Raw genomic sequence first — 72,089 nt, 5'->3', positions numbered from 1 at the left:
CATATGATTACCAGCTGGAAGGTCAGTCAGTAGGACTCCCGCACCCAGGTGAATGAGAAGTGAATTTTCCTGTGCTTCCCTTTCCCTGTGCTGTAGTTCTCATGGCCTTCTCCATCTTGACCCCAGCCTGAGATACAGACACACGGTTAACGAATAATTCCTATTTTCCAAAACAACTTGCAAAGTTTCAACAGTTAGAGTTCCCACGTTGCATGTGTTTATTTTCCAAATATTCTTAAAGCAAGAGTCCTGCTTCATATCAATGTTCATTTTCAAGCAAACAAGTGTATCATACTTTGGAACAGCCCATAATTTTACACTGAACGCTGCCATGTGAGAGAATCTCAGCATTCTTTCACCGTTATTTATTAGTTCCTACATTTATTGCTTTTTCAAAGCTTAGAAATACAGGTGAAATTTAAAACAGCTTCATTAAACTTCAGATGTATGGTTCTGATAAGCCTGGCATGGAGCCATGACATTCCAAGATTCTCAAATAGCATAATCTAATTAATTTTTTTTCTAGAACACAGAGGTCATAAACACACAGTAATCTGAAACACTTAGTGTCCTGCCAGCTGGCATCTTCTCGTTTCCAGTTTCCCTGCACTGTAATTTTGCTCCCATTTGTGAGAAACTGTGGATTTCTCCACTTGGGTAGAATGTATTAAGTTACACACTATTCAGTGGAGGTATTTTTTAATGAACTAATTGCATGTTAGTTAATAATAGAACATGGCGTCAACAGTCAACTGTTGAATATAACTTTTAGAGAAATTACTTCAGTCTTGAAGTAGGAATGTCTGGGAACAGGATTGACCTGGGAAAACAATGTGATCACCCAGCAGTGAGTTTCCGAGTTATAAATAAATGAGTGTGTATTGGATATCAGTGTTATTAGCAATAATGACATCAGTGACCAAAACCACACCTATAAAACACACATTTTAACTTTTCCTACCAAAATCATGTTTTCCATTACTGTTGTGCATGCTTAATTTTATCAGTGAATGATAATTAAAAGACATCAAGTCCTACTGGGTAGGCTCATGGCTGAAATCCAATCCAAAATTCTGGCTATGAAGAAGGTCGAGGTGGTTGCCCTCTCTGATGTTCAGTTCAACTCAGTTCATAATTCTTCCACCTCTGGTGTTGAATCTGATGGATATTCATCTCTTCACTGTGCATAGATCTGTGATGATTTTGCAGACAGTGATCATCTTCCTTTGAACACAGCATTTGTCTTTTCATATGTGCTCATTCTGGATCTCTTTGTTTTTAGATCTATTCTTCATGCTTCTCTGCTCTGCTTTGCTTGCCAGGGGATTGAACAGGCTCCTAAGTCAACCAATTTCCCCTTGGACTCAGGCTTTGAGAAAGAAACACTGATGAGAGATTAGAGGCTCCAAGGAAGGGTGGGGAGGCCAGGGTACCTCTTCCTCTGCCTCCTGTAGCATCTCTGGCAGCAGCTGCATCTCCTCTGCCCACCTAATTGGCTCCACATACCCCCTGCATCCAGCTCATAGGGGGTAGCATCTTTTTGCCTTTACCAATCAGAATGATCTCCTGTCTCCAGACTTCTTAGCTCTTCTGTCTCCAGTATAACCAGTTCCCTATGTGAAGGTCCTACTGTTGTAAATATTCAGTGGTTTTTATTTCCTGAATGACCATGACTGAGATCCCAGGCTAAAAATCACCATCTCCCGAGGCTATCTCCGTTTTTCATTCATTTCAGATGCATTTTTTTCCTCAATATTTTTTATTACATCTTTTTTGATGCAGGATTGCATAAAATGTTTTCTCTTCCTCTTTTAAAGAACGTTTTGGATTTGAGAGAAAAGAGAACCAGACTGGGGGAAGGGCAGCTCTTTGTAAGTCTCCATAATAACTTCTACCTAACTGTCTGTATCCCGAAGTTTCACTTTTCCTACACAGCAGGGCACACATTTTTGGTGAGGTCACACACACCCAGGGATATGATGTCATCTTGCACATTGTGTTACAAACAGGTTTAATAATACATTGTGGTATCTTAAAGCCCGAGATGGAATGCTCTGGCCCAGAAGCCAAACCCAGGATCCATCTGGCAGACATGTTAGTCAATGACCCCGAGAGCTCAGCACATTTCTCCCTATTGAGATAGAACAGAAATGATTCTTACAGATTTAAGGTTCAGTTTTATAGCACAGCAGTGATGTCATCACCGTGTGTTTTTTTCTTCATGTCTCTTTTTCTCAGCCTCTATTTCTCCTTTGCCTCTCTTCCCAGGTTTTCCTGTGCTTCTCAAGACTTAGCTAAGATCAAGAGGCCCGTACATATACTGGAAAATCGTTGGCATTTTTCACAGGCCAAGCAATCTGGAATCTTTCCTACCACTGTCCACTCAAGAGCTTAACAGCTGCACCTAAGGGCCTAACAGCTACTTGAGGGAACCCAGTGCATGGTGGGATATATATGGCCGACAGTGTGTGGCCCAGAAATGGCTCTCTAAGGCTCCCTGAATTGCTGGCTACCCGCTTTTTCCAGTCTAGAAGCTGCAGAATCACCTTAGACTTCTCTACTGCCCCCTCATCTCTATCCAATCACAGAGCACCTTTACTCTTCATTTCCAGTTTTCCTGATTCCTGCCTCCTCCTCCTCCTCCTCCTCCCAAACTACCTGGTATCCTAGGCTCACTCATTATCTTCTGAATTCTCCAGGGACATTTTCACATCTCTTTTGTTGTTTGTGTCATTTTTCCTTCCTATTTCCACTGCTTGGAAAAATCTGACTTATTGTCAGAAAGTATCTTCAACAGTATTGTTTTTGTTTTTGTTCTGAAAATATCCCAGATCACTCACAAGAGGGAAAAAATAATTTTGGAAGCTAGAAATCAGATGGGTGAACATCTGATTTCTAGCTAAGTAAATGACTTAGACACCCAGCAGTAGGGGAAACTGAAAACAAACCCAGATTTACACTATGTAACCCCTAAAGGCTCAAAATGTGACCTTATCAAGTACCTTGAGAAGTAGGAGTGAGGGGAGTAGACTAAACAAAAACGGAAGTATTTTTTAAGAAATGGGCCGGTCACCAGTTCCCTAGGTCACTATGTTAGACTGTCACTCCCCAGTTTATGTCTAGAAAACACAAAACTTAGGACCTTAAGTAGCAGCAGGCAGAATGGATGATGCAGATTTCTTACTGAAAGAAGTAATCCCAAGCACATTGAAAGTGAATACCCGCTACTCTCTGTATCCACTTGTCTCTCGGAATACTGACTCCCAGGCTGGACATTGAAAAAAAATCTTCCATGGGAAATACTTCTTTGCCAGAAAGAGGGATATAAAGGTACTGACAGCAGAGATTCTCCACCAAAAAGCACCCAGCCAAAGCACTCTACAGTGAAGTCGACAGTTTAACAGTCCCCATACACTCAGAACAGCAAATCAACTTATACTCCTAAGTATAAAAATTATGAGACCTTTGAGAAAAACCTCCGAATAGAAGAAACTCCTCCATCCCATCATACAAAGCAACTTGGTTGAGACAATGGTTTGCCAAGAAACCATCCATATCTCAAGTTTTTATTAAATATTATCAAGGAAATAAAATATAAATGCAACCATGTAATAAGAATCAGAGATTTAAAATATTAAAGGAAAGAAGTTGTAAATAAAAGATAAAAATGCAAATATAACAGGGCCAAGTGGTTCCAAATCCAAAAAGCAAGGGTTCCAGTAAGAATAAAGAAATAGAGAGGAGGGAAATATCAATAAATTTACTCAAGAAACATTCCCCAAATGAAAGGAAAAGATTGTAAAAGCCTACCAACTGCCCAATGAGATAAACAAAAATAGACCCTTTGAAAAGGAAGAAGATTGTGAAATTTCAGCAAAGAGAAAAATCTTAAAAGTTTTCAATGACAAAAAAAAGAAAAAAAATCTGGGCAAAGAATCAGGAATCAGAATAACTTTTGACTTCTCAGGAACCCTGAAAGGTAAAGCAATAAAGTAATGCCTTCAAAATTCTGAAAGAAAATGATTTCCAGTCTACATGTCAAGACCCTGACAAACTATCAATCAAACATGAGGATAAAATAGAAATTAAAAATATTGTCAAATCTTCTCAGTCTCTCACACATAGAAAATGACTAGAGCATGGGCTCATCCAGAAAAGATTAACTAAGAGAAGACAGGTGATCCTGGCATTGAGGAGACCCAACAGAGGAGAAAGCCAAAGAGAACCTACTGGGTGGTCGTGCAGGGAGATTCCCAGGATGGAGATGCAGGAACAGGGCAACCAGGCCAGTGTGGGTACCCGAGAAGGCTTTGGGAGAAATCCTGGAAGACGAACACAAATGGCAATCAAATGGCCCTGAATGTCTTAAGAAAAGCTTTAGACACATGATGAAGTGTTTGGGGTTGAATTAGTGATAACTACATATAAAATGAAGTAAATTTAACAATGAGAAAAAAATAGGAATTCTAGGGAAAATAAAAAGTGACATCGGAAAGGAAGAGTGACCATATTTTCTACAGACATAGTCATGAATAGTTTCGTAGGCTTGATAACAGAATATTGACTTTAACCCCAAACACAACATGCTGATATTAAGAGAACGGAGGAGGCTGTAAGGGTGCCCATGTGTGGTGGAGGGAGAGAGCTAAACCCTCATTTTCCATAAGGGAAAGTCAACAGATAAAGCCTGCAACTGAAAACTCAAGAAGTCATGATACAACCATGCTTCTTAGAGACATGGAGATAGATAATACAACACTCAAGTTGCAAGCAGTGACAGTGGTTGCCTCTGGGGAAAAGAAAACTACTGGATAAGAGGTACAAAATGCTGGACTTTCAGAAAAAAAATTTTTTTTTACAAATCTTAAAAAACTATGTCTGTGTTTAAATTATGTGATGTATAATATTGGTCAAAAAAAATCACCATTGGGCAAAGTTATTTGATAGGGTCCCAGGTATAGTGCTGGGGTGTAGCTGTCTGTGCTTCTGTCTTCCAATGGATTGTGGTCTCTTTAGGGGCAAGAGCTCCCCTTGTTTGTGTTTGCTCCCTTGCTTAGCATACTGACCCAGAATTGGCATCACAGGTAACACTATTGGTAAAGAATCCACCTGCCAATGCAAGAGACATAAGAGACATAAGACATAAGATCAAACCAGTGTTCGATCCCTGGTTTAGGAAGATCCCTTAGAAAAGGGCATGGCAACTCACTCCAATATTCTTGCCTGGAGAATCTCATGGATCCCTGACAGGCTACAGTCCACAGGGTCACAAAGTGTCTGACATGACTGAAGCAACTTAGCATGCACACGCATGCACACGTTGATGAAAAGAATTGTCATAGAACTATTGGCCCTAATTCTACCATCTGGTTTTATAGAAACCAAATCTCTTTCAAATGCAAGACCACCAAATAATTGAATACAGTTTGCCTTCAGTTCAGTTCAGTCGCTCAGTCATGTCCAGCTCTTTGCAACCCCATGGACTGAAGCACACCAGGCTTCCCTGTCCATCACCAACTCCTGGAGCTTGCTCAAACTCATGTTCACTGAGTAGGTGATGCCATCCAAACATCTCATCCTCTGTTGTCCCCTTCTCCCACCTTCAATCTTTCCCAGCATCAGGGTCTTTTCAAATGAGTCAGTTCTTTGCATCAGGTGGCCAGAGTATAGGAGCTTCAGCTTTAGCATCAGTCCTTCCAATGAATATTCAGGACTGATATCCTTTAGGATTGACTGGTTGGATCTCCTTGCAGTCCAAGGGACTCTCAAGAGTTTTCTCCAACACCACAGTTCAAAAGCATCAGTTCTTCGGTGCTCAGCTTTCTTTATGATCCAACTCTTACATCTATACAAGACTACTGGAAAAACCATAGCTTTGACTAGACTGACCTTTGTTGGCAAAGTAATGTCTCTGTTTTTTAATGTGCTGTCTAGGTTTGTCATAGCTTTTCTTCCAAGAAACAAGCATCTTTTAATTTCATGGCTGCAGTCACCATCTGCAGTGATTTTGGAGCCCAAGAAAATAAAGTTTGTCACTGTTTCCATTGTTTCTCCATCTATTTGCCATGAAGTGATGGGACCAGATGCCATGATCTTAGCCTTACCCTCTCTTAAATCTTCTCTTCACCAGACTAAAAATTCCCAATGCCCCTGTTATTTGTGGGTGGGTTATTTTTTATTAAAGTCTACACCCCATTTGGGTCATAGACCTTCAGTTAGCTCTAATTAGTCTTCATCTCTTACAAATATTGAATGCACTAAATGTTACAATGTGTGATATGACCTGTGCAGATCAAATAGGATTCCCCTTTCCCTTAATTTATATGCTATATATCTATTGATACAACCTGAAATTACATTATACTTTCCATGAACCACCTTTTCTTGTTCCCAGATATTTAGCTTATCGTCTTCTACAAACCCCTTAAGTCTTTTTCTACTTTATTCCTGGCAAAGCCCCTCTTGCTTTTTTCTATGTGGGTTGATTTTAAGGTTCAAACATGGCTATATTTTTTCCTTTCTATATATTTTTAGACCATTATTCAGTCTGTTGAGACTATTGTATTAAGATCCTGTGAACCAATACAACTCACTTTCCCAGCTTCCCATGATCTGCAAATTTGATTAACACACTTTTATACATTATTATCCAGAGAAGGCAATGGCACCCCCACTCCAGTGCTCTTGCCTGGAGAATCCCATGGAAGGAGGAGCCTGGTAGGCTGCAGTCCATGGGGTCACTAAGAGTCAGACATGACTGAGCAACTTCACTTTCACTTTTCACTTTCATGCATTGGAGAAGGAAATGGCAACCCACTCCAGTGTTCTTACCTGCAGAATCTCAGGGACGGCGGAGACTGGTGGGCTTCCATCTATGGGGTCGCACAGAGTTGGACACCACCAAAGCGACTTAGCAGCAGCATACATTATTATCAATTAACACTATTGGCTGTAAATTGGTTCAGCCAATATGGAAAACAGTATGGAGTTTCCTTAAAAAACTAAGAAGAGAGCTACCATATGACCCTGTAATCCTACTCCTGGACTTACATATCCAGGAGAAGAAAAAAAAAACATAATTTTAAAAGATACATCATGCACTTCAATGTTCTGTGCAGCACTCTTTATAACAGCCAAGATATGGAAACAACAGATGTGCATGGACAGAGGAATGGATAAAGAAGACGTGGCGCACTTATACAATGGAATATTACTCAGCCACTGAAAAGAATGAAATGATGTCATTTGCAGCAACATGGATGGTCCTAGAGATTGTCATCCTGAGTGAAGGAAGTCAAAATGACAAAGAGAAATACCATGTTGTCACTTATAAGCAAAATCTAAAAGAAATGTTACAAATGAACTTACTTATGAAACAGAAGCAGACTCATAGACTTAGAAAAAGAACTTATGATTACAAGGGGGAAAGGATAGTTAGGGAGTTTGGGATGGACACGTCCATACTGTTATATTTAAAACGGATAATTGACAGGGACCTACTGTATAATACATGGAACTCTGTTCAGTATTATGTAATAATTTAAATGGGAAAAGAACTTGAAAAAGAATAGATACATGTATATGTATAACTGAATCACTTTTATCACAAAATTGTTAATCAACTATACTCCAATATAAAATAAAAAGTTTTTAAAAAGTCATCAATTAATATGTTGACTAGGTTAAAGATGATGATTAAAGCTCTTGGCACAAGATTAAAGGTTCCCTTTTGAGTTCACAGCATCTGTTGTGAGTACTCTCTAAACCTAGCCATTCAACTCATTACAAAGCCCTTTCATTGTTTAGGTCATTCAAATGGTGTGTATTTACTTTGTCTACAAAAATATCATGGACGTCTTTGTCAAACTCCTTGTCCAAGTAACGCAACTATAACAAAAACAAAAATTTATTCTGTCTGTGCCAGGCACTCTGCTTAAGAACAAATAATGTCAAATTACATATTAAAGCTAGTGAAGTCTACAATAACTCCTTCAACTACCAGATTTTTCTAATCTGTCAGTCTAGTAATACTGTCTTTTTGCTACATATCTCTGTCCAATGGATTGCATTTTTATGCCTTCTCTTGGAGAAAAGTCTGTTAAACATGACCCCAAAATCCTGCAATTTTTTTGGATGTTAGTTTTGACACAAACTTCCCAAATAAATTAAATCATATAACTTCCTTCCTCCAGGGTCATACATTATTCAGAGGAACACAGTTGGAAATCATTTTACTGACCTTTAGTCCAGCTTTTTCAAACCTTTTCAATAACTTGCCATGTGCTTCACTTCTTTATGACTTTGACTATAATTTATTCCATTTAAATGCTTAAACTTGACCCCTCCTTCCTATTTTCAATGCCATATATTCCAAAAGGATTGTGATTATTCTCGAGAGAAATTTCTCTCCCATCTGAAAATTCTAGATTTTTGTAGATACTCTCCATGAGATTCTATCACACAGTCTCTTATTGTTACTGTCACAGAATTCCCTCAGCTAGATTCCAGCTTCTTCAAGGTCAGAAGACTCCTTCATGTTTTTATTCAGAATTTTATCTATTATAATAATGCATCTATAGCAGATGCTTAATCAAATCTGTAGATTGTCTCAAAACCTAAATCTGTTGACCTCTGCAATTGTCACTATGGATGCTCTATAGGAGATGTCCTTGGAGATAACGTGGATGTGGGGTACTTCCCAGTATATCCATGGGCATGCAAAATCCCAGATGGGAGAAATTACTTATCGGAGTCATCATCCATCCAGTAGAATATTAGCTTTCTCAGCTTCTGAATCTAGAAGTAGTCATAGAGATTTGAACTAGGAGACTGAGAGCTGACATATATATTCTTGTCCGACAAAAACAACTCACTTCAAATTAGCAGTGATGAGAATTTCATGTCTCCAAGATGAGCCCTTGAATCTGAGAATGAATGGGCCTGGAGGCTGAGGTGCTGAATCCTGAGTCCTGCCTCACCTTCATACATAGGCCAGGAGCTCTGGTCCCAGGCTTACTCAAGAACATTAGTACAATCACTTCCTGGGGATTATTTTGGTTGCAAGAGTCACAAACCCAGAGACTGAAGAGTAATCACATCCATGAGCTCTTTTAATAATAAATTGTTTGCTTGCAATTTCAGCTGAGAGTGGTTGGATTGGCCTCATTTTAGACTCAGCAAACATCTCAAGCTGGTTTTCCAATGCTTTTGATCTTCTATAACCCAAGTATGTTTAGCTAAGCACTATCCCCTTAATTTTTAAAACCCACACATACTTTATAGGAAATGTTGCTCACATTGTTTTGACTCATTTACATGATAAATCATCACAATATTATTTGGGAAGGGTGTTTTGATGTTCAAGAAGACTTTTCAAGCATTTTTGTAAGCTGTTTTTCTTAAAAACAGGAAGCTGCATTTTTGCCAAGAATAAACAAACTGAAAACTCAAGAGGCAAGAGGTTGCTTGCAAACTCCAAACCCACAAGGTTGAGTGGGTTCGAAACTTGGCACCACACCTTTCCTCATCCTTTTGTTTCATGTGGTTCCTTGTTTCCCTCCTAAAAATAAACCTCTAAAGCCAAACTAGGATGCAGAGGAAAAGAGTAAACAGGAAGCAAAAAGAAACAACAAACGGAGGTGAAATTGAAGCCACGCTTTATTTCCCAGGCATCTCCCAGAGACACAAGGACTTTATGCACTGGGAAACCGAGGCACCAGAAGACAAATTGCTCTCGGGGTCCCGGTGCCGATTCAGGGTCCCAGTGCCAATTCGATCCAAGCCAAACAACCAAGACAACACTCTTTTTGCCTGCTGTCTTCAGCCCTCACCCTTGGCTATCAGGCCTTCTGCTTACCGACGGGACACAATTTATGCCCTCCATCCAAAAGATGAGCCTGTTCCCAATCTTAGATCAGCTGTAAATCACCAAGCCTTGCTGCTTCCAAAAGCCAGAAAGCACCTCATCATGTGTTTTCAACTCTGCCAAAGAAAAGGGCCCTGCCGGGTTTTGATTCTGTTCGGGTCTCAGGAATAAGTTTGCAGTGCTGTGCGTGGGAGTTGGCGATGTGGGTGGGCAACTCTGAGCAACCCTCACCATTCCACAGGAAAAACATTGTTGGCTCCAGGCAGAGTCGTTCCCGAGTATTGGCAGATTCCTTTGCCTGGTGCTTTGGTTCCCAGAGGTAGGCATCTCTGAAATTTAGGTCCACTTCCAAATATTCTGAACAAAATGCAAAGCACTCCCTGGCTTGAATTTCCAAGGCAGCGGGTGCCAGGAACCTATCTGCATTTTTTCCCTTTTATATCCTAATTCGGAACTTAGTTTTCTTTTTACATTTGGCCCTAGAATCCCAGGGAAAGGGTGGGAGGCAGAAACCAACAAAAAAATCATTCAGCCCAAGTTAACCAACGTGAAAAAAGTGAAATAATCATTTTGGTAAAGCTTTTAGGTCCACATGGCGTGGTATTTCTAAATCATATGACCATGAAGCTGAAAAACAGTATTTTCCCCATCCTGTCCCTCATTCTAAATCAAATTAAAGACTAAATTTTATCTTTTTAAAAAAAATCATAAAATATATAATTTATCTCTTCTCTCAGGCTGTCTCAGAGGCATGCAAAAATCCCACCACATTTAAAGTGATCACATGTACATATGGAATTTCTATTAGAAATTTAAGGGGCATGGTTATACCCAGTTCAATTACTACAGCATGTTTCCACCTGTTGCCACTTATAACAAACTCAATGCACTCCCCACACTAAAGTTACTGAGTTACTTATACCCTGACCTCTTAGAGAAGCTAAAGAGGCAAGATAACAGGATGCAAATATATTTTGCTCTTTGTGGTTTTTTTCACAAACAAGAAATGTTTTCTTCCTTCTCAAAATGTTGTTGTTGTTCAGTCACTGAGTCATGTCTGACTGTGACCCCATGGTCTGTGGCATGCCAGGCTTCCCTGTCCTTCACTATCTCCAGGAGTTTGCTCAAAATCATGTATATTGGGTTGGTGATGCTATCCAACCATCTCATCCTCTGTTGCCCCCTTCTCTTCCTGCCCTCAATGTTTCCCAGCATGAGGGTCTTTTCCAGTGAGTCAGCTCTCCATATCAGGTGGCCGATTGGAGCTTCTGCTTCAGCATCAGTCCTTTCAATGAATATTTAGGGTTGATTTCCTTTAGGATTGATTGGTTTGATCCCCATGCAGTCCAAGGGACTCTCAAGCATCTTCTTCAGCACCACAATTCAAAAGCATCAGTTCTTCCATGCTCAGCCTTCTTTATGGTCCAACTCTCACATCTGTACTTGACTACTGGAAAAACCATAGCTTTGACTATACAGAACTGTCGGGAAAGTGATGTCTCTTGCTTTTGACTATACTGTCTAGGTTTGCTATAGCTTTTCTGAATGCTATGCATACATCAAGAAAAGGCTGTTAAAGAACTATTAAAATGCCTCTGAAAGGGGTAAAGATTTTTGTTCCCTTTATCTTACTTTTCCTCTGTCCCTTTGAAGGAGGCATCTCTGACACGGCTATTTCTCTGTTGGGACAGTAATAACTGAATAGTTCATCAGGCATGTGTAGAGGGGGAAATCACAGTTGGGGGGCTTGGGGCTAATAAAAATCCTGTAGTTTGGCAGAGTAGAACCAGACAGGGGCCATGAACAAGGAGAGGAAACCTCACAGAAGGATAAGCTATAGTCAGTCAAATGTGATATGCTTAGAAGGGAATTCTATCACTGAAACCCATCTAGACCCAAAACAAAAAAACATGAACTTACAAAACCAAAACACAAAGCCACTGGTATGGGCCAACACTTGATAATCATTAAGGTTCCCTCCAAACCCCACATGATCCTCAGGACCCCTTTCCAGGGATTTTTATCGTTTCATTAAATGTATGCGTGTAAAACCCAATGTATACTCACTGGTCAGATCTGACCACGGAGGTGACGATGGGTGGGAGGGATGACCAATATTGCAGTGGCATTTCTTAGACCTTAGGAATCATCATCTGGAATTAGTATACTTAGCTGAAATTTAGAAGGTGATGAAATGTGCTTTGAAAATAAATGTATTGTTTTAAAATAATATATTTAGGTAATAATACAAATCCTGATTTGAACTTACAAGCAAGCCAAACAATATATAAGTTGTTTTTCTCATTAATCTATAAGTCCTTCTTTCTTATCTGATTGAAAGCACTCAGAGACGGGATAGAAAGAGAACTCTGTGGTTCCATTCTGAATTATCATCTACGATGGACACCTGCTACCTCATAAAGAGTTCATTTTCTCCCTCTCCAAGCCATTTCCTTCCAACTTCCCTTTTTCTGTCCATGGCATCATGATTCTCAAGTCACTCAAACCGAGCATCTTAAAATAAACTCCCACACGCCTTGTCCCCCTTCTCTCCCCCATGTCCATTCATTCTACAGGTGCTGGCACTTTTTGCTCTTTGGTGACTCTAAGCTACTCTTCCCTTGTAAAATTACTTAATTAATTAATTTGGCTGCATGGGATCTTAGCTGTGTCATGCAGGGTCTTCATTGCAGTGCTTGGGGCTGTCTAGTTGTGGCTTGAGAGAGCCACATGCCACATACTCCTTGGCATGTGGGATCTTAGTTCTCTGACCAAGGGTTGAAACAGTCCCCTTCATTGAAAGGTGGATTCTTAACCACTGGACCACCAGGGAAGTCCCTACTCTTCCCTTTTTAGTGGTCACTGTCAGCATCCTAGCTCAGTCCTAATCATCTCTAACTTCACCTCTTATATGATTCCTGACAGGGATCCCTGTTTCCATTCCTTACTCCAACCAAGCAAACTGAATCATCATAGTCAAAATAAACTTCCATGATATCTCTTTGCATAATTAATGCAAAGTTTTTAGTATGGTGGTTACTTTATCCATATGTGTTCTTTGAGCAAATCTTTGATTCAAGAGCTTTTGGTAACTACGCTATTTCCCACTAAGGAAAGTTCCAAACCTTTCACCCAGAATTAGATGGTAACAATTACCTGGTCCCTGTTACTATTTCTAAACCTCATGTGCCACTGTTTCTTTCTTTGAAAACACTACCTGAGTCAAATTATCTATCCATTATTCCCCAAGAAATCATCCACAATTCTCTCCCCACATCTTGGTTTACTCAGTGGCCTATGTCCAAAAGTCCTCCATCATCTATTCAAGTACCTCAATCCTATCTGTTTTTATCTGAGCTTGACTGCCACCTTCTCTGGACTGTTGCATTAAACTGTCACTTCTCGTATGACCTTTCCCAGTGTTTATTTTTTGTTTCTCAAACTATCCTGAAATAATAGAGATGTTGAGAATTCATCTCTCCAATTACCTCTCTCCTAATTAAAAGTACTATCTGTATCTATATAACACTTTGGGCTTCCCTGCCAGCAAGAGACCTGCAGGAGACCCAAGTTGATCACTGGGTCAGGAAGATCCCCTGGAGAAGGAAATGGCTACCCACTCCAGTACTCTTGCCTGGAGAATTCCATGGACAGAGGAGGCTGGAAGGTTGTTGTCCATGGAGTTGCAAAGAGTCTGACATGACTGAGCAGCTAACACACACATACACGCGTGCACACACACACGTAATACTTCATTTAAGAAACTTAACCTTTGCCAGAAATAAGCTAGAGAATTAATAAGTTAGAGGACCTGCTAGGTGTTTTAGACTCAGTTCACATATCATTCTCATGCCAGTGCTAAGAAGATAAATATTCCATCTAGTTAATCATCCAGGAAAATGAGACTTAACTAACAGGAAGATTTCCAAAACTCACAGAGTAGTAAGTGCCACTAGCAAAATTCAATCAAGGATTTATAGAGATAATTAAATAAAATAATGCACAGGTCTGGAATAGAATACGCCCTTAATGCATGCTAAGTAATATTAATGGGTCTAGAGAACATTTTGAGTGATATTCTTCATTTCCTCCAGAGAAGAAAGTTGTGAGGCACTAGCCAAAGTACCTAAAAGTCTTTGTGGGTTTTCTCCCCAAAGGTTAAAGTGCTTAGGAGATCTTGGATGATTTATGGGGAGATAAGTGGAAATTTTGTGAGGAAAGGCAGAATGTATTGGAGCAAAACAGATTTTTCTCTTCCCCATCCTCCTCCAATAGAGGGAGCTACCTGAGCTAGAGGGGTAGGTGGTGAGAAGACATAAAAGGAAGATGTGAGAGACTTTGGCAGATTCTGGGTTGGTGAAAACCCAGGATCAATGTTCTGGCGGCACCAGGAAAGTCTATTAGACACCTAAAAATGAATAATATGTAAATTAGCCCCTGATTTTCCCACCAACTTGTTCTTCCAACAGTCTTTCTTTTGGGGGAAAGAACCTGGAGTCCCTTGAATGATTGTCTTTAGCTCCCATTGCACACCCAATCAATCAGATTAGCTTTCCAGCTCTCTCTTCAGCATCTGACCAGATTTTTGCCAACTCCAAATCATTGTTCAAGCTTGAATGATGACAGTAGCCTTTTGTCTCTTTCCTGAATTATTTCAATAGCCTCCTAACTTGTTTCCTTGCTTCTGCCCTTGCCTTCCTACAATTTATTCTCAGTCCATGAGCCAGAGGAAGCCTGTTAAAACATAAATTAGACTACATCAACCCCTTGTTAAAACCCTCCTGAGGCTGCCCCATCACTCTGAGTAGAAGTCTATAGAATAACTCATGAGTTCTTAGGTGATCCCAAATCACACTGCATCTGCCACCCCCTCTTTCACACCGAGTCCCTCACTGTCCTTCAGCTACTTTGGCCTCCTCACGTGTGCATGCATGTTATTTCACTCCACTCTTTGGGACTCCATGGACTGTAGCCCACCAGGCTCCCCTGTCCACGGGATTCTCTAGGCAAGCACATTGGCATGGATTGCCATGTCCTCCTCCAGGGAATCTTCCTGACCCAGGGATCGAGCCTATGTCTCTCATTTCTCCTGCATTGGCAGGCAAGTTCTTGACCACCAGTGCCACCTGGGAAGCGCTTTGGCCTCCTTGCTTTTTCTCAAATGTGTTTTTCTATTCGTATATCCATATAATCTTAACATAATACTAGCTTAAAATATGGAGGGAAATATAAAGGTAGCTCAACATGTCAAATTATTTAATAAAATTTTAAAGTTCTTTCTCTTTCTGCTTCTGATATTCTTTTAATGCATGTACTTAGGCTTCAGGATCTAGCCTCAAATTCTCTTAACTTTTCCTCAATAGTCCCTCAAAATTTTTCGGCAACTAATTTAAGTCTGTCTCATAGTAATCATCCTTGGGCTTCCCAGGTGGCTCAGTAGTAAAGAATCTGCCTGCCAAGCAGGAGATGCAGGTTCAATCCCTGGGTTGGGAAGATCCCCTGTAGAAGGAAATGGCAACCCACTCCAATAGTCTTGCCTGGGAAATCTCATGGACAGAGAAGTCTGGTGGGCTACAGTCCATGGGGTCATAAAGAGTCAGACATGACTTAGCGACTAAACAGCAGCAGTAATCATTTTCAGTGTCAAAGGCTATATTATGTGAGTTTGAAAAATCCTATTTCTTTTAGTTCCTGAAAATCTTGAATTTCCACCTCAAATGGTTCTTTTTTCATTTCTCACAGCAAGTCTATGTGAGCCATGTTCTTTGTGTTGATGTTTCTCCCTCTCTCTAATCTCTGGATTCCCTGAGAGATAGAATCTTTGTTGGCCTACGGGGGTTAGACCTGGAGGTGGGGTGATCATCTGCCCTATGGGGAGGTGTCAGTACAACAAGCTGGTCATCACCTCCTGTTGGTAAAATCCTGCTGCTTTCCATTCTTCTCAAATGAAGCACGCCTGCTCCCACACCTCACAGATCTCAAGGACTTCATCATCCTTTCAGGTCCTCCTTGGTTCTTCAGGGGAACAGAGAGGTATAAGCTTATACTCCTGTAAGCCATTGCTGTCTTTCCTCCAAAGAAATCTGTGTCTGAATGAATTCTCACCATGACTCATACCCATCACCTTTTGATGCTCACTGCAAGGTTCTTTGATGAAAGCAACCAGATCTTGTCCAGACTAAAGGAGATAAAGCATCAAATCACTTCTTCAAGATTCCTATGAATTTGGCTGACTCTGAAATTATTCTATCCCCCAGCATCTGCCGATCTGCTATGTGCAGAAGCTAATTAGGTATGAACATGAGGGGGGTGATAAAAGTAAAGGATATGTGAAACTCATTTGAGCCCTGGTCTTCCCTGAATTCTAACGAGGGAGTTGGGTTCAGAAACTTGTATTAAAATGAAGAATAAGGAAGATATGGCACATATATAAAATAGATGCTTATTCAGAATAGAGTATAAGAATGAAATAGTGACATTTGCAGCAACATAGGTAGACCTAGAGATTATCATACTGAGTGAAGTAAGTCAGAAAGAAAAAGACAAATACCATGTGATATCACCTATATTGTGGAATATAAAATATGACTCAAATAAACTTATCTATGAAACAGAAACAAATTCACAGACATAGAGAACAGACTTGTGGTTGCCAAGAGGGAGGTTGAGTAGGGGAGGCATGGATTGGGAGCTTGGGATTAGTAGATGCAAACTATTGTATAGAGAATGGATAAACAAAGTCCTACTGTATAGCACAGGGAACTATATTCCATGGAACTATATTCCATATCAGTCCATGATAAGCCATATTGGAAAAGAATATGATAAAGAATATACATATGTGTGTGTGTATAAAACAAACATTTTGCTGTACAGTAGAAATTAACACAATATTTTAAATCAACTATACTTCAACTTAAGAAATATAGCTACTAGAAAATAAAACAAAAAGCTCTTGTGCAAAACAGTAAAGTATTAGTGCAACAAGAGCAAGAACAAAAGTGCCTGATGAATATCTCAGTGGAGGTTTTAAGAAGGCAACTGGATATACTAGGTGACGTACAGAACCTTTGTGTGTGCCTCCTCCCCAAATTCTTATGTTGAAACCTAATCCCCACTGTGATGGTATTTGGAGCAGGGGCCTTTTGGAAGCAATTAGGTCATGAGTTTGGAGGCTTATGATAGTATTATTGATCTTTCAAGAAGATACAAGAGCACTCTCTCCCACCGTATGAGGATACAGTAGAAAGGCATCCATCTATAAGCCAGGAAGTAGACCGTCAGACATCAGATCTGTGGGCACCTTGACCTTGGACTTTCAAGCCTCCAAAACCATGAGGGATAAATGTCTGTTGTTTAAGCCACACAGTCTACAGGATTTGCTATATAACCTGACAGAGGTGTTAGGGCTTGGTTGGGGGAAAACTGTAAATTTGAGAGAATTCATGATAATCAGAGTCACCGACTCATCTTGGGGAGTACAGTAGAGTAAGAAGAAAAGAAGACTCAGAATTTGGCTCCAACATTTAAAGATCTGATCGAAGCTGGTCGGTTTAGGTAGGATGCCAAGAAAGAGCAGCCAGAGTAGGAGGGGATATGAGAGAGCAGTGAGTCACAGAAGCCAGGGAAGCGGAATATTTCAAGAAGGAAGGCATGTACAACCATGTCAACAATTGTGTCAAATACTGTTGAGAGATCAAGTAATGAGAGGAATTAAAAAAAAAAAAGTCCATCAGATTTAATAACACAGCAAATATTGTGACTGTACCAAGAGCCTGAAAACAGCACAAAGAGATAATACATGTGAGCAACTCCAAGTATTTCGTTTTACTAAAGTCCATGTCTGAGATAAGCTATGATTGAAGGCTACATAGGAATCAAAATCAGAAGAGACATAAATGGGATGTAAAAACTGGAGCCAAAAGCTTGACATACCATTTGTCTCTTTTCCTTTTTAATTGCTCATGTATTCAACTATCTCAAAGACTGGACCTATTGATGCACGCTCGTTTTGCCTAGTTTTCTAAGTTTGGAGGTTTAGATTAGAATGATTGGGGATATTTTCCTTTTAAAATATGAGTTGACTATTTTGCCATTTCTAGTTTGATAAAGTAAACGATTTTAAAGAGTTTGTTTTTTCCCTCATTTTTTCCCCTTAAGCTTTTTCATTTCCTTACTGTCTCGATGAACATCCTGGTGTTTATGATTAAGGCGATGATTCACTCCTCCAGTAGAGGAGGTGCGGAAAGATTTCACATTGTTTTTCTTTACACAACGTTAAAAGACTAACACATTTCTAACAGTTTGTTGGAACAATTGGCCGATGCAGAAAAAAAATAATAATCAAATCAGTAATATTCACAGGCAGGTAGTCATTTGAATAGAAAATTAATCCATCAGAATAGTTCAAAACAATACTGCTGGTTCCTGTATAAGGATAAATCTCTAGGACCCAAATAAAATCCGCACCTTAAGTTTTCATGTGCCTGCCTGCTAAGTCGCTTCAGTCATGTCCTGCTCTTTTCAACCTCATGGACTGTAGCCCGCCAATCTCCTCTGTCCATGGGATTCTCCAGGCAAAAACACTGGAGTGGGTTGCCATGTCCTTCTCCAGAGGAATCTTTCCACCTCAGGAATCAAACCCTCATCTCTTATGTCTCCTGCATTGGCATGCGGGTTCTTTACCACCAGCACCACCTGAGAAGCCACATGGTTAGTCTACCAGATTCTTTTTCCAATGAAATTAAAATACGCACTCTAGGTGGGTATCAAACTTGTTTTTTACTCAAGTTTTGACAAAAGATGCCTTTAGAATGATTATAATAACAGGTCAAATTCTTGACTTCATGTTCCTCAATGTAAGCATATTAATAATGTAGGAATCTATGAAAATGAAAAGAAAAGAAAAGTTATTCCTAGGTAGAGAAAACCACATTGCTACTACATGTTCATGAATAACGATAGACCAGCCTTATCACTTTTTCAAGGGGTGTCAAGGTAACAATAGAAACAGTGGGAGAAGAGAGGTGGTGGGGCTCACCTGAAGATGAGTCCACGAAGGGCAGAAACCAGCTTTCAAAGATGTTGCCTTGGTTCAGCACCAACTCAGAAGCTGAACAATGTAGGTAGTAAGTTGTGAGCTCTCTGACAGAAGCACAGGATTCTCTCTGAACCACTGAAGGAAAGCTGCTGATCTTTTACTGTGTCTGTTCCATCAAAAACAGGCGTTCCAAAAGCTAAAAATAGAGTGGCCTTCTGATCCACCAATCCAGTTACTGGGTATATATCTGGAGAAAACTGGACTTCAAAAAGATATACACACCCCTATGTTCACAGCAGTACTATTTACAATAGCCAACCCATGGAAACAAACTAAATGTCCATCAACAGAAAAATGGACACGAAAGATGCAGTATATATTTAATTGGATGGCATCACTGACTCAATGGACATGAGTCTGAACAAACTTCGGGAGATAGTGAAGGACAGGGAAGCCTGGCCTGCTGCAGTCTATGGGGCCAAAAAGAATCAGATCCAACTTAGCAACTGAACAACAACAACATATACACACACACACATACACAATGAAATACTACTCAGCCATAAAAAACAAGTGAAATAATACCATTTGCAGCAACATGGATGGACCTAGAGATTATCTAAAGTAAGTGAGAAAGACAAATTTCATATGATATCATTTATATGTGGAATCTAAAAAAAAAAGATACAAATTAACTTATTTACAAAACAGAAATAGATGCACAGACATAGAAAACAAACCTATGGTAACCAAAGGAGGGAAATGGAGGGATAAATTAGGAGTTTGGGATTAATATATACACATTACTCTATATAAAATAGATAACAAATAAGAACCTACTGTGTTGGACAGGGAACTATACTCAATATTTTGTAATAACCTGTAAGGGAAAATAATCTGAAAAAGAATATATATATATTTATATATTAGAATCATTCTGCTGTAGACTTGGAACTAATACAACATTGTGAATCAGCTATATTTCAATTTTTAAAAATGCATTCCAGAAGGTTAGACAGGAGTATATAAATTCAGAATGGAGTCAAATGACACAGGAGTTATTTTGTGTCAGAATGGTGAAGAGGAAGTCAATTTGGTTTTCAGCACCCGATCTATCATTCACTAAAGTCAAGATCAATGGAACAAAATAGAAAGCCCAGAGATAAATCCACGCACCTATGGACACCTTATCTTTGACAAAGGAGGCAAGAATATATAATGGAGAAAATACAACCTCTTTAACAAGTGGTGCTGGGACAACTGGTCAACTACTTGTAAAAGAATGAAACTAGAACACTTTCTAACACCATACACAAAAATAAACTCAAAATGGATTAAAGATCTAAATGTAAGACCAGAAACTATTGAACTCCTAGAGGAAAACATAGGCAAAACACTGTCCGACATAAACCACAGCAGGATCCTCTATGACCCACCTCCCAGAATATTGGAAATAAAAGCAAAAATAAACAAGTGGAACCCAATTAAAATTAAAGACTTCTGCACAGCAAAGGAAATGATAAGCAAGGTGAAAAGACAGCCTTCAGAATGGGAGAAAATAATAGCAAATGAAGCAACGGACAAAGAATTAGTCTCAAAAATAGACAAGCAGCTCCTGCAGCTCAATTCCAGAAAAATAAATGACCCAATCAAAAAGTAGGCCAAAGAACTAAACAGACTTTTCTCCAAAGAAGACATACAGATGGCTAACAAACACATGAAAAGATGCTCAACATCACTCATTATTATCAGAGAAATGCAAATCAAAACCACAATGAGGTACCACTTCACGCCAGTCAGAATGGCTGCTATCCAAAAATCTACAAGCAATAAATGCTGGAGAGGGTGTGGAGAAAAGGGAACCCTCTTATACTGTTGGTGGCAATGCAAACTAGTACAGCCACTATGGAGAATGGTGTGGAGATTCCTTAAAAAACTGGAAATAGAACTGCCATATGACCCAGCAATCCCACTCCTGGGCATACACACTGAGGAAACCAGATCTGAAAGAGACATGTGTACCCCAATGTTCATCGCAGCACTGTTTATAATAGCCAGGACATGGAAGCAACCTAGATGTCCATCAGCAGACGAACGGATAAGAAAGCTGTGGTACATGTACACCATGGAATATTACTCAACCATTAAAAAGAATACATTTGAATCAATTCTAATAAGGTGGATGAAACTGGACCCTATTATACAGAGTGAAGTAAGCCAGAAAGAAAAACACCAATACAGTATACTAACACATACATATGGAATTTAGAAAGATGGTAACGATAACCCTGTATGCAAGACAGCAAGAGAGACACAGATGTATTGAACAGTCTTTTGGACTCTGTGGGAGAGGGTGAGGGTGGGATGATATGGGAGAATGGCGTTGAAACATGTATATTATCATATGTGAAACAGATCACCAGTTCAGGTTCGATGAATGAGACAGGGTGCTCAGGGCTGGTGCACTGGGATGACCCAGAGGGATGGTATGGGGAGGGAGGTAGGAGGGGATGGGGAACACATGTACACCCATGGAGGATTCAAGTCAATGTATGGCAAAACCAATACAATATTGTAAAGTAAAATAATAAATTAATTAATTTAAATAAAAGGAATGCCTTTACCTAAAAAAAATAAATAAATAAAGTCAAGCTTTGGGGGAACTTCCCAGCTTTCTGCTATTGTCCTCCCTAAGGAAAGAAAAAAAAAATAAGATCCCAGGAGTAGGTCTTTGTGTTCATATTGGGACTTTATAATCATTTGATTAGTCTAAGTGGAGAGACAATTAGTCTAAGTGGTAAAAGTCAGTGGGATTCTCACACTGAAAAATTCAGCCTAGAGACAGAAATTCTGGGTAGCGATTGGTAGGTGCTTAAACTGAAAGGATACATAAAAGTAAAGCTGAGATCACCACTTTGCTATTTTCTACTGATGACATGAAGAGAGATTCCTTTTGCAGAGAGAAGCAATGGAATCGACATACCAAGAGAACCAAAAATTAGAGAATATGTGGCCACAAGGAGAGCAAGATACAATAGACTCCTGATGATTTTTATTGCATGTCCAGAGTCAACAACGCTTTATTTCCATGAGATACCATTTTAGTTTCAAAATATCACTCTTTACTAAAGCTTTGATTAAAACAATAACTTGCAACATAATACAAGGTGTGCATGCTAAGTAACCTCAGTCATATTCAACTCTCAACTCTTTGCTACCGTGGACTGCAGCCTGCCAGGCTCCTCTGTCCATGGGATTCTCCAGGCAAGAATATAGGAGTAGGTTGCCATGCCCTCCTCCAGGGGATCTTCCCAACCCAGGGGTTGAACCTGCATCTCTTACGTCTCCTGCATTAGCAGGTGGGCTCTTTACCACCAGCACCACGTGGGAAGACCATAATACAAGGCACTCAGTCGCAAAATAATGATTGCTAAATTTATTTAATGTTTATTACATCCTTGACATCGTCCTCGGTATTTACATGAATTTTATCATTTACCTTTCAAACAGAATTATGAAGTAGATTTCATTATCTTTACCCATTTGCAGATGAGAGAGCTGTGGCATTGGTCCAAGTAGTAAGTGTAAGTAAAGCTAGGATTCAATGCAACTAGTTTTACTCTAGAGTCCACTTAACTACCATCTTGCATTCTTGTGTCAGTCTCATCAAACCTCATTGTCATCTATGAAATGTGGATAATAACGACCTTACATGATGTGCAGATTAAACCTGATGACACACATAAAGACATTTTATAATTTTATATTTCTATGTATTAAGATTCAGTTTTGCTTTGGTTTGATCCTGGTTTATCCATGCTTTCATTTTTATCACTCATCCGTTAACTCATCCATCCAAATAATTTTCAAATACTTATTAGACCCAATGGTGGTGGTAGTGGTTTAGTCCCTCAGTTATGTTTGACTCTTTGCAACCCCAGGGACTGTAGCCCACCGGGCTCCTCTGTCCATTAGATTTCCCAGGCAAGAACGCTGGAGTGGATTGCTATTCCCTTCTGCAGAGGATCTTCCTAACCTAGGGATCAAACCTAGGCCTCCTGCATTGCAGGCAGATTCTTTACCTGAGCCATCAGGGAAGCCCTTATTGAACACAATATATGCGGTGTATTGTGATATGATGTATAAGTGCATAAGGCACATGTAACAGAAAAGATAATTATATATGTCTTTGCTACCACCACCATAAACCCTTTCCTAGCGTTGAAATGGTAGTGATGATGATGATGATGGTGGTGGTGATGAATATACTTATTGCCAAATCAGAGTTGTAACAATGTGAGTCCTATTTACTAAATCATTATTAAAATTATTGAAGTTTATATTTCACAGGGATACAATGTCTAGAAGTACTAGCTTGTTAGTTGATGACAATTATTACTATTCCTCTAATGCACTGTAAGTAATTAGTATTTTGAAACTAGTCACTTGAAAAACTAATAACTGACTTTGTTTTGATATGCCTAAGTTTTAGCATTAATTTTATAGCTGCTCTTCCAAAAGAAAAAAATTAAACTGGAAGATATTTCTTTCTAGTGAGTTTATACTAGTTTCTATTTTTCTAAAAATTGTTTGGAAAGCATAGATTCCAAACAAAGAAAGATAGACAGGCTTGATGACTATTTGGAAATTCTAATATATTATTTGGGAGGTGAGAGTGCTTATGACTCTATTCAGATGCATGAATAATATTGGATAGCCACTGAAAATCCTTTTTCCTGAAGAAACACCAGTTACAGGTCCCATGCTGCTCATATCCCTCTGATAACACATTCTCTCTTTGTATATGTGCATTTTGGTTGACCCATTTTTAACTCAGCTAGTTAAGACCATGTTCTAGTTTGCCTCCTTGCAACTATATCAGGAATCTATAACCTAGTCACCCTAACTCAACTTGGTGGTTTGCAGATGTCTTCCACCACACATTCATAATCTCCTGAGTTATTGTCATGACTCTATAAGTGCGCCACTTAGTAGTTTACAGCTCTGGCAAAATTATCCTCGTCTTTACTCCATCAATTAGTATTTCAACTAGGGTGTTTTAAGGTACAAGGGGGAAAAAAAACCACATCAAAGTAGTCTGAACAATAACGAGAACTTACCACTTTGTATAAGCTGTAGGGTAGTCTTCAGGCAGCTAGATTAGGGCATCAACCATATTTTTCTGTTGTCTTCTCACGATTGTACTTTTCCATGAGCTGGCTTCACCCTCGGGCTGTTTTCCTTCGAGATTAACAAGATGGCTACAGCGGTTCCAGGCTTCACGTTTGCAAACCATACAGTTCAGAGCAATTCTCCATGAAGCAAGAGTCTTACACATTTGTTGGTAATTACACATTTATTGGTAAGTTGGGTTGACTTGGACATGAATTACTTAACATTCCAGAGAGAATCACTGTAACACATAAGGTGTGAGACAATGTCAGTGAGCTCACCCCAACTGGAGTTCACCACTGGAAGAAGTCTCGGGTCAAACCCACAGAAGTTACACAGATGCTTCGTGGTCATGGGGGCCACTGTAACAGTTGCTAGGAAGACAACTTCTGTCTACCTGTTAGCTACACAGCATCCATTTACACCAGCTTCTGTACATATGCATCCAAAAATTCTCAATTACATACACTACATGAGGTCCCACCAAAAAGAGAGATGAGTAAGTTCTCACCTAGATAGTAAACGTGACTCTGAGTCCAGGATTACTGAATGATAAGTGGCCCCCTTCATCAGATGCAAGCATGCTCCTCTCAATCCCGAAAACCAGTCCTAAAATGTTTCCTACCCCTCTTTATAATACTTCAAATACCCTCAGCTTCACTTGCCTTTTTCCTTCTATCATCACATCACACAGTAAGTGGGATTCTATCATCATGATGCAGGTGAAACCTAGCACCGCCTCCCTCCCGCCTGCCCTGTGGCTTCCCTGCTGGTACTGAGGTGTGAGAGCCCATGAGTCTTTACTTGTTGCCCAAGTATGCACAGCTCAGCATGAAAAATTGTTGGCACTCCAAAGGTAAACTTCTAACTGGTAGGAGACAAAAAGTAATGAAAATCTTTTTTCACTCTCCATCTCACCAGCTTTCCTAGGTACACCTATAAGACAAACTTCATATGGCTTCCCTGAGGACAACTTTGTGTCACTAAATACATATGAGCACTTGGTTGCAGCCCTTTCAAACCAATTAATATATCCTTGGTGGTCTAGTGGTTAGGATTCAGCGCTCTCACTGCAGCAGTCTGGGTTCAATTCCCGGTCAGGGAATTCTTTCTTCTTTGGGCTTACCTGGTGGCTGGCTCAGAGGTACAGTGCAGGAGGCACAGTTCTGATCTCTGGGTCAGGAAGATCTCCTGGAGAAGAAAATGGCAACCCATTCCAGTATTCTTGCCTGGGAAATTCCATGGACAAAGGAGCCTGGTGGGCTGCAGTCCATGGGGTCACAAAGAGTCAGACACAACACTGACTGAACAACAACAAAATAATCTTACTTAATTGACTCCCTTTGTTTTTAAGCCTCAAGGTCTGCACATCGTAATAAAGCAATAGTACATGTGCCTTTGTTTCAGGTTCAACTTTCTGAAAAACACAGGCCAAGATAATATGTAATAGATCCTGGCACTTCCATTAACAAACGTTAGTAGCAAGCTGGATAAATGAAATAAAACTTCCATTTGGAAAAGAGGGCAGTGTGAAACATGCAGAAATCTCCAGTACATGGCATATATCATAATGTGCTGGCCACAAATAACAAGGACAACCTGCCCTGGCAATGGAAGGCATTCTTTGGTTGACTAATCAGAACACCCCTGGTTCTAACCTATGAATGGATTTCCCTTGTCCATTGTCTTCTGGGGAGATAGACTTTGGAAAGGATGCAATTTCTGGGGCCTGACCACTTGAGCAGCCCACTTCCTGTTGATGTGATTCCTGGACCCTTGGGATTATCTTACGGTTTGAGAAATACAGGCTCTTTTGGCCAGTCATAGGGTTTTTTTGGCAGTACAGCTCACTTAAAAATTTAGTAGGCTGCTGGTCTATTTGCTTTGGGTTTATGTGCTTGTGATCAATTCCATGGACTAGGACTAAAGCCAACTCCCTTGTCAGGTCATAGCTATATGAATCCAGGCAATTCTATCTTCTAGAAGCGTATTTCTCTTTTTTCCCATGAGATAGCCTCTCATTTAATGCCTGAAACCGTATTCTTGACTTGTGCTTTGAGACAATTTGCAAAATTACTTTTATGGGTGGAGGTCCTAAAAATATGTCTTATCTTTAAACTACTCTGTATCTGTATCTTCACAGCAGGACTGTTCCCTCTGTCTAGCAAAGAATACTTAGCAGGAGGAGCTTGGAAGAAGCCTGGTCTCACTTTCATTTGCTCCTAAATCTTCCCAGCTCCTTGTGTCTGTCATCACCAATCTCAATCCTCCCCTTGAGGTGGAGACATTCCTGTCCTTGCAAGATTCTAGATTAGATTGGTGGACCTCCTGGCAATTTGTCTCCTTAACTCTTTTTCTCTTACATTTGACACCTAATTCATCAGGTAGATTGTCAGTTCTACCTTCTCCAGTGGCTCAGTGGTAAAAAAATCTGCCTCCCAATACAGGAGATGTGGGTTCAATCCCTGGGTCAGGAAGATCCCCTGGAGAAGAGAAGGGCAATCCACTCCAGTACTCTTGCTTGGGAAATCCCATGGACAGAGGAGCCTGGCAGGCTACAGTCCATGGAATCGTAAAAGAATCAGACATGACTTAGCCATTAAACAACAACAACAACCTTTAAAATATATCTCAATTTGGAAAACATCTCACCCCATCCACAACCAACCATTAGATGGTCCAATCATTTCACCACCATCTTCTTGGCAGACGTCGTGACTCTCTCCTAACATAACTTTATTTACAATATCTCATATAATCTATCTACCTCTTTTGTTCCCACCTCTCCCCATCTCACTGGGCAAAGAAGTCACACTAGCTACCTAGCTTGTCATTCCTTGAAATACCAGGCACGCTTCTGCCTCAGGGCATGCTGAAATCTCTGCCCAGGAACTTTTCCTCAAATGGCCTGATCATCTTATAATAAAAGTATATATTTCCTATTCCCTTATTCTGCTGTATTTGTTTAAATAACGTGCCATTACCTAACCTTCTTTTGGTAATTTTTTCTAAAAGTTTATCTATATGAGTAAGAAATGCAAGATCCATGTCAGTAGGCACTGGTTGACCATACGTCCCCTGGGGAGCACAATGCATGACAGAGTAGGCACACAATAGCTAATCTTTTAGTCATGCAGCCTAGGCTTGTTGGGTGGTGTTAATGGTAAAGAACCTGCCTGCCAATGCAGGAGGCATAAGAGATGCAGGTTCCATCCCTGGGTCAGGAAGATCTCCTGGAGGAGGGCGTAGCAACCCACTCCAATATTCTTGCCTGGAGAATCCCATGGACAGAGGAGCCTGGCAGGCTACAGTCCATAGGGTCTCAAAGAGTCAGACAGGACTGAAGCGACTTAGCACTCACGCACACACTAGGCTTGTCCCTTTCAGGCAGGGTATTTCTGCAGACCTGAAGAAAGGTCTATCAAGTGCTCTAATGCTACAGTGAAGAGCTTCAATAAAGTGAAGGGGGAAATAAGAGGGGCAGGGTTTCTGTACCAAGGCAAGAGAGAATGCAAAAAGATATCCATCTTAGATGGGGCAAGGGGCATCCTTTCCATTGTAATTAGAGGGAGAAAGAAATGATGGAGTGGTTCCAATGAAACCCTACATTGGTGGACAGCGGTTGGTGGAGAACCCATCCTACCACATTCACCTTCTCTGTGAAGTAGGTGATTGGTAAGTTAGATCACGTTTTGAAAAGGGGAGATGATGGCTTAAGAAATTTGAGGAATACGGACATTTGAGATGGGCACTGTGGAGAAAGAGGAAGCCGAAAGAAAGCACAAGGAGGGTTTAATTATTCTGTGAAACACTGCTCACTGTTTTCTACTTTGCTCTGTTATGCTTTACTTTTGAAGGGAACCTATCATTGCAGATCAGTATAATGATATAACTGATAATCTTATTACATAAAAAAATATATAATAAAATTTTAGTATTATAATAAAATTTATTATGCCAATAGTAATTATAAGTACCATACATTAATGATATCTTTAAGATTTTTTTTATTTTAATTTTTTGGCTGCACTATGTGACATGTGGGATCTTAATTCCCTGACCAAGGATCAAACTTATGCACCCTGCCTGGCAAGGTGAATTCTTAGCCACTGGCACTGGGAAAGTCCTTCAGTGAACTGATTTAATACTCAATGGAATTCTTTAATATGTTACTATTATTTTCCTCATTTCATTTCATTTATTTACTTTTCATGTAAAGGCATTTTATTTAAAATATAGCAGTGTATACACGTCAGTCTCAAACTCCAAGTATATCCCTCCTCCCCACCCTTCCCCTCTGGAAACCAAAAGTTCATTCTCTAAGTTTGTGAGTCTGTTTTGTAAATAAGTTCATTTGTATCATTTTTTAAAAATTCTGCATATAAAAGGTATCATATGATATTTCTCTTTGTCTGACTTATTTCACTTAGTATAATAATCTCCAGGTCCATCCACGTTGCTGCAAATGGCCTTACTTCATTCTTTTTAATGGCTGAGTAGTAGTCAACTGCATATGTGTGCTACATCTTTATCCTCTGTCAACGGACATTTAAGTTGCTTCCATATCTTGGCATTTGTAAACATTAGAGTGTATGTATCCTTTCAAACCATGTTTTTTTTTTTGGTTTTTTTTTTTCCTGGATATATGCCCAGGAGTGGGATTCCTAGATCATAAGATAGCTCTATTTTTAGTTTTTCAAGAAACTTCCATATTGTTCTCCATAGTGGTTGTACCAATTTACATTTCCACCAACAGTGTAGGAGGGTTCCCTTTTCTCCACATCCTTTCCTGCATTTATTGTTCGCAGATTTTTTGATGATGACCTTCTGACTGGTGTGAGGTGGTATCTCATCCACGTCTTCTGCATTGGCAGTGGGTTCTTTACCACCGTACCACCTGGGAATGGATAACCAGCCTTTATTATGCCAAATATGGACTTCCATTCAACCAACATCAAACAAACATTTTTAGCTATTACATAAAAGTTTTTATCATTGGCCTAGGAAAAAGTTCAGTTTTGGCTGATTGTGCAATTATGTAATATGCCACTGAATTTTGGTCTTACTATTTGGTAAAGAATCTACCTGCAATGTAGGAGGTGCAGGTTCAATCCCTGGGTCAGGAAGATCCCCTGGAGATGGGAATGGCAACCCTCTCCAGTATTCTTGCCTAGAGAATTCCATGGACAGAGGAGCTTGGTGGTAAACAGTCCATAGTATCACACAGAGTCAGACATGACTGACTAACACATACACACACTGCATAAATATGAGTGGAAATGGGGAAGGTACTGATAATATGATCAAGTCAAATGAAATCATCAGGTATTTGGAGGCTGTAGTTCTTTAGCCTGATATGTTCAATAGCAAGTAAATGTGTTCAAATGTTTAAAAAAAAGAAAAAAAAGAAGCAGCAGCTAAATTCAAGGATGTAAGTAAAGTGTTGGATATGTGGCCCACTGAAAATAAGGAAAGGTTATTCATGCTGGTTTTGGGGCTTCACCAGTGGCTCAGCAGTAAGGAAACCACCTGCAATGCAGGAGACACAAGTTCAATCCCTGGGTTGGGAAGATCCCTTGGAAGAGGGCATAGCAATCCATTCCAGTATTCTTACCAATGAAGAGAAGAGTCTGGCAGGCTACAGTCCATAGGGATAGAGTTGGACAGGACTGAAGAGACAGAGCATTCATGATGATTTAAAGAATTTCAGATACAGGTTTAAACTCAGAACAAAGAAGGGAGGAAGGGGGAGAAATTTCTTCTTTCTTAGAACACTTTGATTCTGCTTCTTCATGTGTTTGAGACACTTCAAAATTCATCTAAACTGCTTCTGCCACTGTGTTTTCTCCCAGACTTCCCAGAGGCCTAATAAAACCTCTGAATTTTAATTTTGATGACAGTTTGCCCTTGAAACAGGAAAACTCTGCATCCTGAACGCTCTGATTTTCCCAGAAGGTTTTATACACATGCCCTGACACCAAATGGCTTGATTTAGCTGATGAACTCATGGCCACCATGGCTATCCCTTCCCTGATCTTAACCCCAACCATGTTCAAGGTCAACCACAATGAGCTCTTCCTTTAAACCGGGAACACCTACTGGTAATTTGGACAAGAGTGGCCATCTGGAAACAATTATTCTATGCTGTCCTCTGGGCCTATCCTGATTCTGCACCCATTTTTTTTCCTCTGAATTTATTGGTACTTACCATTTTAAGAGATCAAGCAAGAATTATCATCTACGGAGAAGATTCTATGCGCTTCCACTTCAGCTATAAGTCTGAACCAAATGACCAAATGCAAGAACAGACAATTCCCATTGTTACATTTCAGCCAAATTACCATGAGTTTTACTCGCACAATTTAATTAAAGCAATAATTACTGTAGTTTATTCAAAGTTGCCTAATAAAAGAAATACTAGGAGAAGTGATTGTTGACCATTTAAGAGTGAGATGCAAAATGGTCTGGTTAGTGCAGCCACCAGAGGGGAGGTTGTTCTTCCTTGGAGGACAGAGGACAAGAAATAAGATGAAAGGAACACAAGGAACATTCACCAGCAGATAGACCCTTTCATGTGTGAGTCACCATCATTTCTCCCCTCTCAATCTGGTGACCATTACTTTTCAACCTAGGACGCATGTAAGACAGACGCAGGATGCTACAAATAATTATATTCCAACAAGTCATATAAACTGGAGTTCTTCCAGAAAAATAAACAGAACATATTGTGTCACAACCTCTTGGGTTCTGCACCCACTTATCAAAACTTTGCTACTGGTATGTGGTAATATTCTCCCCATCCTGTATCCTGTAAAAGAATATTTTGGTGGCCAAACTAACTTGGACTACTATTCATCTCCCTAAAAAAAATAGGTTTATCTTCTCGGACAAATGTAGTGTTGGTTATCTTAACACATGAATCAACACATGAAATGGCTGGCAATGGCTATATTAGCAACTAATTCTGTTACTTATGTATATTACAATAACAACACCAAAAAAAAAAAAAAAACCCACAGCAGCAGGGAGCTCAGTACACCAAGTACACCAGCAAGGTGGCTTCAGGGCAGCTTTCCACCTCGTTATTGAACAAAGAGGTATTAGGTAAATGGATATGTCTCCTCTGTCTTTGTTCTTTGTGGAGAGATTGTTAAAAAGGGAATTAGAAGAGGCATGTAATTAGATGATGTGCAAAATACTAGACTTATTTTATTAATTTGACTGATCGCTTCAATGGGCATTTAATAAGCCCTATGTGTTTGGCACTCTGCCAGAACCCACAGAATCAACATATATACAGTATCATAAGCATGGTTGAGTCAAGCTTGTAAATCAGTGGCTATTGTTTTAGCATGACAAGAGGCATAGCAACTGTAGCACAGAATACTGGGAAGATCCCTGAGGTCAGCAGGGGATGGAGGAGATGCAGCGCATACAGCTGAGGGGGCTCCAAGGGACCCTAGAACTGACCTTGAAAGGAGAAGAGGTAGATCATTTGATTGAGGAAAAAGGTCATTTCAGGGGAAAGAGCAGACTATAGGAAGGCGTAGGAGGCTGGGTGACACTGTTAAGAACCTAAGAAAAGGGAGGGTGAGCGAAGTGCTCCAGGGAAGTAAGAGAAGGTGGAAGTGGAGATTGAGATTTTTTTTTTTTTTTAACTTAAAAAGAAAAAAAAAAAAAAAATGAAAGAAAAGGCTTCAAAGCAAACAAATCTTCAGAGAATGTTAGCAGACTTCCTTTTGGCTATGTTTCTAAATTCCTAAGGAAAAATAAGGTGGGATTAGGCTACACAGGTGGTATTATTATCCCCATTTTACAGATATTAAAACTGACAGAGGGGTTTGTTAAATCTGCAGTGCAGATATTATTATCCCCACTCTACAGATGAGAGAACTAAGGGGCAGAGAAGTTCATTCAGTCCATTTTTCCACTCACAAAAATAACTATTTGTTAAGTATTCAGTAATGTAATAAAAAATATTTTATTTGGTGAGCCTACCATCTGTCTTGACTTTCCCTATCCTAATAAAACCTGAATAACTGAAAAATCTCGACTTCATTTGCAACACGTAGACACAGAATAAATATACATACCACTCAAGTTTAAAATGTTTTCCCCCCCAACTCAAACATTTCCAGCATCTCCTGCAAAAATATGACCCTGAATTTTTAATTGTTGACTTGAAGACGGAGAATATTTCATATCTGCAGCAATTGAAAGAATGCTATTCATGTTAACCACAAGAGGCTTAAGAGCACAAGCTAACGGCTGCATCCGCATTCTTGGAGCCTGCTGATAGCAGAGGCTGTTGTGGTGCCCGAAGGTGGCGTGGGTCCGAGGGAGCTCTAGGGGTCCTTCAGGCAGGGACCCACCAGAGCTTCTGGACTCATCCACAGCTTCAGGAAGGAGGAACTCAGCGCCCACAGGGAATGAGATCAGCTGCTTTTAAGGACAATCTGGTTGTCAGGCTCAATGAACACCCACGCTAGGCATCACTGGACATGCAAGCAATAGGACATGTGGTTCCTATGTTGTCTCTGAAATACTGGCTCCACACGATCACTTGGAGACATATTTTCCCAAAGGCCTTCCAAGGAAACGAATAGTGCTTGTTTTCCACAAGTTTGCTTCATTTTAGAACACTATAATTTCCAAATAACATTACCTTCCCTTCAAATGTGAATGGATTCTAAGGCACCATGTTTCATGTGTCCCTCAGACATTAAAAATCATCTCCTTTATAAAAGTCATATTTTTTGTTCACGCTTTCAGAGAAAAATACTTTCATGGGCTATTTTACTGTCTTTAAAGACTTGTAGTTTTCAAGAAGCACTTCTTGGACACAAATCATGTGTCCTGGGTTCTTTGTTTTTTACTATGCATGAACTAGGGGATATCAGGTGATTCATCAAATTGTGAGCTATTCTTCTGCAGGTTTCAAACAGAAAAAAAAAAAAAACATAACCCATCAAGCTTGTATTACATCAAAAAGCTTTGTTTATACAACACCCTCAAATTTTTCCGAACATTCTTTTCATTCAACTAATTAAAGCAATTTGAACTGTGTGGACACAGTGACACTTTAAGGGCTCACAAAGCATGCCACTTATCCATGAAGTGATGTGTGACTTAGATCTATCTTTTCAGGTTGATCTTCAAAAATCGAGCATAGGAAACATACATAGTCACAAACCCAGTGACTTTCTAAGGTTATAATCAAGCTTAATTATTTCAGAAGGTCTATTGTGTGTAAGTGTCATGAAATCAATCCATTATTAGTATTAGGCTGTCATGAGTGCAAAATGAATAGTTTCATTATAGGGCAACTTCACAGAAAAGGAAAGAAATGAAATTCCTTTCTCTCCTTTGTTCCACAAAGAGAATGTGCATGTGAAGAATCCCTGTTCTGACCTTGGTTACCCTACTTCCCTCGACTCTGACCAGCCCCTAGGATGACTCACTCCCCACCTTTTGCTCCAGGAACACTTTTGTCAACACATACTGAAGATCAGCCCTTGAAAAGCAAACCACTGGTAGTTATGGAAACCTGACTGACATCTGCTTCCTTGCACTGTCTCCACTTCCTTGGGCTTACACACCAGCAGGCCTTACATTGACAATGACAGCTTATACAGCCCATAACATACAGATTCCTAATCCCATCTGTACTATTAATACAAATTGGCTGATTCATATTCAGAATTTCTGACTCATTACACAGAGTAGTTCTATGCCTCATAGTTAAGGTATATTTTTTAGTTTACTTCTTATCAATGAAATGTATCACTTAATAGTCATTTTGAGAATTAAGTTAAATCAGATATCTTTACACATAGAGTGAGGGTGATAGTACCCGTAAAATGAAAGGAAATTTCCTGGTTTATGACAGGCAAAATACATGAGATTCAGTTCAGTTCAGCTGCTCAGTCATGTCGGACTCTGCGACCCCATGGACTGCAGCACACCAGGCTTCCCTGTTCATCGCCAACTCTCAGAGCTTATTCAAACTCATGTCCATCGAGTCAGTGATGACAGCCAACCATCTCATCTTATCCCCTTCTCCTTCTGCTTTCAATCTTTCCCAGCATCAGGATCTTTTCCAACGAGTCAGTTCTTCGCATCAGGTGGCCAACGTATTGGAGTTTCAGCTTCAACTTCAGTTCTTCCAATGAATATTCAGGGTTGATTTCCTTTAGGATGGACTTGTTGGATCTCCTTGCAGTCCAAGGGGCTCTCAAGGGTCTTCTCCAACACCACAGTTCAAAAGCATCAATTCTTCTGCACTCAGCTTTCTTTATAGTCCAACTCTCACATCCCTACATGACTACTGGAAAAACCATAGCTTTGATTAGACATACCTTTGTTGGCAAAGTAATGTCTCTGCTTTTTAATATGCTGTCTAGGTTGGTCATAACTTTTCTTCCAAGGAGCAAGCATCTTTTAGTTTCATGGCTACAATCACCATCTGCAGTGATTTTGGAGCTCAGAAAAATAAAGTCCGTCACTGTTTTCATTGTTTCCCTATCCATTTGCCATGAAGTGTTGGGACCGGATGCCATGATCTTAGTTTTCTGAATGTTGAGCTTTAAGCCAACTTTTTCACTCTCCTCTTTCACTTTCACCAAGAGGATCTTTTGTTACCCTTCGTTTTCTGCCATAAAGGTGATGCTATCTACATATCTGAGGTTATTGATATTTCTCCAGGCAATCTTAATTCTAGTTTCTGCTTCATCTAGTCCAGCATTTCTCATGATGTACTTTGTATGTAAGTTAAATAAGTAAGGTGACAGTATAAAACCTTGACATACTCCTTGCCCAGTTTGGAACCAGTCCGTTGTTCCATGTCCAGTTCTAACTGCTGTTTCGTGACCTGCACACAAATTTCTCAGAAGGCAGATAGGTGATCTGATATTTTCATCTCTTTAAGAATTTTCCACAGTTTGTTGTGATCCACACAGTCTAAGGCTTTAGCATAGTCAATGAAGCAGAAGTAGATGTTTTTCTGAAATTCTCTTGCTTTTTCTATGATCTGATAGATATTGGAAATTTGATCTCTGGTTCCTCTAAATCAAGCATGAATATCTGGAAGTTCTCCATTCACAAACTGTTGAAGCCTAGCTTGGAGAATTTTAAGCATTACTTTGGTAGCATGCGAGATGAGTGCAATTGTACAGTAGCTTGAACATTTTTTTTAGCATTGCCTTTCTTTGGGATTGGAATAAAAATTGACCTTTTTCAGATGTGGCCACTGCTAAGTTTTCTAAATTTGCTGGCATATTGAGTGCAGCTCTTTCACAGCATCATCTTCTAGAATTTGAAATAGCTCAACTGGAATTCCATCGCCTCCACTAGTTTTGTTCATAATGATCCCTTCTAAGGCCCACTTGACTTCATATTCCAGGATGTCAGGCTCTAGGTGAGTGATCACACCATCGTGGTTATCTGGGTCATGAAGATCTTTTTTGTATAGTTCTTCTGTGTATTCTTGCCACCTCTTCTTAATATTTTCTGCTTCTGTTAGGTCCATACCATTTCTGTCCTTTATTGTACCCATCTTTGCATGAAATGTTCCCTTGGTATCTCCAATTTTCTTGAAGAGATCTCTAGTCTTTCCCATTCTATTGTTTTCCTCTATTTTTTTTTTTCTTTGCATTGCCCACTTAGGGAGGCTTTCTTATCTCTTCTTGCTATTCTTTGGAACTCTGCATTCAGATGGACTTATCTTTCTTTTCCTCCTTTGCCTTTCCCTTCTCTTCTTTTCTCAGCTATTGTAAGGCCTCCTGAGGCAACCATTTTGCCTTTTTGCATTTTTTTTTTCATGAGAAACACTGGGCTGGAAGAAGCACAAGCTGGAATAAAGATTGCCGGGAGAAATATCAATAACCTCAGATATGCAGATGACACCACCCTTATGGCAGAGAGTGAAGAGGAACTAAAGAGCCTCTTGATGAAAGTGAAAGAGGAGAATGAAAAAGTTGGCTTAAAGCTTAACATTCAGAAAACTAAGATCATGGCATCTGGTCCCATCACCTCATGGGAAATAGAAGGGGAGACAGTGGAAACAGTGTCAGATTTTATTTTGGGGGGGGCTCCAAAATCACTGCAGATGGTGACTGCAGCCATGAAATTAAAAGACGCTTACTCCTTGGAAGGAAAATTATGACCAACCTAGATAGCATATTAAAAAGCAGAGACATTACTTTGCCAACAAGGTCCATCTGGTCAAGGCCATGGTTTTTCCAGTGGTCGTGTATGGATGTGAGAGTTGGACTGTGAAGAAAGCTGAGCGCCGAAAAATTGATGCTTTTGAACTGTGGTGTTGGAGAAGACTCCTGAGAGTCCCTTGGACTGCAAGGAGATCCAATCAGTCCATCCTGAAGGAGATAAGTCCTGGGTGTTCATTGGAAGGACTGAAGTTGAAGCTGAAACTCCAATGCTTTGGCCACCTCATGCAAAGAGTTGACTCACTGGAAAAGATCCTGATGCTGGGAGGGATTGGGGGCAGGAGGAGAAAGGGACGACAGAGGATGAGATGGCTGGATGGCATCACTGACTCGATGGGCATGAGTTTGAGTGAACTCCGGGAGTTGGTGATGGACAGGGAGGCCTGGCGTGCTGCGATTCATGGGGTCGCAAAGAGTCGGACACTACTGAGTGACTGAACGGAACTGAACTTTACATTTACAGTATTTGATATAGCAATTACCTGGGGACACGGATATTACACCTTTCTTTTGGAGACTAAGCATGAGGGGGAAGTGATTGCTTAGAGTCACATAACTGTTGAGGCCAGGATCCAAAAGAAGGTCTGTGTGCCTCTACAGCCTGGTACCTCTCAGAGAGACGGACCCTAAGTAACCCACAAGGAACCCCCACATCCAGTAAGCTGGACTATCAATCAGAATGAGCCTGGAATACTGAAAATGTTTAAGAACTCCCAGTTTCGAATATTGAATTTCTTGATCAATATTTGTATCTATTTAGTATATTCACTATATTTTCAATACATACATTTTCTTTATCCAGACTATGAATGGAGTTTAACCCAAACCCTTGCAGTTAGCTTATGAATAAAACTAACTTAAATTTTTAAAATTATCAACACTATTAAATATTAATCAACAGAGCAGTGTGGCTACATTACACTATCTTAAACTGCTAGTTAAAACGTGGCAGCAGTGGGGGGAATCCAAAAAGCACTCGCTCTGGCTCAGTTGGTAAAGAGTCTGCTTGCAATGCAGGAGACCAGAGTTCATTCCCTGGGTTGGGAAGATTCCCTGGAGAAGGAAACAGCAACCCACTCCAGTATTCTTACCTAGAGAATTCCATGGGCCACAGTTGGCTACAGTCCATGAGGTCACAGAGTCAGACAAGACTGAGTGACTAATACACATTAAATATTAATCAATAGAGCAGTGACAATGGCTATATTAAAACATTTTAAACTGCTAGTTAAAATGTAAAAAGAAATCCAAAAAGTACTTGCTCTTCATAATCAGTTCAGTTCAGTCGCTCCGTCATGTCAGACTCTTTGCGACCCCATGAACTACAGCACACCAGGCCTCCCTGTCCATCACCAACTCCCGGAGTCCACCCAAACCCATGTTTCCATTGAGTCGGTGATGCAATCCAACCATCTCATCCTCTGTCGTCCCCTTCTCCTCCTGCCCTCAATCTTTCCCAGCATCAGGGTCTTTTCCAATGAGTCAGTTCTTCACATCAGGTGGCCAAAGTATTGGAGTTTCAGCTTCAGCATCAGTCCTTCCAATGAACACCCAGGACTGATCTCCTTTATGATGGACTGGTTGGATCTCCTTGCAGTCCAAGGGACTCTCAAGAGTCTTCTCCAAACCAGTTCAGAAGCATTAATTCTTCTGTGCTCAGCTTTCTTTATAGTACAATTCTCACATCCATAGATGACCACTGGGAAAACCATAGCTTTGACTAGATGGACCTTTGTTGACAAAGTAATGTCTCTGCTTTTTAATATGCTGCCTGGGTTGGTCATAACTTTTCTTCCAAGGAGTAACCGTCTTTTAATTTCATGGCTGCAATCACCATCTGCAGTGATTTTGGAGCCCAGAAAAATAAAGTCAGCCACTGTTTCCACTGTTTCCCCATCTATTTGCCATGAAGTGATGGGACTGGATGCCATGATCTTAGTTTTCTGAATGTTAAGCTTTAAGCCAACTTTTTCACTCTCCTTTTTCACTTTCATCAAGAGGCTCTTTAGTTCTTCTTCACTTTCTGCCATAAGGGTGGTGTCATCTGCATATCTGAGGTTATTGAATATTTCTCCCAGCCATCTTGATTCCAGCTTGTGCTTCTTCCAGCCCAGCGTTTCTCATGATGTACTCTGCATATAAGTTAAATAAGCAAAGTGATGCATCCCTTAAAAATGCTCTTGTTATATAAGTGTTATTGTTCTGTCATATTTTAGATTCCACATACAAGTTACATGTATACATACAAGGTACATGTATACATCTATGTATACATGTAAAACTCATTGTTCAACATAGTATTCTTTAATTTGCTAATCGGATGGTAGAAGGATAAAAGAGAGGGACAGAGGAAAAGGATCTATTAACTAAGTAAAGGTAATGTGACAATCAGGTATCAAATATATGGTTGCTCATAGGAACCGAAAAAAATTTTTCTTAGGGGTCCCTCAACTCACCTCTCCCTGACATTCTGCAGTGTCTCTTTGGCCTCCTTCAAGGGCTTGACCCTTGACTCTTGACCCAGAGAAACCACCCTGCACAGTTACTTCCAAGTTTGACCAAAGAGAAATGAGTATCTCTTTAAGACACGATTTCCTCTTATTAAATACGTTAGGATAAAGAACATATTAACCTAATAACATTGATACATTTGTAAGAACAGCCAACTGTAAAGACAGTGATAAAACAAGCAGTTTGTAAATTTAAGTGTCCTTCCTCCAGGAGAAGCTTAAGAGGATACACTTTAAGTGATTAAAGTGTATCTACTTTAAGTGATTAAAGTGTATCCAACTCTTTGCAACTCCATGGACTGTAGCCCACCAGGCTTCTCTGTCCATGGGATTTCACAAGCAAGAATACTGGGCTGGGTTGCCACTTCCTTCTCCAGGGGATCTTCCTGACCCAGGGATCAAACCCACGTCTCTTGCTTTAGCAGGTGGATTCTTTACCACTGAGCCTCCTGGGAAGCCCATATAAATGTGTTAGAGGAGATAAATTTGAAAAGATCATTTAAATGATATTTTATTCATCTGGATAATATTGCTGTTCACTCTATTTGAAAGGTCAAATCCATATTTTCAATGTATATTGAGAACAACCGCAAAAAGATATGTCATTTATTTGTTTAGGTTAAGAACTGTATTTGGAAACACCAGTACTTCTATTCTTCCCCTAAAAGGCAAGCTTATAATTCTTTCTTTTTTTTTTTAATTCTTTCTTTTTTATAGCTTTGATGCCCATCCTATCTTGAATCTCCATGTGCACAAAAAGAATTTTTCAGAGGAAAACACCATTAGCTATGGTTTGAGATTCCTAGTGCTAAGTCAAAAACTCTGCAACAGGTTTTTCTAAACAACAGATGTGCGTGATGCCATCTTTCAGCAATGGTTTCTCATCATAAACTTATAATTATCTGCAGGTTATCAGATGTCTTCTTGGAGTTGGGCTGCCCTGGAAGCAAATGCACTAGCTAATTGCTTCTGAATTCTCTGCTCGCTGTTTCCTTTACCCATCTGGAGCATCTTGCGGAAGTACACAAACCAAGCCTCTGGGCTTCCCAGCAAGCCTGTCAACTCACCCTCTAGGCAGAGGTCACAAACTGGCCACTGAGTGTGAATCTGGTCCCCAGATGGTTTACATTTAATGGGTACTGGAACTTGCTTGGTCCTCACCACACATTATTGCTTTTAAAATCTGGCTACTCATGAAAATCAGCTAGGAAGCTTTTAATAAATATTCTGCCTGAGCCCTCCTTATACCTAGATAATTGAATTGGTTTTGAATTGGGGCTTCCCTGGTGGCTCAGATGGTAAAGAATCTGTCTGCAGTGCAGGAGACCTGGGTTCAATCCCTGGGTCAGGAAGATCCCTGAGTAGTACTCCATTGTCCTTGGAGGAGGGCATGGCAACCCACTCCAGTATTCTTGCCTGGAGAATTCCATGGACTGAGGAGCCTGGCAGGCTACAGTCTATGGTGCTGCAGAGTCAGACATGACTGAGCAGCTAACACTTTCACAGGACTTGGACATCTGAATAGTTTTTTCAAGCTCTCCAGGTGATTTTTATGCCAACCTTGACTGAGAACCACTGCAGTCTATATTTAGAGATTGACAGCATTGTATACAAGAATCTCTGGCATAAGTAACAGGGTAAACCATGGCCAAATCTCTACCAAGAGAGAAGGACCACAGTGCCAAGTGAAACAAGGAAGGATCTTCATCAAAGGTGACCTAAAGGATAGAAAGCCAGAATTATGGAAGCAGAGATAAGACAGGGACCCAAATGGTAAGAAAAAAAGGCTAAAAAGGTGACGAATCAAGCTGGTGGAAGATGTGGTTCAGGACTGACGTGTAAGTGATAGGAGTTTGTAAGTGCTCTTCATTTTCCTAGTCCTTGTATGTGTTCTAGGAAGGGTCATTGCAAGCCAGAACTGAATTTAATTCATGGAAACCATCTGAATCTGAATCAAGGCAACGCATTTGATGCAGTGGTTCATGATCAACAGCAACAAAAAACAGAATACCTGTTCTCAGAAGGTGTCTTGCTCTCCTGAGGAGCTGCCAATGAGACTTATGAGCTGGGTTCCAAGAGTGGCAGTCAATCAGGAACATGTGGCAGAAGAGACAATGATTTGAGATGGTGAATAACATATCCCCCAGTAGCTAAATGGTGAGTCAGAAGCACATTCCTTCCATTGGAATCACTGTACCCAAATCTTGACCTTTGCAACTCCAGGAGGTTCTTCCTATGAAGAAGAGAAGGGATTGATTGATTGTTATTGCAGGTGATATGTGCTTGTATGAGTTATCCATTGCACCCTAACAAATTACCCCCATACTTTGCATCTTAATATAACACTATGTCACAAAGTCTCCGGGGATCAGGGATCCAGGAGCAGCTTAGTCAAGCAGTTCTGTGTTCGAGTATCTCCGAGGTCGGTACTCATATACGTTGGTCAGGAATATAGTCATCTGAAGCTGTGACCAGGCTAGAGGTTCTGCTTCCAAGCTGACTCATGTTGCCTCACCACGTGGCCCTCTCCATAAAGCTGCACACAACATGGCAGCTGGCTTCCTCTAGGGAAAGACAGAGACAAAGAGGCAGCAAGACAAAGAACTTTTATAACCTAACCTCAGACATGACATACCATCACCTTTGCCATATTCTATTTGCCACACGCCAACCTTGGTCCAGCACAGGAGGACTGACCCAAGGGTATAAGCACCAGTAACTAAGGCTCATTGAGGGTCCTCCTGGAGACTGGCTACCACATGGTTATTGCTGTCATCTTTATTATTTATTTGGTCTCTCAGAAACATCTCGATCATACAAATGAATGTGCTGGGGTTTCTGGGAGACTTAGTGACTTGAACAAGGTTACATTTTTAGTAAGTTTTTCTTAGTTGCTGGAGTTTTCCTGGTCACGGTGACTTGGAACTCACTAACCATCCATAAATCTTCTTTTATTACTCAGTGGCAGCTCTGCAAAACTTCTGAAAAATAAGATGTGAACTGAAAGGTTTTCTCAATTTGATTAGACCTGGCCAACATATCTGGATTAAGCCCAGATATTTATAAGAAAATTTCCTTGGGCAATAAGGGATCCGCTTGATTAAATCTTTTGTTCATATTTAATTCTATTGTATAAGTTAAATCACACTCTTTTCTCCATTGAGTCTCAGAATAAGGCCTCCAGGTTTAAAAACTCATTCAGTCACCTGTCTTGAGTTTACAAATAGTTTTTAATGATATTAAAGCTCTGAGGAAGCTAATAAATGCATGTATAGGCCCACAGCATCATAAATGCATAATTATGGGACAAGGAAATTTAGGAAATTGATGGGAATTAGAAGGAAGGGCACAATTTTTAAAGTAGAATATAAAAGAAGGCATGTATAAGGATGCTATGGACTACATGTTTTTGTCCCCCCAAAATAGTAGTGTTGAAACCCTAACAGCCCTCATTGTGCTGGTATTTGGAGGTGAGGCATTTGGGAGGTAATTATTTCATGAGGGGAGGGTACAGTCCTCATGAAGGGGATTAGTGCCTTCACAAAAAGAAATAAGAGCGAGCTCCTCCTTTCTCTAACTCCAACTTCTCTTTCCCAAGTGAAGAAACAGCTAGAAGACAATCATTTGCAAGCCAAATAATGGACTCTCACCAGACACCAAATCTGCCAGGGCCTTGATCTTGGACTTCCAGCTTCCAGAACTGTGAGAAACAAATGTTTGTTCCTTAAGCTAACTGGTCTTTTATAATAGCCTGAGCTAAAGACAAAAAGAAAAGATGATATAACCAGAGCTTCAAATGATGCATGCTGTAGACCTCCTTGCTGGTGTGGGGTCTCAGATACTCCTGCCTTATGACACATTATTTCCTAATAATTTTTTATTCTATTTTTTTTTTTTTTTTACTAAGAAACACATTCACATATAGCATATAAATTTTTAAATGTCCAACCATTTTATTCCCTTTCAGTGGGACTTTTTGTGCATCCTATTTCCAGCTATTTTATGCATATATAAGCAAATACATATTTGCATGTCTTTTTTTCTTCTTTTTCTACAAATGGGAACATCCTATACACATTATTCTGCACCTCAATTTTTCTATTAATAATATTTCTTGGAGAGCTTTCTGTGTCAGTACACAGAGAGCTTTCTTGTTTTTTTAACAGCTTAATAGCATTCCATTTGGGTTGTCTAAAATCTTCCGTTATATAAGCACTTCCTCAAAGAATTGCCCTAAATATGTGCCACTTCACACAGAGGGGTGAGGATATGCATATGGTAAGTTTTTTTTAGAAGTAGAATTGCTGAGTCAACATGTGTGTGCACTTATTTTGATAGATTCTGTGAAACTGTTTCCCTAGAGGTGATAACCATTTATTTCCCCCCCCCCAGCACTGTATGGGGCTTCCCTGGTGGCTCAGTGGTAAAGATTTTCCCTGCAGTGCAGGAGAGCTGGGTTTAATCCCTGGGTTGGGAAGATCCCCTGGAGGAGGGCATGGCAACCCACTTCAGTGTTCTTGCCTGTAATCCCATGAGGATTACAGAGGAGACTGGTGGGTTATAGTCCATGGCGTCACAAAGAGCTGGACATGACTGAAGTGACTAAGCACTCACGCACACAGCACTGTAAGAAAGCGCCTGGCCATCCACAGACTTGCCAGTGCGGTGTAGACTCACGCTTGGATCTGATAACTAACAAATGGTATCTGGACTTGGTTCAATTTGTATTTCTTTTATTATGAGTGAGTTGGAGAATTCATATGTTTAGAAACCACTTTAATTTCATTTCCATGAAGCTTCAATTCATATATTTTGCAATTTTTGAAGAGAATAGTTGATCTTTTTCTTGATGATTTGCAGGAGCTTTTTATATATTAAAGAAATGAGTCCTTTGCCTGAGGAATGAGCTTCAAGGTTTTTTTGCCGTTTTATTTGTCCTCTGATTTTACCTGTTTTGTGATGTTTTCTATTTTTTCCCTTTTTTTTTTTTAGCATGCAGAATATTTTTTTATTTTTATGTAATCACATCTATCAATCTTTTTTTTAATGGCTTCTGAGTTTGTTTGTGTGTGTGTCATACCATTTATTAACCAATTACCTCTGCTGCAACTACTTAGATTCAGAGAAGACACATCTCTAAGTCAAAACTACAAAAAGCAAACTGTTGCTCAAAGCCCAAGATGCTCCTAGAAAAAAAATAATAAAGTGAAAGAAACTGTAAAGAACCCAAAACAGTTTTAAATAAGAAGCAGCAGTTTTTCTTGCTTTGTCTGTTGGTGATCCATGGGTGCCTTCTCTAATTCCATTTTTGGCCAGATCACTTGCCAGGTCAAAGAAGAAAGAGAGAGGGAGAAAAGGAAAAAATAAGCAAGCAAGAAGGCAAGCAATCATTCCTTCCACTCTGAAGGTGTGGTGTGAACAAATGAATCAGGCACATTTGGGGAACGAGAGGGTGCCAGGGTATATGGCCAAGGCTCTCTTCACCTAGGCAACGGTTGGTAGGCAGCATTTGTGGCAGTGGCTGAAAGCTGTTCCAGGGCTTGGCTGGGACAATATCTGCTGAATAACTAGGCCAGTCTTGGAGCCAAGATCCACAGCTCAGCTGCCGTTGCTGCTGCTGAAGAAGGCTCAAAACTCATTTTTTGCTGAGTCAAATCTCTCTTTGGGGATTTAGAAAACAAATGAGGCTCTGAAAAGTGGAAATTCTTCTGGATCATTCTTTGGGAAACAATGCAGTGAGTCTTTTTGTTATTTATTGTGTTCTTATATAATAAATTCAGTCAAAGGTACAGCCCCCGACTTCCTGATAGATCTAGGGTGAACTCACCTTGGAAGAAATTTCCCCAGTTTTAGGCCAAAACAATGGGACCGGAGAAAATGAACCATTGAGAAAACGAACAGTACAGAGAGGAAGGAACTATATAAAGCTATATGTTTAAATATGAAAGGCAGATGCACGTATATCCATGCCAGTTAGTCTGCTGTGTATAAATAGGAGGAGCTCAAGGTAAACTACCAAGAAAATGACTCATCTGGGCAAGAATAAGGGAAGAGATCAAGTGTTCCTGAGTTATTAGTAACTTGAAATTACACCCTTATGCAGAGAAGCTTCAAAGCTGCATTCTCTAAGCTTTGACCTTGGTGAATGCATGACCCAGCCATGACTTTAGGTAACCAGAGCCAGGATATTCCAGGGAATGTTTAATATGTCTAGTCCACATATATTTTTTCAAATTTTTTTAAGATGTAGGGGAAAAAAAAAAAAAAAAAACTTTAGCATTCCATAAAGTGCTTTAACTAAATTGCTAAATTGTGCATGTTTGGAAAAAGCAATTCTACTCTCTGCCACCTCATCACTGCCTGAACAAATATTTGTTGAATTCCTACTATGTGTGAACCGCCTTAACAGGTTGCCAGTGGGAATTCAAAGAGGTATGAAGGATGGTTCACCTCTTCCGATAGCAATAAAAACAAGACTGTGAAGTTCAATCCATCCACTTTTATTAAATGAGTTATCAGACACTTAGAAGGACTAAGTGAACTTACTCAGTTCACATCTAGGATAAAACTAGAATCTATGGATCCCCTTCATGAAGTCCTTTCCACTGCACCATGTTTATTTATGATGTAAAAAAGTATATATAAGACATGAGGAGGGCTTCCCTAGTGGCTCAACAGTAAAGAATCCTCCTGCAATACAGGAGCTGCAGGGGACTCGGTTTTGATCCCTGAATTGGGAATATCCCCTGGAGGAGGGCATGACAATCCACTCCACTATTCTTGCCTGGAAAATTCCATGGACAGAAGAGCCTGGTGGGCTACAGTTCAAAGGGTCACACTTACCACCTAGAGGTGATGCAACCACATATTAAAGAAATGGAATTCAACCTTAACAGAACTCAAGGTCAACACCAAAATCAAGGCACACTATATAGGCACCAACAGAGACTCTGGATCAAACTTGCTCATCAGCGCATAACTAGCATTTGTTTACAATGCATCCGATTTTTTTAAAAGCCCATTATTTTCTTCTCCTGTCTTTAATTCTTATTAATGCCATGGATACCATGAGTCACAGTAATTTTACAATCTACAAAAATTTGGTTTGGATTTTAATATATGTTTCCAAGGGTATCTCTTTTCTGAATATGTCCCTGTGGCTAGACATGAAATGTTACTACAGGGTCTCTGCTGTCTTATAGCAAATATTGCCTCAGGCTTTTATTCCTCCATGAATTCTGTTTTCTTATGACTTCTGATGTCTCATACCTTCTACTTAGAGCCACTTTCCTAAAGTTCTCTTAGTTTTCCTGTGACTTTACAATCTGCTGACTTTTCCTCATAACAAACTCCTCAAGAAGGATTTGCTCAGCTATTTACTTTACAATATATTAAGGTCTATTAGGGGCCATTGGCCAAAATATACATTGTTGTCTTTGTATCATGTGTTTCCATGGCCAAATTATCTAATCACCTATCATCAGGGTGATGAACTCATGTGGCAAGAATTTCAGCATATGTGGAAGGAGCCATCAGTGGCAGCTTTCTGAAACAGAGCTATGAGAGTGACAGATATTTATAGATCATGGAGTCCTTCTTGATATTTTGCTAAGAAACAATTGACTATTTAATTAAGTGGCCCGATGTGCTCTAAATTTAATTATAGACCTCTTTTTTTATGTAATGTCACATATTTGGAATGGAGGGTTATTTTCAACTGAATTGTTGACTGATAGCATTAAAAGGGGATTGTGAAGTTCAAACTGATAGCATTAAAAGGGGATCGTGAAGTTCAACCCATCTACTTATATTAAATGAGTTACCAGACACTTAGAAGGGCTAAATGAACTTACTTAGTTCACATCTGGGAATAAAACTAGTATCTATGGATCCCCTTTATAAAAAGTCCTTTCCACTGCACGATCTTTATTCACTGCACATGGTCTTAAATTAATTTGCCAGTGCAAATAAAGTGTGGTGTAGCTTTCTATCGATATTTTTACACTAAGTTTTTCTAAGTTTTTTTCTAATTTTAATCAATCTCCAACTAATTACAACATGAACAATTTTAGTACTGAAAAAACATTTAATCTGAACACAATCAAAATAATTTTTCAGGGCCAAGAATAGAATAATAGGTGATGGAGAACTTATCAGTTTTTCATGAACCATAAACCGATTTCAAGAGACAGGAGCCTGGACTCGTTTATCCCTGAGTCAACCTTAGTTGGCTGTGGTGAGCTGAGTGAACTTTTACTCTTAGGGACATCAGAAAGAAGCTATCATAAGCAAATTATGACAAATACCTCTAGAGCACGGGCAGTGAGGAAGAAGTGAAGTAAACCCTGAAAGCACTTACTACAAACATGTGGAGAAAAAATGTACACTATAAACCATGATTGGTTAATGCACGTGATTACATATACAGTTAGATCTCTAAATTGAAACCAGCCTCTCTGCAGTTTGACAGAAGTAGATAACACTTCCTGAAAAGTAAAGTGAGACTCCGGACTTTAAAAGATGGGAGGCTCAAACAAAACACTTTTATTGAATTAAAAAAGAAAAATTTAACTTTAATTTTTGAATTCAATAAAAACAAGCCTTTTCACTTCTTTGAAATGAATATCATTTTTCTAAGCCTTGAATCTGGCATTCTTCATACCTGGCATCTGGCGATGCCTGGATTGGGAAAAGAAGCAGTTCTTTGGTAGACAGGCTGGTTTCTAAGTATTACTGAAAACTAGCAAAAGCCTCTTAAATCGGTAAAAATATCAGCTTGCTGTGGAGACGAATTTAGTTTGGAAAATTCTCCTTTAGTCTTAGGAATGATACTAAATCATCTAAAGCTGCTTCTAATTTATATTTAATCTCTAGGATTAAATGCATGCATTTACCATCAGAAGGATTTAACTAATTCCTCCATCTATCCTTTACCCAGCATCACAGCCTCTTCAGAAGTACACGGGCTTCAGAATCCCAGACTCTATCTCAACCTCCAATAATGTATCTCTGAACTTAGTAGGAGCTCAACACTGTTCCTGGAATAGATGAAGCATGCAGAGAACTCTGATGGGTTTATTTCTTCAAAAGTCTCCTGGTGGTAGCTTTCCAGACCCAACAACAGGCCTTAAAGCTTTTATTCTGAAAAAAATGTATTCTGGGGTTTCTTATCCTCTGTGTGACTGACGTTTTGATCCAGCTAATTCTTTGGGCTAGGGGGCTGCCTTATACATGATAGAATATTTAGCAACATCCATGGCCTCTGCTCCCTAGATGACAGTTGTCCCCACCGTACCAAATGTATGACAGCCAAAAACAACTGTCTGCTGGGAGAGCAAATTTGCCTTCATCTGAGAACCACTGGTCTAAGTAGCATGAATGACAGGAACCAAGAGACCGAGACAATATTCCTATTCACAGTGAGAGCATTTTTACCCATGGAAATCTTTCTAGGGTCAGTTGATTGAGTTGATGAGAAATAAGACCAAGTTTACAGACTTTCTTAAAATAGCTCTAGCACTATGATAAATACATCAGATGCATTTTTTGAGAGTTGCACATTTATTTTGTATTTTCTATTGGGTTATAATTGCCTTACCATGTTGTGTGAGTTTCTGGTGTACAATGTGAATCAGCCATATGTATTCAGATATTCCTTTTCTCTGATCCTCCCCATCCACGCCCCACCCACCCTCATCCCCTCCCCGACCCCATTCCACTCCTCCAGATCATCACAGAGCGCCGAGCTGGGCTCCCTGTGCTAAACAGTGGATTCCTGCTAGCAAATCCAAACTCTAATGACCTCACACTGGTCAGAAGGGCCATCATCAAAGAATCCACACACAATAAATGCTGGAGAGGGTATGGCGAGAAGGGAACCCTCTTACACTGTTGGTGGGAATGTAAATTAATACAGCCACTATGGAGAGCAGTACAGAGGTTTCTTTAAAAACTAAATATAGGACTACCATATGATCCAGCAGTCCCACTCCTGGGCATATACTCTAAGGAAACCATAAATCAGATGCAATTTTAATCAAATTTTCACAACAACTTTCTATACCCAATTTGCAGATGAAGAAGTAAAGTTTTGGAAATAAAGTTAATTGATGCAACCCAATTTCTCTTGACTAAAGTACATGATCTTGATCACTTCATTAGCCTTTAATATCTAGTGGGGTAGACTCTGTAACAGTGCTGGTCTCCCCCTAATTCTACATGCAATCCACTGGTCAGAACAGACCTGGCTAAGGATATGAATGACTCAGTGACAATGCATTCCTATTACAGGAAAAAACATTTTGAGGGCTATGATTTACTGAAGGTGAGTCATTAGAAACTTAACTATAGAGAGAGACCCAAAGCTGTAGTTTACAGGAACATGGAATACATTTCTACAATTATTCCATTTGGGATTACATGTCAGGTGCTGGAGCCTATCAAAAAAATAACATTGGGACAGAATGGTAGGATAACAGTGGAACTTTCTCCAGGAAAAGGTGAAATCGAATCCGCAGGAAAAGTAGTTCTGTCGCTATCATGTTTGACACTCAGACACTGTGCAAAAGAAAACATTTCTGGCATATTTTTAGCCTTATAATGGAAAATGGACCCTGCTGGGTCACATGGACCAGCTTCCAATCCAATAAGAGTCAGAAATGCAAAAGAAAAATACCCTGGGAAAGTTTTCTCCTGCTCATACATAGCAGAGAATATAGTGCATTCCTTGTCCAGCCTATAATTCAGATGAAAGGCGTGTTCCTCTCCAATTTGCCATCCGGTGGCATGGTTAACATTCCATCCTGGCTGCCCCAGTCTGATTTGTCTAATGCAACACATTTTTTAAAGGAAAGAAAGAAAAAAATAAATAAAGTAAAGCACACATTTTACTCTGAAATATTTCATAGGATGAGCTATTTCAGCTTCAACTATTTTTAACTCCGTTCAAAGAAAACATTTTTGAGTTGACCATTTCTTACAGGAACTAGAGTATAAGGCTGCCTGTCTTTTAAGTCTCACTGTCTTGTTTGCTTAAGGTACTGCTGGTTTTGTTGAGACCACTGCCTGTGACGGGTTGGCCTAAAAAGGTTGGGACAGTGTGGTATGTGTCCAGAAGGTCAGATGTTTTCCTCAGCCTCTTGGGATATCAAAACTTGGCCAAGAAAACTTTGAGAAGAAGGCTGTTTTTTTTCACCAACTCTGATACTTTTGAATTCTACCCAGACTGAAAACAGCATGAGAACAGCCTTTTTTCATAGAAGTTCCCCCTTCCTACCTCTTCTTAAACCCTTAAAGCCTGGCAGTCAAATAATAATAAAGCACATCTAGACGGAGATTTCATTTTGACCTGCACAGATAAACACACATATATTTTTTCTGAAATGTATATGAATTTATAAAAGTATATATATACAATTATATAATGATATTAATTTCTACATAGATTAAATTCTGGAATTTATACACATACATATATTTTTATATATGTATAAACTTCTGAGTTCTGTTTTCTTTCAATCTTCTAGAAAGATCATCGGTGGGCTTTCACTCATAGGGTAACATTTTCAAACAAAAATTGCTTCACTCATAGACTGACATTATTTGAAATACAATTACAGTCTAATGATTCATAGTATAGGGCTCTGAAGTCAAAGTACACACTCAGAGAACATTCTGTATCTCAAGAAATCACCTTTTGGAGGACCTAGAAACTTATGGGTCTGATTAAATTAAACCATTTCCACAGTAGCCACATTCCATCACCCCAGTGAGAATTCACCTCCAAGGAACAATTGAATGGTTACCAGCTTTCCCAGCTGAGAAGTTAAGACCTAAGTTTTAAAGGCTGGAGTTTCCCAGAAGGTGTAAGCAAAGTAGATGAATCTGCTCTGTGTGTTAATATCATGCTTACTAATTGCAGGCCTGGTAATTACATCTTCCAGATGTGTCCAATCTTGTACCTAAACTCAATGCCTGGGGCCTTTTAAACAAACAAGCCCTTTTTGAGGGGAGGGAAGTCCAACAGACAACTGGGTTTCCCAGTACTCCAGCGCCCTGCCAGTCATTTGGCTGCAGTTTTGCTGCTCTTTCAAAGTTCTCTCCTGCCTGGATCACCCCATTCCAGCTCACCCTTGAATGAGTCACGAGGCTGCAGTGCACACCCAGCGTCTAACATTCTGGAAGCCTGTGGTTCTGTGGTCCTGCTTGGGGGACCACCAGGCTTACTCTGCCATGAGTAGCTAAGCATTCCCAGACCCCATGCTCCCAAAAAGGAATTCAGAGGCTGTCCTTTCATCACTGTTCTTACTTCTAAAGGCTGCCTCTTTAGAATTCTAACCAGTGAGATAAATTGAAACAGCAAGAGAGGAAGAAGAATTTGTTTCACATCAGAATATGTTTTGTAAAGGCAAGACATTATCCCCCAAATGACTGCATCCTGTTACAGGTAAGGGTAGCTTTTTTTTTTAACCAGTTAATTATATGATAAATAGAACGTTTAAAAGAAAATATGAGAAACTATCCATTCTTTTGAGTAATTAGTGTATTAGTGTAATGGTACCAAATTATTTGTCATGGCAGTTATTAAGCATGAGCTGTTGCTTAAGAAAAGAAATTCTACCTGCCCTAATGGTTAGCATTAGCTAAGGGTTAGTACCAGGACAGTAGAGGGGCTCAGGGTAACAAAATAAGCAGTAAGCAACAGAGAGACTTGCTCTAAAAGCCAATAAACTTCTGTACATGGTATGCACTACAGCTCTTACTGGCTTGAACACAAACCACTGAAAGAAAATTCCTTTTTGTTTAGGCTCATTGCTTCTAAAGTATGCAAAGCTGTTAAGTTACAACAGAAGAACAATGGATGTTCTCCCTGGCTCATGGAGATAAGATTCGAATTCAAAAATTAATCTGAATGGTATCTGTGCTGGACTAATTTCAGCAACAACAAACTGACTTTTTGCAACTGGATTTGGCTGGCCTGTCTGATAATTCTTACCTTCCACCCCCTCTGGAGTGTTCCGCCACCCAACCACAGTGAAATTACAATGGTTCCAGGAATGAGGTGAAAGATGATCAAAGACAGGACCTCCTAGTGTTTTAGAGAACAGACCATCCCCAAAGCATTCCATCAGAGGCCAGACCACCCTCTTGGCAGGAACACTGGAGAGGAGACCAGAACAATTGATGGTGGTTGTATGAGGTAAACTTGAAGATCTCATCCAACCTTGCAAGGCTATGAAATGGCCTTATTCCAAACAATTTTTCAACATTAGGAGAAAATAATGGCTTCTGAATTAACTCAAAAGAGAGCTCCAAAATGGTGCTTGGCTCAACTGGATGTTACAGAAAAACAAAGGGTGGGAATCTGTCTTAAAGTGTCGTGGGGCTAAATAATAATAGTGATGGTAATAGCAATAGTGATGGTAATAATAATAATAATGGATCTAAAATTATTCCTCTCTTATTCATGTGACTCTCTGAAACTCAATTTTTCTGTAGAGTAACCTCCCCAATTATGTTTTAGTTAAGCTAATTTTACAATTAATCTCATTCTTTTTCTGGAGGAGTTGATAGAACTTGGAGATGTTCTGGGACAGCCTGGGTTTTGGAGAAAGAAGTCTGGAACAAACAAATAGTAGATAATCCAAACAGATAATTCAGAGCTGACTTGCCTCAACATAAAATACCATTGACTTTGGTTCTGATGCTGGAGATACACAAGGCAAACTTCTCCAAACTGTATACCACTGTCCTGGGAATATCATCTTTTTGAAGGGGGAAAAAAAAAAGCACTGAAGAGTTAGGAGAATTAAAATAAAATGGAAATACAATAGGAACCATCTTGAGACAATGACTGGGGTCTCAAGAGACATGGGACACATTTTTTGACATGTGTACAGTTTACAGTTTCCTCTTTGCAAAGCTTTTCAAGCTTTCTTCATTTTCATATTTGTGCCCAATTGTGTGTTCAATTCTTAACACAGAGGAACTGTGTTACCAGGGAGGTTTGCTTTTCATCAAGCAGAGAGGCACTGGTGTTTGCCTTCAGATTGGGCTTCCCTCCTGGCTCAGACAGTAAAAATATCCACCTGCAATGCAGGAGACCAAGGTTCAATCCCTGGGTCAGGAAGATCCCCTGGAGAAGGGAATGGCTGCCCCCTCCAGTATTCTTGCCTGGAGAACTCTATGGACAGAGGAGCCTGGTGAGCTACAGTCCATGGGATCCCAGAGAGTCAACTAATACAGGCACAGACTGAGTGACTTATACAAGCACAGATATGTTTGAAACAGACATTTGATGAAAGTGTAGATAAGAAAAGAAAAGGAGAATTGAGGTGACCAAAAGAGATATAAAAAAACAAGTTCAAGCATCCAAAAAGTTGTAAGAACAAAGACGAATCTGGCAGCTGATGAAAACAGACCATTCCAACCCAGGACAAGAACCATGAGGGCTGGCAGTGGGTATTCTTTTTCTTTTTCTTTTTTTTTTTTTTTGAGGGTAGGCTCAGGATGAAGGTGGGGTGGAAAGTGAGATCCCCCAGGCTGTGCCAAGGTGGGGTTGTTCCCAGATATCTGTCCACAGAAGCTCGATGCCAGGAAGGAGAATGCCCGTCAGAGTCTGGGAAACAGAAGGAAGGCGCGGAGCCTGGAAAGTAGGTCACACAATGAGTCAGGCTGGAGAAGCTGAGCAGGAAATCAGCCATGGAATGAGCAAAGGTGGGTGACCAGAGAGTCAGAGAGGAAACGCGGTGTTGCTGGACCAGCAGGAAGACAGCGTAGCAACTTACCCCGTGATTCCCCTCCGCCAAAAGTCGCCAGTGCAGTGATTTCTCGACCAGCCGGGACCTAAGCAGGTAGCAGTCCTCAGCTGGATGCACTTTATATGATTTCACCAAACGAGACCCATGGCCAAGACGATCTAATAGGTTTCATATGCTGGGTTTATTATTCATCGAACAAATAGGTATCGAGTTTCCACTGTGTGCCAAGCACTGTGCTGGGTGCCGGGGCCACAAACATGAGGAAAACCTGGCTTAGACTCACCCAGTCATGACTGTACATGTAAATCAGTCTGTAACCAACAGGCTCTGGTGAAAACTGTGTTATAAATATTTTTGAAGGTTGCTTTTTTTTTTTACTGCTCAGTAACTTGGTCAAAGAATTTAAGAGATGAATTTGACAGTCAACCTGGCAGCTTAGATGTTGCAGAACTCAATGAAATGTAAAATGTTACATGATCTACAGAAATCATGGGGTGAGAAGCAGTGGGTGCAAAATTTTTCCTACCCACCACATTATTTGAATGGTTAAAAAAAAAAAAAAAAAAAAAACTCTAGCAGCAGAAATTGGAAAGTGGTATCATTCCCATTGAGTCTTTTAAATAAAGGCATACACGGAGCTGAGAACCTTCTAGGTTTTGTTCTTGTTCATCCATAAACACATTCATTCATTCATCCTTGTTAAAAAAAAAATCGACTTAAAGCATCATTCAGAGCTAAGAGGAGGATTAAGTATCATTGTTATTGATTTATCCATCATCTTCAAGGAAGATTGAAGTAATGATCAAAAATGCAAACTCAAGAGAGAGGCTGCCTGTATACACATTCCAGATTCATCTTTTCACTAATTTGGGGATCTTCAGCAAGTGCCTCCAACTCTGTAGTTCTCCCAGCCATTAAAGGTGAATTACAATAGTGCAACCTCTTAGGGTTGTTGGGAGGATTACATTAATATCTGTAACATGCTGAGAATACTCTTTGTCATATATTTAGTGATCCAGAGTGCTAGCTATTGCCATTAACTGAAAACCATATGTGCTGGGACATAACTATGAACAAGAATGACATAGTCCCTGCCAAGAAGCTTATACTCTAGTGAGAGATACAGACAAATAAACAGATACATTGTTAGACATTATGATGATTGATAGGAAGAATCAGAAGGGATAGACAAGAGCAGGAGAGGATTAAGTAATTCTCTGGGGTAGTTAGGGACCATCTTTTATGTTAAGCTCTGAGGGATGAGAAGACAGGGATGAGAGCAAAACATGGTCCAAAGGAACATATTCACTGGGATCCAGCAACCAATGAAGGTTAAAATTACTGGACCACATGAGTGGGAGGAAGAGAGAGGTGTGTTGCCAACGTTCTACTGGAGCTAGGTGATAAACTTGGAAACTTTGAGGCCACATGGGTTCTAATGAAAGGAGTGCTAGATTTCTAATCCAACAATGGACTTTAAAATCCCATGTCCATTCATTCAGTCTGGCTGCCACCTCTGGAGCCCAGGATCATCTCTTGCTTAGAAGACTTCCAAAATGGTGCCTTACCTACACTCTTGTTCCCCAACAAGATCAATCTCTATACAGCAAGAACAACTTCTTAAAATGTTGTCGCTGTTTCAGTTGCTAAATTGTGTCCGACTCTTTGCGATCCCGTGGATTGTACCCCTCCAGGCTCCTCTGTCCATGGGATTTCCAGGCAAGAATACTGGAGTGGGTTGCTATTTCCTTCTCCAGGGTATTTTCCCCACCCAGAGATCGAAGTCAAGTCTCCTTCATTGGCAGGCAGATTCTTTTCTACTGAACCACCTGAGAAGCCCCTTAAAATGTAAACACCCTAATTTAAAATGTTTCAGTGGTTCCCATTCATTGTACTGAAAAGGAAATGCAAACTCTTGCCCAAAGCCTTTGAGGACCTGGCCCTTGGTTTCCTCACCTAAATCTTCCCTCCCACTCTTCTCCTAGTTTATTTCCTCAAGCTCAGTCACATTCTGTTGCTGGCAAAGTACAAACTTACTTTCACCTCCAGTCTGCTGTTTTTGCTGTACCCACTGCCTGGAATATTCTTCCCCCAGATATTTTGTGTGGCTGGCTCCTCCATACTCAGGACTATCCTCCAGTGGAATCTCCACCACCAAGCCCAAAGTGGCCCCCACCCTGACTTCTGTTCATTTTCTATAATGTACTCTGATTTTTCCCTTCACTGAATTTATAACTAGCTAACTTGCTTACTTATTTGTTTTTTATCTGTCTACTGCTACTAGAATGGAAGTGCTAAGAGAGACAGTATTTGATGTCACCTTCACCACTGTACTTGTACCTCTACTAGATTGAAGAGTGTATGACATGTCGTCATAGTTAATATATAGCTGCTAAATGTTGGATGGAAAGATCCTAGCTCAGCCTAGTTCCAGTTGCATGACCTGTCATTTAATATCTTAGAAAATTGCTTTCTTCTGGAAACAAATACAAATACAATAAGAACAAATAAGAACTTTTTTACCCTTCTTAATATAACACAATATATCAAATGTTAGGATTAAATGAGATAATATGAGCCAAATGCATTCTAAATTACAAAACAAAATATACTCTTGAAGAACTAAAAGTTATGCTGAGAAAATACTGTTACCTAATGTTAGAATATAAATTAGAGTACCAAAGTGATATTAGGATGAATAAAATGACGATTCTAGGCACAGAATTTCTATTCTTTTGAGCTTTATAAGAATAAGAATAAAACATGTGACTGGTTTACGGGACTGTGTGAATTCACTGTGATGCAGTTTTATTTTCCTACAATTATTCAGCTGTGCCATGTTGAACCAGCTTCAAAGATGGTTTTCTAAACTCTTCATCTTTTGCTCACATTGACTGAAGAAGCCCAGGAGTGTCAGCGAATTAGGGTGACATTTGAGAAGAGACAGATCTAGTTCTATGATTTTTTAGTGAGTCATGGAGAACTTTTCTTTCTCTAAATAGCAGCATTAATTTTTCTTTTTTTATTGATATGTGATTAACATACATCATTGCATGAGTTTCAGCTGTAGGGCATAAATTGCCTAATATATGTTGTGAAATTATGAGTTAACACCAACCGTTTCATCATCTTCCTCCTCTTAGAATGGGAGTGTTCCCAGGTCCCGTCTCTTAAGCATTGGAACTTGAGCCGCAATTTCCAGGAAACATGAAAAATAATTCAATTTTACATATGAGTGATTTCTATGTGCTAGACCCTGTAACACATGATTTACACAAGTTACACAGGAACACCTCATGTTATTGCACTTCGTGGATACTGCACTCTGCAGATACTGTATTTTTTAGAAATTGAAGATTTGCAGCAACTCTGAGTTGAGCGAGTCTATTGGTAATATTTTCCCAATGGCGCTTGCTCACTTTGTCTCACATTTTGGTTATTTTTCTTGCAACACTTCAAAATTTTTGTTATTTTAAAAAAATTTATTGGGGTATAATTGACTAACAATGCTGTGTTGGTTTCAGGTGTAGAGCAAAGTGAATCTGTTCTACAAATACCTAATGTGTGTATGAAGGTGCTTCAAGTCATGTCCAACTCTCTGTGATCCTATGGACTCAAGCCTGTCAGTGTCTTCTGTCCACGGGTTTCTCCAGGCAAGAACGCTGGAATGGGTTGCCATGCCCACTCCAACTCAGAGTGCAATACAGGAGAGATCAAACTTTAGTTTCTTATGTCTCCTGATTGGCAGATGTGTTGTTTACCACCAGCGCCACTTGGGAAGCCCACAAATACTTATATCCACACAAAGAGTCGGATACAACTGAGGCAAATTATCATGCACGCCCTCTTTTTTAGCTTTTTCCCCCATATAGACCATTACAGAGCATTGGGTAGAGTGCCCTGTGCTGTGACAAGGGTCCTTATCAGTTGTGCTGTGCTGGGGGAGGACATGTGCTTGATTGCTCAGTCATATCTGACTCTCTGTGACCCCATGGACTATAACCCACCAGGCTCCTCTGTACATGCAATTTTCCAGGCAAGGATACTGGAGTGGGTTGCCATTTCCTCCTCCAGGGGATGTTCCTGACCCAGGGACTGAACCCTGAACAGGCGTCAAACCCACATCTCTTGAGTCTTCTGCATTGGCAGACAGATTATTTACCACTAGTGCCACCTGGGAAGCCTTTATTAGCCATCTATTTCATATAGTAGAGTGTATATGTCAATCCCAGCCTGCCAATTTATCCCTCTCCCTTACCCCGGGTAACCATAAGTTTACACCATTATCATTATTATTATTTATTATTATCATTTTGTTATGATGATCTGTGATCAGTGATCTTTGAGGTGACTGTTATCATTGTTTTGGGGCACCATAAGCCATGCCCATATAAGATAGTGAATTTAAGTGCTGTAAGTTCTGACTGCTCCACTGACCAGCTACTTCACTGTCTCTCCCCCTCTTCTCAGGCTTCCCTATTCCCTGAGATACAACAATATTAAAATTAGGCCAATTAATAACCCTGCAATGACTTCTAAGTGTTCAAATGAAGAGTCCTATGTCTCCCACTTTAAATCAAAAGCTATACTTGATTAAGCTTAGTGAGGAAGGCATGCCAAAAGCTGAGATAGGCAGAAAATGAGGCCTATTGTGCTAGTTAGCCAACTTTGAAAGGGTGTTGCTGAACCACAAAAGACACCAGGATTCTTGGCCTCCAGAGGAGAAGAATTCAATCTGGAGCCAGAGATGAGGCTTGCTCACTCAGAGCTTTTGTGTAATAAAGTTTTATTAAAGCATAAAAGAGATAGAGAAAGCTTCTGACACAAACATCAAAAGGGGGCAGAAAGAGTGCCCGCTTCACTAATGTTAGCAAAGGAGTTATATACTCTTTAGTTAGTTATTACAATGAATCAAAAGAATGTCTGAAAGTTGTAAAGATCTTACTAGACCTACTCCCATAATTTACATTTTTAAGATAACAGGATTGGCCATAAGGTTTTCAGGAAGGAGAAACTGTCCTCAAGCAGGATACATTGTTGTTATATAATCCTTAGTACAGAGTTTAAACTGAGTTGTTTGTTGTGTAATCATTAGTTCCAGGCTTAATGATAAAAAAAATTTATGTGACTAAGACTAAGGAATGTAGAAGGAAAAAAAAAAAAAAAAAAAACAACTTTTGTCCTTTCCTCCTCCTTGAGAATTCTATAGCCATATTTCTTCCTTGAGAACCCCAGACCCCTGGGGAGAGCCTTGAGGACCCCCGGACTTCTTATCAACCTGCCTAGGAATTGACTCTCTCAACTTGTGAATGCAAAGGGAACTTTCTTTAAAGCAATTAAAGATGATAGTGCAGTGAACACATGAATGATAAGAAAGTAAAGCAACCCTGTTGCTCAAGTGGAGAAAGTTTCAGCATTCTGGATGGAAAATCAAATCAGCCATAACATTTCCTTAAGCCAAATTCTAATCAGAGCAAAGGGTCTCCCTGGTGGCTTGGATGGTAAAGAATCTGCCTGCAATTCAGACCTGGGTTCAATCCCTGGGTCAGGAAGATCCCCTGGAGAAGGGAATGGCTACCCACTTCAGTATTCGTGCCTGGAAAATCCCATGGACAGAGGAGCCTGGAGTGCTGCAGTCCAAGGGTTTGCAAAGAGTCAGACACAACTGGGTGACTAACACTTTCACTTTTCAATCAGAGCAAGGCCCTAAGTCACTTCAATTTCATGAAGGCTGAGAGAGGTGAGAAAGCTGCAGAAGAAAAATTGGAAGCTAGCAGTGTTTGGTTCATGGGGTTTAAAGAAAGAAACTGCTCTGTGACATTAAAGTGCAAGGTGAAGCAGCAAGCACTGATGGAGAAGCTGCAGCAAGTTATGTAGAAGATCTAGCTCAGATCATTAATGAAGGTGACCACACTAAACAACAGATTTTTCAGTGGAGACAAAGCAGCCCTTCTATTGGAAGAAAATGCCATCTGGAACTTTCATAGTTTGAGAGAAGTCAATGCCTGGCTTCAAAGCTTCAAATGACTGGCTTACTCTCTTACTAGGGGTTAATAGAGCCAATGAGAGTTCTAGTCAAAGATCATTTACCAATCCTAAAATCTTGAGGCCCTCAAGAATCCTAAATCTACCCTGTCTGTGCTCTCTAAATGGAACAACAAAGCCTAAATGACAGCACATCTATTTACAAGCCCATTGATGAGACCTATTGCTCAGGGGGGAAAAAAAAACATCTTTCAAAATATTACTGCTCAGTGAAAATGCACCTGGTCACCCAAGAACTCTGATGAAGATGTACAATAGGATTAATGTTGTCTTCATGCCGCTAACACAATATCCATTCTGCAGCCCATGAATCAAGTAATTTTGATTCTCAAATCTTATTATTTAAGAATGCATTTTGTAAGGTGATAGTTGCCATGGATAGTGATGCCTCTGATGGATCTGGGCAAAATTAATTGAAAATGAAAGGAGTCACCATTCTAGAGGGCTTCCCAGGTGGCTCGGTGGTAAAGAAACTGCCTGCCAATGCAGGAGACACAAGAGACCCAGGTTTGATCCTGGGATCAGGAAGATCCTCTGGAGGAGGGCCTGACAACTCACTCCAGTATTCTTGCCTGGAGAATCCCATGGACAAAGGAGCCTGGTGGGCTACAGTCCATGGGGTCACAGAGTCAGACACAACTGAAATGACTTAGCATGTGCTCATGCATGCACCATTCTAGAAGCCAGTATGAACACTTGTGAGTCATGGGAAGAGGTCAAAATAATTTCTTGAAGTGGGATTTACTCTTGGCAGGGATGCTGTGAACATTGTTGAAATGACAACAAAGGATTTAGAGTGCTACATTATCTTAATTAATAAAGCAAGGGCAAGGTCTGAGAGGATTGCTTCCAATTTTGAAAGAAGTAGAAAACCCACTTTACATTCTTTACTATTCATCATACACTTTTATTTGTGTATGATGGATGCTGTAAGAAGACTATCCATGAGTTTCTCATATTTCTGTGTTGTTCTCTGAGAAGTTTGTCTTCTAAACTATCTTTTCAAGGATTTTTGTAGAGCAAACTGCCTCAGAAGATGCAAAGGCTATATCATCTTGTGCAAAGGGCAGATTTATCTACAATAACAAGCACAGTGTCTTCCTCTAGGGCAAAAGTTGAGTAAGTTTGCTAGTTATCCCTTTAAGAGATAGTGTTTTCCTAATATGAGAATTCCTCTGCTAGGATATAATCCCGCTGCATACATGGTATCCACCTAGGCTGTTCCACCAACCCACAAGGCTTGGAGTACCAGGCAACTTATGAAAACATGAAGATTATGCTGCCTGCTATGTTGTGAGTAATAACACGCACTGTCTCTGACCTGGCTGTCTTGTGTCTTCTACCAGCACCCATGAAACTGGCAGTCAACTTGTGAACTTGAGAGCAGAGTCTCAGAGGCCTCACAGTTTCTGACAGCTGGAAGGCCATGCTGAAATTTCCTCTTATTTTCTGTAAAGATTTCAGTTTGTTAAAAGGCATGACTGGGAATTCCCCGGCAGTCCACTGGTTAGGACTCTGCATTTGTACTGCCAAGGGCGTGGGTTTGATCACTGGTCAGGGAACTAAGATCCCTCAAGATTTGTGGTGCTGTGGCTAAAAAATAATAACAATAATACTTTTTTAAATTAAAAAGTTTTAAAACTTAAAAAAATTTTAATTATTTTTTTTAATTAAAAAGAAGTTTTGACTAGTTATTCATCTGAGTTTCTCCACAACATCTTACATTTTGGAGCAAAGGCCCATTCATACCATCTTTTCCAGCATCTCGCCAAAAGTAAAAGTTGAAAAATCTTATTTGTGTTTGTGTCTTCCATGCCCAATAATCAAGTTGTGTTGAATGAATGACCACATGAATGAAGGCAAAACACCAAAATTATACAATTATAGCAAAGCTACAACCCATTAAATTTAATAAAATAATCAATAACTAATTATGAACCATTTACTCATTTCAGCATCTGCCTTAGAGTGGAATGGCATTATGAGTGCATTTAATTGGACCAAAAAGAAAGCTGAGCACTGAAGAATTGATGCTTTTAAATAGCGGTGTTGGAGAAGACTCTTGAGAGTCCTTGGACTGCAAGGAGATTCAACCAGTCAATCCTAAAGGAGATCAGTCCTAAATATTCATTGGAAGGATTGATGTTGAAGCTGAAACTCCAATACTTTGGCCACTCACTCATTTGAAAAGACCCTGATGTTGGGAAAGATTGAAGGCAGGAGGAGAAGGGGACGACAGAGGACAAGATGGTTGGATGGCATCGTCGACTCAATGGACATGCATTTGAGTAAACTCTGGGAGTTGGTGATGGACAGGGAGGCCTGGTGTGCTGCAGTTCATGGGGTCGCAAAGAGTAGGACACGACTGAGCGACTGAACTGAAGTGAACTGACTGAATTTACAATATTTAACTATGTCTGTATGCTTAAAGCAAAAAATCAGTCTAGCAATGTGAGTAATCTTATCAACTATTCCAAGATCAAAGAATCCATACTCTGGAGTGAGCCTGAGAAGGAGACATTTGAATCTATAGTCCTTCATCTGCTCCCATTCATAAAGGCAAACTCTCTTCCGTGAGTGGGATTTTTCTAGATCAAGAGAGAACTATTTAATAAAACAAAAGACCTACCAAACAATTGAGGTCCAGGGTAAGACTACAAATAGAGGCCTGTAAACCATACTAAATACTTAAAAGTTATAAATCAAGTTAACAAAGAGTTAAACAGAAAACTCCCCTCTGAACCTTGAAAATTACACCTTCACATTGATAAAAGTTAAAAAATAAATATGAGTAGAGCTATGATTTTTATATGACTTAGAGTTGGCAAGACATCAAAGACAAAGGAATTTAATTATTATTATGCACATAGGGATATCCTGTTTATGGGCTGGTGGTGTGTGGATGAGTAATAAGGTAAAGACATACACAATATACAAAGTATTATGCATTCTTCTTATAAAAATATACTATTCCTTTTTTCACTAGTAACAGTGTTACAAACAATATTTTCACAAAATTTTTGTTTCAATATAGTTTTGCTCTAGCACAAAGTAAAATAGAAATATATGCTTCATATACAAAAATGTAAATGAGTAAGCATGAAAAAAGGAAAATTAAAGTCATTTTTATACATATTTCCAGTTATCTTTCTAAACTATTAAAAATATCTATTGAAATTAAAAGACATGATATAAATTATAATTCATGATTATCTCAAGTATGAATGAAAGTGTTTAAGTAAAGCTGAAAAGGTTTGAACATTTAATTATCAATAATTTTTAATGAAAAGACCATTCCCATTTCCAGCATTTGGCTTGCACATAGCTGCCTATGTAAAGGATCACAATCCCATTTGATGCACATTTTATCTAGACCTACCTTTTACAAATTTAGCATCAAATGAATATTCAATAATGTGAATATGTCTCTCATCTACTGTGCCAGCTGTTGAAAAATACCACACTGATTCTTAAATATTTTCAGAACTAAAAATGGGGATAGGAAGGGAAGCAAGGCTATGGATGCTTAGAACCACTGGGAAAAAAACACTTTTTTCAATGCAAGCTTCCCTTGCCTCTACGCCATCCGAGAGAAAGGCGGGACCCCACCCAACCAGAATAGACATACCAAGCTCTCCCTCGCGGGCCCCAAGCGTGGGAGCCGGGAGAACGTAGGGGCGGGATGGGTGTGGGAGCAGGGGTTCCTTTCTTCTCCCTTTAATGTCTTTGAGTCTTTGTCTTTCCTGGCCAGCTTGAGGGATTGAGTCCCAAAATGTAGAATGTGTAATTTTGATAATTCGGCCTCCAAGCTAAATGCTCCGATGTTCACATTTACAACTGGCGTTGTACAATATATAAGTTGAAACTCCAATACTTTGGCCACCTGATGCGAAGAACTGGTTCATTAGAAAAAACCCTGATGCTGGGGAAGATTGAAGGCAGGAGGAGAAGGGAACGACAGAGGATGAGATGGTTGGATGGACATGAGTTTGAGTAGGCTCTGTGGGTTGGTGATGGACAGGGAAGCCTGGCATGCTGCAGTCCATGGGATCGCAAAGATTCAGACACTATGACTAAACTGAACTGAACTATACAATATAAAGATGAAGGGTAAGATGCATGTGAATAATTTAAAATTTTAAGTTCCCTTACTTGGGACATTAAAACTCAAATTGAAAAACTTGGTCGCAAGTCAAAAGAGAGAGACTAGTGGAAGAAGAGGGAAAAAATGTCATCATATGTATCTTTTACACTTTTTGCAGCTGTTTATAAAAGGGACATTTTCATTTTGCATCCAGCCCCACAAATTGTGTAGCCAGCCCTGGTTATGGACCATCCTGGATCAGCACGGGATCCCAAGTGACAGAAGCGGTCACATATTTTTAATACATTTATTTACTTTAAAAAATATATTTCATGATATTTAGAGAGGCAGTCTAAAATATACAGCTCAGGATGCCCTTAGCCAGGTGCAAGGGCAGAGCTGAGTAAGGGCTCTTAAACATAAACCAACCCTTATTGCTGGTACAGCAATGCCTCAGGTTCCCTAGTGCCAGAGGAAAGTCTGGCTCTGTGGGTTATGTTATGGGAAGCTAGAAGAATGCCCAACGTGAGACAGATGGGAATTTACCATTTTCATTGCTCCTCTGACTTAGAACCTAATCTTTCATAAAACAGGCTCGCTTATAGAATCTTATTTGACTCCATTGGACACTGGTAAGATTTTTGAAACATATATCTGTGTGTGTGTGTGTATATATATATATATACAAAAGCACAGTCACTAAAGTTTTATAAACTTTTTTTTTTTTTTTTGCTTCTATTCTTTTCAACTGTTTTGGACGTTAATAAGAGTGGCACTTCTCAAAGGATGTATAGAATGTCTTTATTCATACTCCCCATGGCCCATAAAATAGTGACTTTTATTAAACTCTCAGCATTGAATGTTAACTCATCGAATTAATTCTTAGTTTCTTTATTTTGGTGACTGGAATATTGATAGATTCAATTCTGAGAAGTTTTTAATTTTAAAACACATTCCCTCTGATGAGATCAATTCATCTTTCTGAATCATTGACATGTATATATATATATATCACAAATCCTTGTGAATTTTATCTTTATCTCAACACCACACTGCTATCCCCATTCCCCCAAAAGTCCCAGAAAAAAACAAAATCTGAAGTGGAAAAACAGCCCACTCAGAAGGCAGTTGAGTCCTTGGGTTACAAGACTCCATGGGCAATCATTGAGTCCTGGAAATTAAACTTGACTCCCCTTGCTTTAAATTTGTCTCTAACACCTAAGGCATTGCTGAGGTTAACTAAGGTTATATTGTTGGTTGCTTTTTAAAAAAATATGCCATTGTTCTTTCCTCAACTTCTCCATCAATGTAGGAGAAAAAAAATGTCATCTAGCACTTCCTTTTCATGGCTTGAAAACATTCTCTCACTTCCCCCACATGTTTCAGCCACCTTGGCCCACAGGATCGATTTCAAGTTTACCTTTTTAGGAATTTCAAGGGAATGTGTGAAAGGATCTGGTTCTACTCTTCTGGACATCTGCTCCAATTCCACTTAAGCTGGACAGAGAGAGTCTCTTCCAGAAAGATAACTTGGAAGGGAACCTTATTTAACCTTAAAACCTTATTTTAAAATACACTAATCCTTGGGCAGATACAAAGCTGTATGCTACTTTTGAGCAGTCGTTCAAGGCTTTCCCCAGTAACTAGTGCACTTGCTTCCACTAGTTCAAAATCACATTGCTATGCGTCCTGCTTCAAGACTCAGTGATGCATCAGCCATTGTGGTCAAAGGAACTTAGCTTCCTCCGTGAAGTCCCTTCAGAGACATAATGGAAAGTGTTCAACTGCTCAGCCATTTGCACTCCAACTTTTCACAAGCTCTTAAGGGAATTGAGAGCAAATGATGGATGACAGATTAAAGGAGACGGATGATGAGTAAATGAGAATGTCAGCTAGGTTTTCATACTCTACAGGGCATGGTAAATGTAGTGTTTTGTTTGCATTTTTTTTAAGCGTATCCATCTGGTAAGGTTCAGAAGTTGATGCATGAACCTCTAGGCACCATGCTGATGTTTTTGAGGTCAGGTTGATGAAATTGAATGGGGCTTCAGATTTAGTGTTAAGAGCCATGAGGGCCAAACTTACACTCTTTAAATCTGTCACGTTTAGCAACTATCAGCAGAAAAATGAACTTTCAGTTGTCTCATTGAGACAATTAACTTGTTTTCACTGTTCCAGAATGCTTCCCTCCCTCCAACCAGTCAAGCCGGATCTACTCTTAGTCTTCTCCCCACAGCTTCCCCGGAACACTGCAGCCCAGAGTTTCTTCCTCTCTTCTACACTTCCATCTTTTGTTTCCCCACAATACTTAATAGGAAGTAATCTTTGATGCCTCGCTTCCATCCTTATATTATTTAGGTTGCTTGATACTTTTAACCATGTAACTGTTTTGTGTATTCATGCTTTGTCTCCTCCACTAAATTGTTAGGTCTTCAAAGGACCTAACAAGTTCTACTTCAGCACTTCAATAGCTTATTGTTACCTGACACTCATGGATTTTATATTTATTTGCTTCTTTGTTTACCATCTTCTTCAGTGGAACTTAAGCTTTAAGGGGGCATTGACTTTGTCTTCATCTTTGTATCTTCAGAAGTATCAAGAAGAGTCCCTTACACTGTTTACAGTTAGCCAAGACATGAAAGCAAACTCAATGTCCGTCAATGGATGTGTGAATAAAGAAGAGGTGGTACATGTATACAATGGAATACTACCAAGCCATAAAGAACAATGAAATAATACCATTTGCAGCAACATGATGAGCCTAGAGGTTATCATACCAAGTGAAGTAAGTTAGAAAGAGGAAGGTACCAAACAATGTAAGTTGTATGTGGAATCTAAACTATGACACAAATGAACTTATTTACAAAACAGAAACAGGCTCACAGACTTAGAGAATGAATTTATGGCTACCAGAGGGAAAGGGTGTGGGCAGGAATAGTTAGGGAGTTTGGGAATGACATATATACAATACTGTATTTAAAATGGATAACCAACACGGACCTACTCTATAGCACAGGGAACTCTGCTCAATATTACGTGATAGCCTAAAAGGGAAAATAATTTAAAAAAGAATAGATACATGTATAACTGAATCACTCTGCTATACACCTGAAACTAACACAGCATTGTTAATCAGCTATACTTCAACATAAAATAGAAATTAAAAAGGAAAGCACAGTTATAGTAAATATCATAATTAACTCTAAATGTTTTGGTTGCCTCTCCACCTGAAAATATATATATATATATATATATATATATATGAGAAAATGACTCTGTTTATAGATAACTCTCTTAATAGTCTTGAAAACAGTTGAACTGGTGACCACCCCACCCTCCTCCCTAGGAATATTAATTCCTCTCACCAAGAGTAATTCTATTAAAATTTGCTAAGCACCTGCTCCACTCGCAAGTAAATTTCAGTTTATTAGCCAGTCAGGTAATGAGAATAGAGGAGACAGTATGAGAGGAATTTACAAAGTGAACCGATCGATTTTGTCAGACCTTTCATCTTGAATTTAAACATATTCGCCCATCCTAAAAGCATTAGTAGGGAATTGTTTCTTCACTTCTCTTTGGAGCTGTAATTTGGTATTAAGTATCAGAGGATGTAAGATTTATTGCTTTTAGATAAGATAGCTCCTTAAAAAACTTGTAGATGTGTGAAAAATGAGATTTGAGAACCTAAAAAGTGAAGTGAAGTTAGTCACTCAGTCGTGTCCGACTCTTTGTGACCCCATGGACTGTAGCCCGCCAGGCTCCTCTGTCCATGGAATTCTTCAGGCAAGAATTCTGGAGTGGGTTGCCATTTCCTTCTCCCTAAAGGTCCCCACAAATTTAGGAAGATTCATTGATCTGTAGCATTGCTAACAAAGGGTCATTGAAACCAGGTTTTAACTTGTTCAGTCCATCAATAACTCACTTCACTGAATGCACTTTTGCAAGCCAAGCAACCATATCAGCAACTCTCTTCTGAAAGTCAGACAGTCGAGGGCCAACTCACTCCTGTGAACAAAGGTCTGAGTGCCAAGAAGTCAACAATAAGTCATCAGTAAGTCTCACCCAAATAAATATGCTTCCGTTGATGATATCAGCCTATTGTGTTTCTAGAAGTCCATCAAACTCTGAGTCCCATGTATCTCAAAACCCACATGAGACAAGCAGTCTGCTAAGTGAGATCTCATCATCCTTTGACCTAGTGGTAATATAGGCATGATAATAATGACTTAACATGCATTATTATTTCACTTGAAGCTAAAAACCACATCCTTTCAAGAAAGGAAAAATAAAACATTAAAAAAGCAAACATTTATTGAGGACTTTCTGATTTGAGCCACCATCTTCAGCACTTTGGTTTTTTATTTTAAGCCTCACAACGGGAAACTTCCCTGGTGGTTCAGTGGTTAAGAATCCGTCTGCCAATGCAGGGGACACACAGGTTCAAACCCTGGTCCGGGAAGATCTCACATGCTGTGGAACATTCCCCCCAACCACTGAGCTCATACTCCAGAGCGCGAGCTCTGCAACAAGAGAAGCCACCACAGAGAGAAGCCCCCTCACCGCCACCAGAGAAAGCCCATACACAGCAACGAGGACCCAGCACAACCACCAAATAAATACGTTTTTTAAAAAGGCCTCACGATTGCCTTATGAAATAGCTGTAGTCTTCTCATTTTACAGTTAAATATTAGCTGTAATATTACAGAAAAATTAGCTCCAGGACTGACACTCGAACCTTCTAATGGCCAAGTCATGGTCCTTTCTCTCCAACAGAGTGACATGATGGAGGCTCCGTCAGCAGGGCCAGGCAGGCAGGAGCTGGAAGTTTGGGTTTCTGTGTTTCTCTGAGTTTTCTCACATAATGCTAACTAACAAGCTGTATTTTCTTCTATGTCCAATAAAAAAACCTAATTTGCTTTTCTTATATTTATAAAATTGAAGATGATTTTCAAAATCTTATACTAGACCTCTGGACTCTTAAAGTCTGAAACAAAGTAAAATAATGAATCTTGATGGAGAGCATTTGAGGAAAGCATCTGCTTTTGAAATTTTAAAAAAATTATCCTGGGCTTACCTGTCAGGAGTGTCCATAGAGACCATCCTCTTTGGTATTGGAGGAAGCAGTAAATCTTCTTCTACTTTAAATTTTCAACTGTGATGTGATTGAAATTTTTAATAGTTTCATTTGAAATACAAATAGTGACCTTCCAAAAATAAACTATACAACTTCTGCACTTTTGTGAAGGTTCTTGATAAAACATGACATTTTGGGGGAACCATCCAAACTTTTGCATACACTTATATACACTGCGCTGTGCTTGGTCGCTCAGTCATGTCCAACTCTTTGCAGCCCTACGGACTGTAGCCCACCAGACCCTTTGTCCATGGGATTCTCCAGGCAAGGATACTGGAGGGGGTTGCCATGGCCTCCTACAGGGGATCTTCCCAACCCAGGGATCGAACCCAGGTCTCCCAGCTTGCAAGCAGATTCTTTACCATCTGAACCACCAAGGAGGCCCAAGAATACTGAAGCAGATAGCCTATCCCTTCTCCAGGGGAACTTCCTGACCCAAGAGTTGAACCAGGGTCTCCTGCATTACAGGTAAATTCTTTATCAGCTGAGCTATGAGGGAAACCTATGTACATACGCACAGTATTGAATAGTCCATATATACTGTCATTGCTGAAAAGACATGAAAAGGTTTCAAAATAAAAATTTTGTTCTCAAATTACTTTTCTTTCTTCAAAAAAAAAAATCTCACTTGAGGACTAAGTAAATTCCAACACGGATAACATAAAATGAGAAATTTTAAAAATATGATTAAAACCTTTGGGGCAACAAATAGATGTATTACTTTTTTGCATACTTTCAATTGTTATTTTCTTCACTAGGCCTAGATCTAGAAGTAGCTGCTATTGCTGCTGCAACATCAAAGCCAGTAGGAATTTGAGCCCAGGCTCTGTGGCTCTGATCTGTGTTTTAGTAGCATTTACCTCTGTTTTCGTTCTCACTCTCCTATAATTATAGTCATTTAAAAAAAATGAGCGACTTCCCTAGCAGTTCAGTGGTTAAGATTTTTCCTTCTAATGCAGGGGCTAGGGGTTCGATCCCTGGTTGTGGGGCTAAGATCCCACATGCCTCATGGCCACAAAACCAAAACATAAACCAAAAGCCATATGGTAACAAGTTCAATAAAGGCTTTAAAATTTGCCTACATCAAATAAAAGTCTTAAAAAAATAAAACATAACATTTATCAGACATATCTACCATACATGAATTTCTAAATGGATTACCAGTAACTTCAATGACAGCCCTATCCATTATCCATGTTCCTGCCTGCGTGCTCAGTCACTTCAGTCATGTCTGACTCTTTGTAACCCCATGGACTGTAGCCTACCAGGCTCCTCTGTCCATAGGATTTTTCAGGCAAGAATACCAGAGTAGGTTGCCATTTTTACCTCCAGGAGATCTTCCCCACCCAGGGAACAAACCTGAGTCTCCTGCATCTTCTGCTTTGCAGGCAGATTCTTTTCCACTGAGCCACCTGGAAAGCCCCTTCCATGTTCCTACTTTTATTTATATCTTGATTTGGAGCTGTTTTTTATTCCTTGCTCTTAGCAGAAATAAATGCACCCTTAATAACAATACAGGGTTAGACTTTGAGTCTAGTAAATCACTTTTAACTTTTTATTTTGAAATAATTTTCTGTTCACAGAAAGTTGCAGGAAAGTTGCACAGGGAATTCTCACATACCCTTAGCCCAGTTCTTTCAGCATGAAAATGGCACGATCTAGGAAGCTTATTCAGATTTCACACATTTTACAGGCACTCAGGCACTCATTTGCATGCATGTAGGTCTCTCTCCACACATGTATCTATTTGTTCTGCATAATTTTATCACATATATAGATTTATATAACCATAAACATAAATGAAAATACAGAATTGCTCTCTTTTCAAAGATCCTCTGTATTAACACTTTACAGCTAGCTCTATACCCTTCCATTCCTAAACTTTGTCAACCATCTCTATATGGATAGTCTAGAATTTTTGTTATTTCAAGAATATTGCATAAATGCCATCATACAAAGCAGCATTTTGAGATAAGCCTGATTCCCTTAAGATGGACAATAATTTTTGCCTGTATCAATAGTTTTACCACAGGACAGCCATACTAATATGCACATGTCACAGAGTTTTTTCACCATTCACTTGTTGAAGTATGCTTGGGTTGTTTCCAGTTTGAGGCTATAACCAATAAGGCTTCTGTGAGCATTCATGCACAGGTCTTTGTGTGAAAATGAGTTTTTGTTTCTCTGGGATAAATGCCCAAGGCTACAATGGCTAAATTGTACAGTCAGTGCGTGTTGAGTTTTTAAAGAAACTGCCAAACTCTTTCCTAGAGTGACTGTGACATTTTCATTCCCACCAGCAATGTGTAAGCAATCTGCGTTCTCTGTATTCCCACCAGCATTTGGTATTGTCACTATTTCTTATTTTAATGGCTGATAGGCATATAGTGATATCTGGGGTTTTCGTTTTCATTTCCCTAACAGCCAATAATGTTGAACATCTTCTCATGTGCTTTTTTTTTTTTACCATCTGTAGTCCTTTTTGAAATGTCTGCTCATGTCTTTTGTTCAATTTCTAGCTGATTATTCATGATATTACTTTTGAGTTTTGAGAGTACTTTATGTTTTTTCTTTTTTTTAAGATATGAGGCTTTTATTGGATAAGCAGTTTGCAAAAGTTTTCTCTCAATAAACAGCTTTATCTTCTTATCTTCCTCATAGGGTCTTTCACAGAGTTAAAGTTCTTAATTTTGGTGAGGTCACATTTACCAGCTTTACTTTTTCATGGGTTGTGCTTTTGCTGTGCTGTTGCTCAGGTCATGTCCTACTCTTTGCAACCCTATGAACTTGTAGCCTGCCAGGCTCCTCTGTCTATGGGATTTTCCAGGCAAGAATACTGGAGTGGGTTGCCGCATCCTCCTCCAGGTGATATTCCCAACCCAGGGATCGAACTCTCATTTCCAGGGTCTCCTGCATTGGCAGATGGATTCTTTACCACTGAGTCACCTGGGAAGCCCATGCTTTTGGTGTCAAGTCTTTACCTAGCTCTAGGTACCAAAGATTTTCTTCTGTGTTTTCTCTAAAAATTGTAATATTTTTACCTTTTACATTGAAGTTCCTGTGACCTATATTCAGTTCATTCTATATAAGGTGTAAAGTTTAGGTTAGGTTTACTTACAGCTTTTTCTTTAATCCTCATAGAAGATATCAATTTTAAAAAGTCAGGAATGTATGTCTAGAGTTGGAAAGTAGAAACTAAAGTGAAATTCTCAAAAACTTGGTGCTTTTGTTAGTATCTAGAGACAAAGGAAGCATA

General features: G+C 39.7%; 1 long non-coding RNA gene across 1 annotated transcript; it reads left to right on the top strand.

The window, feature by feature from the left end:
• Positions 1 to 51,147: 51,147 nt before the first annotated feature.
• Positions 51,148 to 62,750, top strand: LOC133069575 (uncharacterized). The gene is made up of 3 exons (XR_009695902.1): positions 51,148 to 51,256; positions 60,798 to 60,908; positions 61,571 to 62,750. It is a non-coding gene; the product is annotated as an uncharacterized LOC133069575 (long non-coding RNA).
• The last annotated feature ends 9,339 nt before the right edge of the window (positions 62,751 to 72,089 follow it).

Source organism: Dama dama, chromosome 14 (genome assembly GCF_033118175.1).
Source record: "Dama dama isolate Ldn47 chromosome 14, ASM3311817v1, whole genome shotgun sequence".
NCBI lineage: Eukaryota > Metazoa > Chordata > Mammalia > Artiodactyla > Cervidae > Dama > Dama dama.
This window is presented reverse-complemented; position numbering and strand designations above follow the sequence as displayed.